At 45.8% G+C, this 72,089-nt stretch overlaps 1 protein-coding gene across 1 annotated transcript; it reads left to right on the top strand.

The window, feature by feature from the left end:
• The first annotated feature begins 972 nt into the window (after positions 1-972).
• Positions 973-45,517, top strand: LOC126534605 (uncharacterized). Its single transcript, XM_050181878.3, has 6 exons — positions 973-1,421; positions 23,161-23,311; positions 26,288-26,433; positions 28,614-28,743; positions 31,410-31,510; positions 41,320-45,517. The coding sequence occupies exons 1-6, from the start codon at positions 1,391-1,393 to the stop codon at positions 41,466-41,468; spliced, it is 708 nt and encodes a 235-aa protein (XP_050037835.1). The 5' UTR covers positions 973-1,390; the 3' UTR covers positions 41,469-45,517.
• The last annotated feature ends 26,572 nt before the right edge of the window (positions 45,518-72,089 follow it).

The following is a 72,089-nucleotide window of genomic DNA, read 5'->3' on the forward strand; positions in this document are numbered from 1 at the left end:
CCTCCTCCCTATAATCTTATCATTAAACTGTATGTTACCACCAGCCACACCTAACACCGCGAAATAATAGAACTTAATTTCAGGGGTGCCAATCTGGGCACGTCCAATTCCGCCTTATTGTGGAATGCGCCAGCTTGTCATTTGTGATTGGCTCGATAAGGCGGCTGCACCATCTGCTATTGGCTCGAAACGCCGACATGACGGAATTTGGCAGCGTCGACAATGGAAACACGAGAGGTGCTTTCGGGCCTACTGCTGATCCAGGGTGGTTGCTCCAGCCTGCTCACCGAGATTACTGCAATTTCGCGAGGCGTTCTGACAAAAAGACAAACCTCCCCGCGTTTCCGTCTCCCCGACTCCCTTACCCTTGGCTACCCGCCTCTGACACGGGACGAGAAGCTGCGGTGCCGAAGTGCGCAGACGTAGGCTGCGAGAAGGCAAAACGAAACGGCAGTGGCATTTATTTATCTTTTGTCCGTTTGCACGTTGACCTCGTCGCCCGGCCATCGACGCCGCGCATACGTGTTCTTACGCGCGCCGAGCTGTTCTCGCGACGCCGGCGCGCATGTTGGTTCGCCTCGCCTCGTCGGCGACCTGCCCGTCTGGCCCAGCCTGCCCACGACGCCGAGCCGAGATCTCGCAGGCGACCACCCGCCGCAGACGCTGTTCCACTTTCACCGACCCGTCCGGTGGCTTGCAGAAGCCTGCTCATTTCCTCGCACGAGGAAGCGACGCCGGCTTTGAAAGAAACCGCTAGCCGAGTCTGCAGCGGCTCCGCTCGCTTCTGCTGCTTCTGATGTTGCACCCCCTGCCCAGCTTGCTCCCTCGGAGCGTCTTCTAGCGAATAGTAAAACAAAAAGAAGAGGAACTAATCAAAAATAAAGTGCTAGGAAAGGCACAGTGAGATTGCTCGCTCAAAGGCATAGAGCGACCGAAGCCTTTGGGCGTGGAAAGAAGCGCGAGCGTGCTGTTCATTTTTTTTTTGTTCTTGTCCGACAAGGGAGGTGCGACAGGTGGGGTTGGTGGCCCCGATTGTCTAGTTCTTTTTCTGCTTCTTGTATAGACAGCCTGTGCAAAGCTGCCCACGCCTACTCGAGAGAATCACCTTCCTCCCTCTTTCCCCCTAATCTTCCTCCTCGAGCTACCGCTTCTCCGATTTGTGCCGTTATGTTCCTTGTAGGTTATAAAAAGCCGCGCTGGTCGTCTCGCTATCCTTTTTTTCGGGAACCCGGTGGTCTTCTTTGGAGAGTGCTCTCGATCGCCAAGCAGCAGAGGTGTTCGGTGCTGGATATTGGCTGAGTATCGTCGCCGTGCAAGTCTCGCGCTTCGCTTCACCGCCGTTTAGCGACTTTGAATTGGAGGAGGAGCGACCGGGACTTCAGTAACGAAGATGCTCGCCGTTACGTCTCTTCTAATCGTTGGTGAGCGACTGCGCGATGACCGAGTTATGCCTATAGTTAAGGGGAAGTATAAGCCGTTTACGTATTCGTGCCAAACGGTAGTACGGGACTGCGATCAGTGGTCGCTGTTAAGCCTAACCTGAAGCGCATAGGCTGGCCGTTTACTATAGAAGCTGCGAAGAATTTAGGCGTATGCTTTTCAGAACTATTTTCCTCGTGCGCGTAAGGGTAGCGGATAAAAGAAAGAAAAGGGTAAGTGTGGTTGCCCTGAACAAGCGTGTAGAAGAGAGAATCTCAGAAATGTTAGGCTTAAGGAGATGGAATGAGTAATCGTGGTCGCTCTTATTTTTACTTCGGCATGTCAATGCTAGGTTCGTTGAGTGTACTTCTGGTAGCTGCGAGTTACCAGTAGCAGGTCAGGTTCATTCTGCCACACAAAAGCTTCAGTGTAGCTCGCCCTGATATGCACTTCACGCAATACCTGCTCGGTGTAGAATCTTATGCGCACGTGCCATACTCCTGAAGGTGACTATGGGCCAAGCGGTAAGGAACTCCATCAGAGAAGTTATAGGCCTAGCGTCGCCCTGCAAGCACGTGCTGCTACAATGTAAGCAGCAGCTAGTAATATAAGTTCCCGTATAGTTCTTAAATCGAAGCTTTCTCTTCCTCCTACTTTGCGGGTGCTGTTTTGCCGAGTAGTCGACAGTGTTTACCACTGAGTATGGGCCCGAATGGGAATCTTGGGCCACTCGGCAGGAGTAACCTCATTAGCTTTACATTTGTGTAAATGTACGTGCCATTCGCAATAATTCTTACAAACATCTCTGTCGCTAGCGTTAGTTTGCATAACATTAGCAGAAACAAAAAAGAAGGATTTGCTTAAGGGGAAGTCCCGCTTAACGTTGGGACAGCCGTTATATTATTTTTTGTTTTGGCAATTGCGTAACGATTGATTGTGCATGCTCAATATTTTCAACCGGCGCGTACAACGAGTGACACCTTAGTATGCATAGCATGCACTAATTTGCTATAGCGTAGATAGTCAAAGATGTAATTGGGCCATTAGTTGCTTTTGAAGACTGAATTATTGCATAAAAACGAATGTAACATGTACCAACCGGTCCGAGATAGCCCCTTTTTTGGCTGAATTATATTGGCTAAATCAAGTATAAGAGGGACGTTAGAGTGAGTACGGCAGAACACATAGAGCAGTGGAACGGTATACGCATTTCGTAAATTGGTGTGGCAGAAAAACCTATGATGGTAGTGCTTTTAAGGCCTCAGATTTGCCTATCGTTAGCACTTACACTTCTACCTAGTTCTCTAGCCTCCCGTTCATAGTTAAGAGCTGTAGGATTCTTCACTGAATGAAGTGGTTGGTAAGTTAGAGTTGACTATTCTGCAAGTTGTCGCGGCTCTCATTGCTGTACTCTCTACAGAAGAATTTGGCGCTGAAACCCTAATTGAATTTCACGTATGTGTTGTATGCAGTTGCATGCACATCTATGTGTTAGTGTCGGCGATCACATGACGTGGGCTCAAACTACACTAAGCATTCTGCGAGCATCTGCCGTGTTGGGCACGTGGGCACTTCACCATTGCATGGCGCTTTATTCATGGCTTTACTTGATCAAGAACACTAGACCAAGATTGACTGGACAGAGACGTTTAAGGAGACGCACAGGAGTTCGCCACAGTGGTCTAGAGCCACAGAAAAGATAGCGAGTTTCAAGACTTGACGGACTTCCTCTTGACTGCTCGTTTCAGCTTAGGAACACTGACCTAGTTTTAGAGAACTGCATTAGGATAGGTTTGTTGCCTATAGATGGGCAAACGCTTGTAGTACAACATTGGTCGGGACAGATAGTGACTGCCTGACCGGAACAGCCGGCTTCGGGCGAACGCAAGAAGAGCCACAATTTTTGCCACTCCTGCACTAGACGGTACAGAGCTCAACCTTGATGTAGGTTTCCTCGTTTGGTTGAATGATTCAATTTATGTGGTTTACGTAATGTCCCAAAGCAACAATAAGATACAGAAGACGACTATGCACGTGATAAATTTTTGACCATCCGACTTTCTTTAACGTGTCCCAAATCGAAGTGGAGTGAGTTCTTGTACTTCGACTGCATCGAAATGGGGCCCCCATGGAAGGGAATCTAGCCTGGAACCTCGTGCTCAAACCTCATAGATACTGAGGCATCGTAGTGGGTACCCTGTAGTGTAAACAATAATTTCTGCGGTTGTATGAGCTGCAACCACGATATGATTATGACGCATGCTGTAGTGTGGGACTGGAAATTATTCTTTTTTTTGTACCGTGCAGTTCAACCTTAGTGCGCGACAGTTTTCGCATGTCGGTGCCTTCGAAATGCGAGCATGATCGCCAAATCTGGCTTCAAACCAACTCAGGGGTGCTGCGGCGGGCCCCCTGAGAGTAAGGGGGGCGAGGGAGAGGGGTGTGGGGATGCTCTCACTGCGTAGTTATGTATTTTGCTTTCCAAACAATGAAATAGTTTGCTATGTTGCTCCTAATCCCTGCGCGTTTGCCGAGATGTCCACTTACGAAAAGGAAAAAAGCTCAGCTTAATTGCAAGACCGAGTTCAAATTGAACAATAAAAAGGAAAATTAAGTTCGTTCGGTCAAGTGAAACATCCCTTCAAGCGTCAGTTTTGAATAATTCGGTGCGGAAATGTTTATTACTAACGGCAAAAACCCCAAGGTCACTTCGCTCGCTGCTGCTGCCGCACTTGATCACGCCAGCGTTTCGACAGCGAGCGTCCGCGCTCATCGAGTGTGATGTGTTCATGTTTGCTCTGCGTGCTGACACTATGCTTGTTAATTTAGTTAGCAAGCGAATGTTTACAAGTTCATACGGCCGATAAAAGTACTACCCTTACTTCGTATTGCTGTCTGTTAAACAATTTGCTATCTCAATCGGTTCTTCGCCTTTCGGGCGAAACTGCGACATTTTTGGTTTGTTCCTAGCTGACAAACGGGGGGAACTGCTTAAATTGGGTGAGCTCCAAAAACACTTGTTTGAATTCGCGTACTCATATTTGGAGAGTGTCGGTAAAGACTTGGACCTTACCTGAAAGAAGTTGCAAGTGGTCTTACCTGACGCCAAGGGGTGAATCCTGCAAAAAGAACTGAATAGTTTGGAAATTAGATTATGGGGACTTACGCACCAAAATCACGATTTGATTGTGAGGCACGCCATAGTGGCGGACTCCGAAAATTTAGACCACCTGGAGTTCTTTAACGTGCGCCTAAATCTGAGTACACGGGTGTTTTCGCATTTCGCCCCCAACGAAATTTGGCCGCCGTGATCAAACTGAAAAGTGAAGATTCGCGTATCACTGCTTCGCGGCTCTCTATTTGTCACGTAAGCAAGAAGGTATCAGGTCATGTTCGACTCCCAGGTGACAGTATAGATAAATTACGCCAAGTGAATCGGCGTACGCATCGCGCGCGCTTTTTTTATGCTTACTGAGAAGCTTGTCTATAGTTTGAAGGTAACAATCGAGTCATTTTGTGAACTGACGACTGCGTCAATTTCATCTCCGCACTCAACAACATCTAGCAGTAATTTGATTTCTCAGTGAACCAGGGTCACACATGATAAGGTCGTGCTCAGTAAGTTGCACTTTGTAATTTTTATCAAAAAAAAAAGAAAAAAATTGTGCAACTAGTGATAATATTGAACGAGTGGACGGATGGCCAATTCGTGAAACTCCTCATGCTTTTTGGAAGCACGAAAGATGCGAAGTATCGCTTTTTTTCTATTTTATTTCCACTGTGTCGGCATGCGTGCGCTTCTTCAGAAGAAATACGTGAATGTTAAGAGGGGGTATCTTATTTTCGGGGACAAAAAGTGCAGTCTACAATAATTTCTATACAGTCCATTCATTGTTGCGGTCACTCATAATATTGCAATATGAGTTTATTGACAGCATGTGCGATGTTATTTATTCTCAGTCCAAAATAAACTTCCCTGTTTACAAATGCAGCTCATCGTTAAATTGCTTGCCAGGAAGCTAAGGCGCCTTGACTAGCACATAGAAAGGGCTAGAAAGTTGCCGATATGAATATACGTAACTCAGAAACAGTGGCCCGCCTATCTGTGTAAAAATGGTCTCGTGACTTTCTATTAAAACATTACCGTTCGCAGGCACCACTAGGTTGCGAACTTCGTCCCTGCAGGTTGAAAACCTGAAACGATAGGGTACCCACAAGACTCGCAGTGAGAACAGGGGATGGTTGCATATTACACAGTGTAATCTCTGCCTTGACTAATGAAATGTTAGTCACAAATAAAAAAAATAGTAACCTAGTTCCTTCTTAAAAGTTCCGACATATCATTTTCGACTTTCCTTTTTCTTATCCCATTAAGTGAAAGTCATGGTCCTCGAAACCCTAGAGCATATACACTGGCAAGTCTCCCAGCGCCGTAACGTATTTGCCAAAAATAGCTTTTCTATAATGCAGCAGTTTTGATTTCGTTATCCAGAAGGTGCATCAGCAGTGACGTCATGACGCAAATGGTGGTCACGTGGGCGCAATACATTACCGCGTTCACTTCGACTCACTCTGTGGTCTGATATGCTGATACAAGGGACGGTGCTACAAGCAGTGAGCCGGAACGAGCGCAAGAAATGTTGCAATGTCCTGCTCCGACTTGATCACCCTCTGATCACCCCACGTAAACCGAAGGTGGTTCGCACAAAAACTATCATAGTACATTATTTAGGTCAGTGTGATGATCGACCGGGTATTTTCTGAGGTGTCGAGGTGCATGAATCTTCACCTAATGCAAGAAATGACAAGTCAGAAATAACATGTCACTACTCCTTTCAAAAATAAGCTAACAAGACGCTCCGGAAAAGACTACCAATTAACATTCAAGAAAATTGAATCGCGGCAATTATGGGCCTCGTATTTTCATCAATGCTTAGAGATGGCGCAAAACTGACAAATACGCGACGAACATGCACCAGTGAGTGCGTGCCCTCGTCAAATTTACGGTGACTTAGCTGCAAGTTTGAACCAACCTGCCCGATTAGATTGTTTGACTTTCATGTCATGATCTACTCCAGAGAAAATGAGCACAGCATTTAAGACTGACCACGGCCCCGCCCAGGCACTCCCAGGTTGTCCTCGATGGGTGTCAGTGGGCGCGTGGACTCTTCCTTCGTGGGCGACCGGCGAACAGGAAGTAGTTTGCGGAAGGAAATTGCGGCGTGCCTACCTCCACCAATTACGAGTAGTCAGGCGGTTCGCTACGTTTTCCTACGCTCCCTTATCGCTGTCTCCGTCGCCTGCCTGCTCGTTATTTCCTGATCATTTGGCCCGAACACACATGCCCGAATCGAAAAGTGTGGCCGCATGAGAGTATATCCTGAGTTGGACGTATATGGGGTAGTGCTCTCTGCTTCGCTTAACTGGTCGGCTGTCTTTTTGTTTCTGTGTAGCTGGGTGCTAGCCGTAAGTGCCTCGTGGCATTGATTGATTATACATTAAATGCATTGAAGGAGATGTCTTATCCTCTTTGAGACGCTGGCTGGTATTCTGCTCCGAAGCGTGATTTAAAAATTAAGGAAAATAATGATAATGTTGCCCTTATAATGCAAGGCATTGACGCTGGCGCAGTATTACAAGCACACATCTCACGCTCATTTGCACATTGCATATTTACACTTGCACTTGATGCGGACATCAAAACAACTTGGGCAGCGAACCCATAACAGCTGTCGCTGTCACGAAAAGAAACGCTATAAGTGAAGAATAAAGCCTTGGAGAGATGTCAGAGAGGCTGAAATAATAGTTGGAGTTCAAGCAAAAAATTCCACAAACTCTCATTTTCACAAAACGAGTCAAGATACAAGTTAAGGTCAGTCACTGTAAAAAAAGATACAGAGAAAGGAAACCTATAGGCAGTTCAATATGGTCATTCACCATCGGCTATGTGTAATTGCTACACGTGTAACAAACATAGACACGCACGCTTAAATAAGCGTTATAAATCTCTGATAATTTTCCTAGGTTCCTGTTTCTTAAATAACTTTTACCAGTGCATGCACTACCTCTATTTATGATGTTGCTGTTGTCCACCCACCTGAGAGTTGCTCGAATCACAGATCCTTGGCAGAGGATAGTCCATTGTTGCGCTTTGGCTATTACGCTCTAGCAGGTGCATCGTATTGTGCGAAGTCTGATTAATGCGGCCAAGTTCCTGCAGAGGCCTGAAGCATACTACAGCCGCTGCTGATGTACTGGTATCTTCCTTTTGCAACTACGAAGGAGATGAAAGGAAATGTGAAAAGAAAAACAACACGCGATGAAGAGAAATGACACGAGAGGGACGTTGTCGCTCGCGCTTTCTTATTTTTTGTTTTTTGGCCTTGACATGATTGATTAACTTGCGCTTATTTCGAGCACAGTGAATGGAATGCTCGGCGAATTTGTAGCGGGAAAATGTCGGTAGTTTTAGTTCGGAATATCCACTGTTCGAATGCAGGACCAAATTGAATTAGGCCTGTCCGCTAATATATAAGGATTCCTTGGAAGAGTGAGGAGAAAGTCATCCATTAGTAATTCGATTTACAGCACGATGAGCTGAAAGAGATACCACAAATAAAATATAACTGCTACAAAGCTACGTTCGCCAACTCAACCGCTGCATTAACCTTACCCGAAGTAAACAGCACGTAAGAATGAGATTATGTTTGGAAATTGGATAGAAGGATGAAAATCTGACCACTACTACGAAAAGCAGCAGTTCTTATCCGCTGAGTTGGTAGCTAAGGAAATAGACTAGTGAGTGAAAGATAGAACAGGCAAAACAGAACGTAAGAATATCGGACCTTCTTTGGCAGTATTCAGTGTCTAATTGAATTTGGTGCTACTTGAACTGAACCCCTTCATTCATATGAAATAATTTGAACCAAATGAATTCATTTCCCTTCGGCGACATTACCAAAGGCAATAGTATTTCTCTATATGATGGTTCAGCAACGACTCGCAAAACCTGTGGTCTTAAGTACATTAATAAGATAAACAAACAGCTATTGACATTACTCGCTAGGTAGTACGCTTTTATGTGGACGCAGATAATCACTCGAAAACTTGGGCTTATAGAACGAAGACCTAGACTGTCAAATAAATAGACGTGGCCGTCCTTTAGCGAAATTGGCATCTGAGTGAGGTCAGAGGAGTTAACTTATTGTCTAGATACTGCGACAATAGTTTGTAACTGCACATCTGACTGCTATCGCGAAAATGAACATGAGGTATGGCAAGTGTTTTTGGTAGAGTGATTGTGCTGCATTTGTCATTACAAATACATTTTATTTCTATATTCAAAGTGTATGAACTATCGTGTCTCTTCTAGGAATAGAGAGCATTGAGCTTTCATTGCTGTTTACTAATATCATAAAAAGGCTAATAAAGAAATGCTCTGCACATACTATCAGTGCGAGTAAACCATCACTTAAGTGCGAGTAAAAAAAAGAAAAAAATATGCTAAAGGAAGTAAGGAATAGTGAAGGTCTCCTGTTTTTACATAGAGAATAACATAAACAAATTTATATAACCTAGGAAGTAACGGCGCGGTTACAGAAGGTCCAATCAAAGAGAAAGCTAAAATATGGGCTCCGATGCACACTGTGAAGGTGTTTGGCCAGCCACAGTATCATCTGATCCGATAATGTGACGTTGCCTTGAACTGGGTCTTGCAGAGCCTGAGCAAGGCGCCGTTCTGCATATTGACGTTGCTCTTCCTCTCGTCGCTCATCGTGCTCACGCTGTTGTTCGGGTGTCCTAACCATGCGTGATCTTTCTATAGCGCAATCAGAACACAAATAAAATCAGCTACTTGGCGGGTTTATCTTATATATATATGAAACTGTATTTATGTCACTCCGTGCTTCGTATGCTGCAGTTTCCGCTGTCCGGCAGCTGCAGATTATGCAACCGTAATGTTTACAAGGAAACGCTTGCGGCGACTAATATGCACAAATGCGAGCTTTCTGGTTCTTTTTTTTCTTTCCCCCGCACGGCCGGCACCGCCGCTGCCGCGGATGCGCGAAGGCGAGCACCATCTATTGGTGCTGCAAGCAACCCAGCGGCGCACGCGGCACGTGCCTGCCGCTGTGATTGGTTGAGTTTTTGCCCATGGACATGATAAATGCATTTGGGAGCGGGGGAGGCAGAGGTATTACAGCGTCGCTGTAAAATAGTTAACATGGTGGTGGCGTATCCTGATATACGTATAAAGAAGCCCAAGCCCCTCGGGACGTGGGGACATACTTGAAAACGGAATTTAAAGTACCTCTATTTATTCATTGAACTATCCATGTACATACACGTTTGCGCATGTTTGGGTGCGTCCCTGTTCTACATTAAGTGGCTTCGTGAAATCTTGTACGGAAATTTGTAACTGTTCGTGCTCCTTGACTATATTTCGTGTTTCTTTCTTTTGGGATTTTTGTAATTTTGTTTTATTCGTCACGGACGAGGAACAGTCGGTGCCAACGAAAAGCGCCAACCTCTTTTATACTGTCATGTTAAAAACGCAGATATTCAAGTTGGTTTTTATTACATATGTGGTATATGGTGACGAATGTGAAAAGAAAAGGAGATTCTTTGCTTATGTAACTCGGATATGTAATTAAGGCCGTATCTGCATGTAAGTTGACAAAGTAACCGCCTCCCTACGTTTGCTGTGGTGAAAGCCGATGTGATCGCTAAAGAAAGGGACGAAGATGCAGCTTTATGAAGTCGATGGGAATGTGGCTGGTGCATTATGAAATATCACAGGGCTGTTTCTCATCGTGTGTGACTGCGCGATGGCCTAGATCAAATGATAGTCCATCTTCTCGAAAACTGACGGCAAGAAAATGTCTAAAACGACTTCCGTACTGTTCCGCATGCACGTGTTAAGTGGAACCTTTACCTCGAGAGCTCCTATCTAAATACATGGGAACTGAGAACGCATTTTCCCGGCAACTACTGTTTCAAATTTGATGAGGTTTGTTGCATTTAAAAGGAAAAGCTGAAATATAGTGATTGACGCAAGCGAAATTGTTATTTAGGCCATTAAGCTTTTTGGTAAGATTGTTAAAAATCGTAAAAATAAACTATCAAGTTTACAACTATGTAACTGAACAATGAAATAGGCTATCGCAATTCCGTAAACTACACCTAATATTGTATTTAAAGTGTACAAAATTATTGTTATACACATGCCTCTGAATTGTAACAATAATTTGTCAATTAGAATTTTGCAATACAGTAATATACGTGTTAACGATTTCACGTAAACTGCATATTGATATATAAAGCTTGTCCGTTTTAGATTATCTAACAGAAGCAGTTCTAAAACGGCGAACTGAAACTGTGGTGCAGAGTGCAATTACACTTTGGCGTAATTACACTCTGGAGTAATTACATGGTGCAATCAGAAATTTGCAAGTGAGAAATTTCCGAGCACAATCAACCCATCTATATGCTTTTCACAGATTATGAAAATACATCAGATACCAGCAGTCACGGAGAAACTGTGTAATCAAGAACTGTAGGAGGCATACGTGTATCTTGGAAAATGCATAGAGATTCCACAGCTACTTTGTTTCACCACAAAAAAAGTAGAAGATTACCTATCAAGAATGGGGTCAGCCAAGGAGGCACAATATCTCCAGTGTGATTCACTGCACGTTAGGAGGATTGTTCAAGCTATTGGACTCTGAAGACTTGGGAGTGAGGATCAACGGCGAATATCTCAACAACCTTAGATTTGCAGATGACATTGTCTGGTTCAGCAACACTGAGGATGTTGCAACAAATGATTGAGGATCTTAACCGAGAAAATGCGCAAAACACAAAGTTATTGTTCAATAGTCAGGTAAAGGAACAAGAATCCATAATCGCTTGTCAACCTCTTGAGTCTGTGCAGGAGTACGTTTATCTAGGTTAATTACTCACAGGGGACCCTGACCATGAGGAGGAACTTTACAGAATAATAAAGATGGGTTTGAGTGTATACAGCAGGAAATACCAAATCTTGGCTGGGAGCTTACCAGTGTCGTTAAAGAGAAAAGTCTACGATTATCGCATTCTACCGATGTTACCATATGGGGCAAAATCTTGGAGGTTAACAAAGCTCGACAATAAGTTGAAAACCGCGCAAACATCGATGGAACTAAGATGTTGCGCGTAACCTTAAGAAGCGGGCAGAGAGCGGTGTTGATCAGAGAGCAAACGGGGATAGGCGATATTCCAGCTGCCATTAAGGGAAAAAAATGAAGCTGGGTTGTCATGTAATGCGTAGGGCAGATAACTGGTGGTTACAGGATCAGTGGAAATGGAAGAGAAGCACAGTCGAGGGCGGAAGTTAGGTTGGGGGAATGAAATCGGGAAATTTGAAGGCGCAAGTTGGAATCAGCTAGCGCAAGACAGGTGTAATTGGAGACCGCTGGGAGAAGCCTTCCTCTTCCAGTTGACATAAATATAGTCTGATGAAGATGATGGTGAGAATATTAAGGATTATGATAATGATGAAACTTCGTGCTTTTATTTTTCTTGAAACATACCACTTTCAGAAACTTATTAAGAAACATTTGCACAGAATTCCAGACCTTAAATGAAAATTACATATAATAATGTCACTAGAATCTAACTTTCTCTTTCAAGTGCAACAGATTTTAATGAAATTGTCCCATGGATAGTCTCAGAAAAGAAGTTCTGCGTTTTGCATGTATTTGAATACGCGGCGTTGGAGCTGACCTCTAACTGAAGCTTCCTTTTAATGTCCGGAATGAATGTTTCACGTAATCGATTCCATGCTCACTTTTAAATAGGATTGAATGTGACGTGTAATGTAATGTACGAGGGGTCTCCGGAAGATATAAGTATACAAAACCGAGAACAGGCGGCACAATGCAGTATACGCAGAGTATAATACGCAGAGTACACGCAGCATAAATTTGAAGAAGTATATGAAGTTCCGATTTGGTTCGAGCTGTATGGGTGCACAGATCAAAGTGGAACCCCGATAATATAATTCGCGCATACAGACATAGAAGGTGAAAGCGGGCTGCCGTGTACGAAACGAACATGTGCGGATGGTACACATATGATATAAGCGCAAACAGGAACAAATGGAAAAAGCGGTTTCTACTATGCGTATATAATTCGGCTCCTTACCCAGGGCAGAAGATAAAACTTCAGCGATTACTCGGAAAAAAAAATCAAGCAATGCTTGAAAGTCGAGGAAAACTATGTTAAGCATAGGTGCTTTGTCATACAGCACACTATGGTTCATCAAGGTTATAGCGTATAAATGCACGCAACTTCTATCATGCGATGTTCGCCAACCAACTCAGCAACAAATACAAGTACAGAAAAGAAGAGAATGGATCATGTAAAATGTAAACAATGACATCATATTTCATGGTGCACCCGACAAGCGTTAATTAAGTCACGTGCAAGAAATAAGAGAAATAAGAAAATAAAAAAAGCAGGTGAGCAAACCTAAACTCAGTACCCAAAGCGACACGTGATTCCATAATTTTGCGAGTAACAAAGATGAAGAGTGGCAGCCTAGGTGTGCTTGTTTAATAATCGAAACTGATTGTCCTCATTGACAGATTCTGCTGCATTTCGTTTGGATGCGTTTTGCCGGCAGGGAAGCGGTCAATAGACGCCGCACATCTTGGGGCGTTTTAGTGGTCGGCACAAAGATGGCGCCACAACTGCGTTGCGGCTCAGTTTATGCAGGCAGGCCGCGTCAATTTCTTATATTTTTGGAAAATGCAACCTACGGTCTTTAAGAGGAAGACTTAGCTGAGGAGCTCCTATCTACATACATGGGAACGGAGGAAACGGTATTGTCTGCGAACATTGCACGTATCTTGAATAAATTGTTGCATTTAAATGAAGTGAAAATTTAGGAACAACAGGAAGTGATTCCCTATCGGTGCCATCAATTCTTTAGAAATAACTTTTAAAATTGCTACGCTTATAAAAACTTCGGTATCAAGCTTACAAATCTGTAACTCAGCAATAAAAAACAATACACGGCTTCCGTGAGCTGCACCTAATCGTACATCGAACGCGGAAAAAAATTGTTGCAATATACATCTCTGTGAAATGCGCAACAAATTGGCGGGTAAAACCTTTTTCAAAGCTTTCGTAAACATTGCGACAGTTGCACTTAAGCTGTCAAGCAAACATCAAGTTTGTCCTCCTCACGTGCTCTGACATATGCAGTTTACAGTACTGCCTAGTCTATTTTTGGCACAGAGTAGGGAATCTGAAAATCTCGGACTTCTATTTCTTTAACTTACAGGTGTTCGGGAAGTTTTGTAAGAACCCAGGGTCATGAATCAAAATTTTCTTTGCCACAGCTGCTAGAATTTAACTTCCTATCCCAAATGCAACCAAGTTAATTCAAGTCGGTCTCGCGGCTGTCTAATCAGACATCATTCCTGCGTTTCACATGCATTTGCGTACAGAAGTAGGAGCTCTTCTCGAGCTAAAGCTCCCTCTTAAAGCCGCCCACTGGTGCCCCATCCTGGGTCATCAGAGCTGTAGCGGGTTGCCGAGACGGACACGCGTAAGAAGCAACTTCCAAAGAGGAGAATCTGTAGTTCGCCAGCTGCTACGGATGTTGCGAGCCCGTCTGGTTTCCTTATTTCGAGCAGCTGAACGAGTGTTTATCTTTCGAATGCACCCGATTTCCGCGTTCGTACTTGAAAGAGGAAAGAAAAGGAAGCTTGTCGGTAGGCCAAGTGCTTTCTTGCTACAGCGGAGGTAATGCAAGGGTTTCCTGCATTGGCTTTTCCTTGTATCAAGTGACCGGTGCAGATGATGTTGCACGAGCTAACCTTTTTTGTTGCGCTCACAGTCCTTGGAAAAGTGGCTATAGCCTAAGCAACTTTGCAAGATAACAATTCGTGTAAACGCGGTATGCTGAAAAAGAAACGTGATTACATGGGTAGTCTGTAATTACATTGGCTGCTTTGCGCGTATGAACAATTCGCCACGTTAATATGGTATTGACTTTAAATGATAATTATTTACTTTATTGAATATATCGGTAGTGGGCAAGGTCGTCATTTTTTTCTACGCTATATGCTGAAAAAAAGGATAAATATATAGGTGATTATTGAGTAAGTTTCAATCGATCAGCATGAGAGAGAAAAAGAGAAGGGAGGGAGAAGAGGCAGGGAGGTTAACCAGACTGAGTCCAGTTTTCTGCCGTTCACTGTGGTAGGGTAATGGGGGAATGAAAGAGAGAGAGAGAGAGGACATGAGTCTATATCCCCCTTTCACGTGCATTATGCTAGGTGCAGCATGTATACAGTCGGGCACTCAAGTATGTTGCAGTGGCCGCATTTCGATGGGGGCAAAATGCGAAAACACCCGTGTGCTTAAATTTAGGTGCACGTTAAAGAACCCCAGGCTGTCGAAATTTCTGGAGTCCTCCACTACGGCGTGCCTCATAATCAGAAAGTGGTTTTGGCACGTAAAACCCCATAATTAAAGAAAAAGTATGTTGCCTTCACGTACTGAAGAAGCGCTCGAATGGTTTTCTGGGCTAAAGAACTCTGAGGCCAGCTTCCCAAGATCATTGCTTCTGTATACGGCCTATTGTCCAGTCTATTCAAGGCACACTGCAGAGTTTCACGTTGGTTATCGAAGCCACAGACGATGACTGCTGGTCTCCTGACACTTGCACTTAGCACACATCGGTACGATAACACACATTCAATACGATAGTTGCAGGAGTAAGTGAGTGCTACTCCTACCTACAGCCGACACAGCAGTGTTGCGTCACATCGGGAAAGGTTTGCTGGTAATTTCAGTTTCAGTGATGGGTCGAGGCTGCATAATCGATGATTAGAGTTCTGTGATGTATGCCAGTAACTCAACGTGATGGTACGAGCGAGATTGCGAACCTCTCGTGCAGTCTCTACTCTCGATAAAGGTATAAGGAGTGTCGGTGCTCCACTCTGGGCATGTCGAGCGGCGTCATCGGCGAGGTGATTACCAACAATGCCAGAATGTCCCAGTAGCCACTTAAACATGATATCGTGTCTTCGTTCAGAAGTGCAATGACAAATTTCGTTGATTTGGGACAGCAGCTGTTCCTAATTACCGTGTCGTAAACCTCGCAAGCTTTGGAGGGCTGCTTTCGAATCACAATGTATTGCCCATTTGCTAGGCGTTTTTTTCCCAATGTGTTCCACAGCAGTGCGAAGAGCGGCCAGTTCGGAATCTGTAGATGTCGTGACGTGCGAAGACTTGATGGCGACCGACTGGTATGGAACAACAATGGCGCCCGTCGAACTTTCCGAGACCGAATCGTTCGTGTAAACATGGATTCGGTTAGCGTGCGAACACTGCAAAAGTTCCATTGTGATCTGCTTGAGAGTCGCGTTGGTCAGGCTAGCCTTCTTCGCAATTCCTTGAAAAGAGAGGCACAAAGAAGGCTTCTTCAAGCACCACAGAGGGGATGGCGTTCTTGTTGATGGCGAGCATCTCAATGTCAACGACTGCTAGTTGCAACTGATCTAGAAAACGTGGCTTTGGGTCTTTTCTCAAGCAAGCAAGGGAGATGGTGGTCAGGGACTCGGGATATATGGCGAACATGCGCCCGGAAGGCGTCGACAGCTGTATAAGTCGTTATTGGTTGGTCCCTCGGGGCTGAAATTGTTGCTACAGTTGAAGCACTTCGAGGTAGCCCCAGACATGTTTGAAGGGATTGGCCTTGAATGCTCGGTAGAATACAGATGTCAATTTTGTTAGCATTGGACAGCACTGATGTGCTATATCGCAAGTATCCTAGGAAGAGCGTCCTCTATAGGTGAATCATAGATGCCACGGATGGGCCCCATTTTTTCCCTCCAAGAAACTTTAGTATATAGGAGATAGAGGTAAGCCTCTTCTTCAAGTATGAGATGTGGGGGCTCCATGAAACGCCTCTGTCGAGAACAACGGCCAGGAATTGGTGGGATTTTGGGTATGAAATTGTTTGGCGGTCAGCAGAAATTGGGTACCAGGTCATGGTCTTGCAGGTAAAGGCGACTAAGGCGCCCTTCTCGGTCGAAATGCTCAGGCCTTGAGCACGCAGGTGCTAGGATGCCAGGGTCACTGCTTTTTGGAGCCGTGCACGCACCCGGGGACGTGTAACTGTCGAGTCCCATATGTATATGTCGTCAGCATATATGGAAATGTTGAGTGTATGTGGTAGAACATTGGCCAGTCTAAAGATTGCAAGGTTGAACCAAGTGGGGCTAAGAACCCCGCCCTGCGGAACGCCACGGCAAGTGTAATTCAGTGGTTCGGCCATCCACACTTTGCACAAAGAAGGATCTTTGGAATACGTTGCTCCGAATCGACATTCGTCCATCAATTTTATTATTTTCTAGGGCATTAAGGATGGCTTCATGCGTTACGTTATCATAGGTGTTTTTCGCATCGTGGAAAAGTGGAACCGATATACGTTTAAGGTGTTTTTCTAGTTGCGTAGGCGTGACGAGGTCGATGAGTTTGTTAAACAGGTATAGGTAAACAGGTTGGCTGGGCTGAAAGCCACGACTGCAGCTTGACTGAGCCCAGAGAGCCATTATGAGACGAATAAGTAATTACGTAGCTATTTCTTCTCTATGATCATTTGAGACACTAATAAATCACCCGACAACTTGTTTCAATACTCAGCATACCGATAGTCGTCAACGAAATCTCGCTACAATTGCTTCATTAATGCCGCGTTCCTCGCCCACGGTCCTTGCGACTTGCCACTGAGCATGACTAAGCTTACCTAAGCATCCGCCTCAGTTGGACGTACTAAATCCCACGCGGCATGTCGATAGCAACATGCAGGTGATACGGGCGGTAGGCATCTCATTGCTTGTCACAAATGTATAACGATGAATATAAAGACAACAAACAATAAGAAAGCCGAGATAGACAGCAGGGAAGATAACCACGGTTATTATGTTGAAATGTACAATTAATAGAAAAAAATAAGGCAATGAAAGAACAGACAACTAACCGTCGGTTGGAGCCGAGTCCCCCATATATGTATACGCCTGACGTTCGCGGCGCCTCACAAAATGCGATTTGTTTGTATGCGCTGTGCTGCCGCAACTGTATGGCAGGGACCTTTGTCAGACACGCCGTGTTTGTAGACTCTGCCTGTACGTTCAACCTAAAAATTTGCGGGGAAATAAAATTAATTTCTTTTCAATTCAATTATCAATTGAGTCATGGAGGCTGCTGTCCTGTCATTCGCTATCTTGGACATACTCGAATACGTACTAACCTATGCCGCGTGATCGTTTTGCTGTCTCTGTTTTGTCGTTCGCGTTCTCCGGCGCCATTTGCAAGCAAGGCTCTTGGCACGTTAGCCATCGTCACACACGGATTGGCCGGCACACGTGGAACACTCCTTCCAACCACATGCCTCACGTAGCGCTTGACCTTAGGAGCAAGCAACCGGCCAATAAAGCCTTGCATGCTGCCTCGAGGCATCAAATCTGTCAGAGCCAGGACCTTCGAATTTACAACTTATTAACCGCGTATTCTAGAATGTTACTTCACTCCGCACTCCACTGGACTAAAAAAATTAGATGACAGCTCCCCTCCTCGACACTAGGGGTCACTTACATACATTGCCACTCCGCGTCAGTTCTTGAGAGGCGTAGGGTATTCTTCACTTGAAGGCGGGCGTTGTGCTACCCTCGGTGAAGGGGAGGAAGAAGGTCGAGTCGAGGATTCTTTGAGAATACAGAAGAGGGGGGGGGGAACATGCAATACGGGAAAGAAGGAACACGCAAGCAACCTAAACACCTACGCGTACGTTTAGTACGTAGGAGAGGTAAACGGTAACCCATCCGTTTCAGAAGGAATTTCAAGGGAACGGAGACACAGTCGAGGGTGGCAGGGAAATAGGTCATCATCATCATCATCATCATCATCATCATCATCATCATCATCATCAGCCTGGTTACGCCTACTGCAGGGCAAAGGCCTCTCCCGTACTTCTCCAACTACCCCGGTCTTGTACTAATTGTGGCCATGTTGGCCCTGCAAACTTCTTAATCTCATCAGCCCACCTAACTTTCTGCCATCCTCTACTACGCTTCCCTTCCCTTGGAATCCAGTTCGTAACCCTTAATGACCATCGGTTATCTTCCCTCCTCATTACATGTCCTGCCCGTGCCCCATTTCTTTTTCTTGATTTCAACTAAGATGTCATTAACTCGCGTTTGTTCCCTCACCCAATCTGCTCTTTTCTTATCCCTTAACGTTACACCTATCATTCTTTCCACAGCCCGTTGCGTCGTCCTCAATTTAAGTAGAACCTTTTTCGTAAGCCTCCAGGTTTCTGCCTCGTACGTGAGTACTGGTAAGACACAGCTATTATACACTTTCCTCTTGAAGGATAATGGCAACCTGCTGTTCATGATCTGAGAATGCCTGCCAAAAGCACCCCAGCCCATTCTTATTCTTCTGATTATTTCAGTCTCATGATCCGGATCCGCGGTATACCTGTCCTAGCGCCTTGTCCTTCGTACATGTTGTTCTTCTAGTCCTCGTCTTCGTAGCGCTCTTTTCATCAAGTATGCAAAACCAACTCGCCCACATCAAGCTTCTGCACCTGTCCTAAGTAGATGCATTCGCTTACCACTTCTAGTGCCTCGCTACCTATCGTAAACTGCTGTTCCCTTCCGAGACTGTTAAACATTGCTTTAGTTTTCTGCAGATTAATTTTTAGACCCACCCTTCTGCTTTGCCTTTCCAAGTCAGTGAGCATGCATTGCAGTTGGTCCCCTGAGTTACTAACCAAGGCAACATCATCAGCGAATCGCAAGTTACTAAGGTATTCTCCATTAACTTTTATCCCCGATTCTTCCCAATCCAGGTTTGTGAATACCTCCTGTAAACACGCTGTGAATAGCATCGGAGAGATCGTATCTCGCTGCCTAACGCCTTTCTTTATTGGGATTTTGTTGCTTTCTTTATGGAGGACTACGGTGGCTGTGGAGCCGCTATAGATATCTTTCAGTATTTCCACATACGGCTCGTCTACACCCTGATTCCGCAATGCCTCCATGACTGCTGAGGTTTCGACTGAATCAAACGCTTTCTCGTAATCAATGAAAGCTATATATAAAGGTTGGTTATATTCCGCACATTTCTCTACCACCTGATTGATAGTGTGAATATGGTCTACTGTTGAGTAGCCTTTACGAAATCCTGCCTGGTCCTTTGGTTGACAGAAGTCTAAGGTGTTCCTGATTCTATTTGCGATTACCTTAGTAAATACTTTGTAAGCAACGGACAGTAAGCTGATCGGTCTATAATTTTTCAAGTCTTTGGCGTCCCCTTTCTTATGGATTAGGGTTATGTTAGCATTCTTCCAAGATTCCGGTACGCTCGAAGTCATGAGGCATTGCGTATACAGGGTGGCCAGTTTTTCCAGGACAATCTGCCCACCATCCTTCAACAACTTTGCTGTTGCCTGATCCTCCCCAGTTGCCTTCCCCCTTTGCATAGCTCCTTTGCATAGCAATTGGCGTGTTTTTCAGGCATCGCACGGTGTCAGCCGGCACGTGGCAGGGTAATGGGAGCTAGATGGGAGAGGCCGGCCTTCGTCTTGTAGTGGGTATTATAAATAGGTTGATGATGTGGGTGGTGATGACGACGCAGGAACAACAGCTTCTGGTTTAATGCTACTTCCTCTTCTGGATGGGAGTATACCACAGAGGCGTTGCAGAGATGTTCGCCCCCTGTAGGAACGAAGCGTGCCGCTTGTTGCGTCTGGCAACTGCGCTGTAGACTGGCCGCGCGCCTAATTCCGCGTCGTATAAAAGTCGGGACGATACCGATGGCCAAGAGAATTGGAAGCTTAATATATTGATACTTAAGAGTGAGATCGATTGCCGCATTCGCTTTTCGCACTCACCCGACCTTGCGGAGTGACATTGAGGTGTTGCACACGGGGTCGCCCAAAATTACGCCACCGCAGCGCCGATTAGGAAACGGAAACGCACGCGCAGCCGAAGCTAGGATTGCCAGAAAGGCAACGCCTGTAGCTGACACCAGCGCATTTTCGAGCACCACCTGCACACGGAAAGGCTACGTGACTTATTACCGGTCGTCATTATCTTCCCGCAATTGCCTTTGAAGGGTGCACGCTTCAGCTCGCAGTCGGTCATTTTCGCGTGAGCAACGATCAGAGCTTCGCTTGTTTGCGAGGCGCCTGCCTCGTCTTTTACGAAGGAATGAATGCACGCGTGCAATGACCGCGCAGGGAGGTAGAAAAAAGCCTAGGTGATTACACACAAACAATTAAGAAAGGAAGAAAAGAAAAAGAAAGAAACAAAGAAAGAAAGAATGCTTGAAACAACGGTATGAAACCAAAGAGAAATAAATAGATGCGATCGAGCACCAGGCACGTGCTAACAGGACTAGCCTCGGGCATTTAGGATAGACGGATTTCTTGGCACATCCTCACCTACCACCTAGCCCGAGAAGAAGCGGCGGCACCAGACGTAAACGACTGCTTGTGCGGGCCATGCATGTGCTGTGCGACACCAGCGCTATGGCGTCGCTTTCTTTCTGTCCAGCGCGCATTTAGTGCAAAAGAAAATTACAGCGTGTTACGCGACGACATAATTGTGCCATTTACGATGTGCGCTGCCCTTGACTGCGCGGCCTCACTCTTGGCAGCGCCACGCGGCGCGGCTGACCTTTGTGGCGCTTTCTCTCAGCTTCCGATCCCGAAACTCGCCGGGACTGTTTTGGAGGCAACGACAAGAGAAAAAAAAAAACTGCCTGGCATTGGCACCACGCTCATAACGTAACACGAGCCACGAGTGCCAGGGAAACGCGGAAGCCATCAGCGAAAGCTCCCTGCACAATGTCGAGTCGCGTTTTCCGTAAATCGTGACCATTCGAGGAATTATTTCTTTCATATACGTGGTATCTTGAGCGCAGCCTAAACGTCGACTCCTTTCCGCGTGCGTGACGAGCCATACAAGAACACGAAAACTGTGCTTACTTCGAGACTTGCTGACCCCTCAACTTGCGCCGACCAATGAGTACCTGCAGCCCCCCCCCCCCCCCCCTCCCCCCCGCCCAAAGAAGAAAGCGGTAATAAAACAGCGTATGCCTTATAGCCTTCGTATCCAAAAGGCCACGTGACCGTAAGGGTGAAACCACGATTTTTTATGAGACCACTTTTGGTTGACACAGGACCTATGTATATAGAAATTTTAGAGAAGATGATTCTTTTCGAAAAAAATATAGCGCCTCTGTGATTATGCAGGCTTCAGCAGAAACAGTAGCAGTAACCACAGAAGCTTGTGCGTGACTGCTGCCACAACTGAAACCAATTAAATTAAACTATGAGGCTTTACGTGCCAAAACCACTTTCTGATTATGAGGCACGCCATAGTGGAGGACTCCGGAAATTTGTACCACCTTGGGTTCTTTAACGTGTACCTGAATGTAAGTACACGGGTGTTTTCCCATTTTGAACTCAAACAAGATCACTGACTTCACTACCCGGCAAGGACTCATTCGTTAATGTTATTCGACAAGGAAGATAGAACAACGAGACAATGCTGTGTCGTTGCACTATATGTTCATTTGATGCACAAATGTGTGTGTAAAGTTTAGAGCGTAGAGCTTCCCACAAAGATAACTAGAGAGAACCCTGGCGCTGCTTTCAGCAGCCATGAAAAGGATGCGTTCGTCTAATGTCAGTGCTTGCGACTACAAGCGTTCTTATGGCGTTTTTTATCACGCTTTATCTTTATAAAATTTCCAGGCATTCGTAGTTATTTAATTACACCAAAGCAATCAGTCTCTGAATACGTGCGTAATCACACGTGAATTGGTTCATAATATACAACGCAATACTTTGTCGAAAATAATCAATCTGCAAACTGACAAAGCCGGTCGATGCCACAAGCAGCAAGTCTAGGCATGCCCATATAACTGGCTATCATTGAAATGCTGGCCGAACCACCATGCCTGAAGCTCCCATAGACCAGTAGTTTCGGAGTGTTCTCTAGTAAAATTTGTAGCAAATACGGTGTCAGCAAGGAAGGTTCTAAATGTGAAAGGAACTTCGCATGCGAAAAGCGCACTCTACGTATAGAGTTTATAGCCAAAACTACTACAGGGAATTTTGACGCTGCAATAGTCTGACTACCATGCGAATTACGGGCAGTGCCTAAAGTTGTCTGATTTTGAGCACTGCCAATATCACTGGGAACGGTGGCATTTATAAAGCAATGCGCGTTGTTTAAAACGATCAGTTTGCAAAGCCGCAAGACCGTTTGAAGCCAGAAATGTGAAGTCTAGGTATGTATTAATCACACCAGTAACCACCATTCCCAGGCTGGCTGGACCACCACGCTTGAAGCTGCCGTAGATGCTAGCTAGTGTCGATTGCGTAACTATCCCCCCAATCTTTTTCTCTTACTATATTTCGCCCTCTACCCCACCCGTACAGCGCTGTGGAGGTGCCCTCGCACGAGGGGCCGTAACGGCGCCTTACTTTTCCAATTTTCCATTAAAATCACACACACGTAACTGCGGTATTTTTTTGTTTTCAGGAAACACTGACATTTAGGAAACGCCGTAGAGGGTACCATGTTTTTCTCCTCAGATAGATCATGTGATGAATTTAAGCCACTTCGAAGCTGACGACCTTTTTTTTTGTGTTGCTTGTTTCGCCAGGGCTGACCAGCTGTGCCTTGGCAGGCCCAACCACAAAGACACCAGCCGGCTGCACCAACGAGAGCTTCGAGAAGTGCGGCACCGACCTGATCCTCTTCGCAGGAGGGCCGGTCATTCCCACCAACAAAGATCAGCTGGTCACGTCCTGCCCGTAAGCACGCCAAAGACACGCCGTCGCAGCCGCCCGTGACGGATCGCTCGAATCTTCGGCAACAGAGATTGTGGAACGTATTGTAATAAAGGTAGTGACGGTGAAGTCGGAGAAACCCCAAAACGGAAAGAGTGAATGATAGCATCAGACTTCTGATAAGGCGTACGTGTGCTCGGAAAGCAAAGCAGCCTTTTAGGGACGATAGCAACGAGCACGGTCGGACAGCTGAATTAAACTACTCGCGGATTCTCAATTCCGTCCGCTGTTCATGAGTCACGGCAAATTCCAGGGCAGCCGGCGGTGCTCGTGTACAGTAATGCGTTGTTAGAATACTGTGTTATTCCCGTACCGAGTAATAAGACATGAATACGTTGCGAACGAACTGGCCACATCACTGACGAAGGTTCAGATCATTGAGGTAAAGCGAGTGCGTCTTGCGCGTGGGCGACGGCATTTCTAAAAAAAAAAAAAAAAAAAGAAATGGGGGGGCGGGCGGGAAAATCACGGGTGGCAGAACAGTGCTGAAGCCACAAGATGAGGAACACAAATCAAATTCATGGAGTTTACGTGCCAGTACCACGATACGATTATAAGGCACGCAGTATAGTGCTGGGCTCCGGATTTAATTTTACTACCTGGGTTTCTCTATCGTGCACCGAATGCACGGGACCCGGGCGTATCTGCATTTAGCCCCCCTTCGAAAAAAATCGTAAGCGCCTTCACGCTTAGCTGCGCAACACCATAGCCGCTACGCCATCTAGGGGGGTGGAAGGGGGGCGGCTATATGGTACAAAATATAACATAGACAAAAGATGGGGAGCGTCGAAGGTACTAGGGGAGCTAGTGCGTGTTCCCCACCTCCTGCTACGAACGCCTGCCGCTGTCGTCAATTGTCACAAACGAAGGCCTGTCTAGCCGGTAACGGTACGAAGAAAGTTTACTGTGCCATTATTTCGCACACGATCGACTCTCATAATTCGCTGTCGGTGAACAGCTAGCTAATTTTACAGCTTCAATGTCGCGATGTAGGAAAGCTCTGCCAATTCTTTATTCTTTTTTAGAAAAAAAGGCGGCATATGCACGCAGAGCTGTTTATTTGGTTTTGAGCTCAAAGTCATTAAGACCAAGAGAGAGGGATGAAGAGGAAAGGCAGGGAGGTTAACCAGATATCAGTCTCCGGTTTGCTACCCTACAGTGGGGATGGGAGAGAGGGGTTAGAAAGATGACAGAGAGGAAGACGCTAAAAGAAACACACACACACATGGAGAAACGCACACACACAAAAGGCGTTCCAGTTAAAGACGTTCACGAAGGCCGGTAGATCGCAGGTTTACATACACAGAAGGGGGACGGAAACCGACTGTAATTGTTAGGCGTAGAGCGTCGTGACCCCTGTTGCCGCGCTACTCTGGAGGGGAAAAAACACTGGATTTCTTTCGCGGATGCACGGTTGTGGAAAAAAAAATCTAGCGAGAATAGGACTCCGTTGAAGCAAAAGACACGATAAGCGCATGCATATACAAGCGTTTCTTTACGCTACACCTTATAAACGTTCCGTAAAAATAACTCAGCATCGCGCGTTGATGTTTATTCAGCCACGCTCAGACGCAATTTCGTTGTCGATTTGCAAGTTTGGTTTCATGTCAGTATATTTCGTTCAGTGTTTTTGATAGTGCTTCTTCTATTCGCGATAACAGTTGGCAGAATGTCACTCCGAAACCAACGTGTTTTTGTCGCGAGATACCGCGGGACGTGGGGAGATGAGTTATGCACCAGCATGAATCCACCAGCGTTACGGTTGCTAAGTGCTAGTAAATTTGATAAGTATGCTAGAAAATAATGTAATTACAGCATGACACACGTGGTCAAGCACAGGACATGACAACATCAGCAATCTCCGACATATTCTAGATGAATTTCCCCGTACGCTGAAGCACAACGAAGCTTCTGATTTGTGAGACAGCCCTCGACAAAGCCTCGGGCATATTTTGCCTGCGCCCTCGCTTTCACAAAACGCGCAGGCCTGATGTAAATCTACCTGCTAGTTTAGCGCTGCAGCTTTCTCACAAAAGCTCTTCGCTCTCTGAGCGATGCCAAATTTGGGGGTCAGTTTCTGGTATTATCGATGACAGAGTGTGACAAGCAATCTGTTGGCATGGCGGTAGACATGACAGGGGGAGTCGCGATGGTGTATGAACGTCGGCTGGTTGGTTGAAAATTTTATAGCGCAGATGTGTTTCGGCTGGTTCAAGGTGGTGGACTCTGGAAGCGCTGTTATTATGACATTGGCAGCATAGAGAACCGCATACGCGGTCCTTGCGGCGGAGACTTTTTGTCACTCACGGCGAAAGTGTGCTACTTAAGACCTCTTCCGATACTCCGTGATGCGTGCCAATCGGGGAACGCTCGGAAACGGGATTCAAGGAAAAAAAGCCCTGCGGGGCCTTGTCCGCACCTTTGCGTGCCCGTTCTCGTTCGAGCTGCTCGCAGTTCGGAGACTTTTTCAGGAAAGTGCCCGCGCTGCTCGTTGCAGGAACCTTTCACTCGCTTCTTTCCGCACGAGGCCTTTGCTTTAATTCTGGAACGCAGAGGCGGAAGTTAATTTTTGATTCCGCATAAGACCCAACATTCGCAGCGAGAGCGAGAACAGTTCACCGCCGTACGCGGACTGTCGAGAGAAATCTCGGTTACCATCAAGAGCAAACGCTCGTATTTCCTTGCTTCTGCATCCGACTACCTATCGATAGTGGTCTGCTGTTGATAGCGCACTTCTTCGACCTCGGAAGCAGCAGCAGAAGCAGCAGCAGCTTCGGAAGTCGAATCTTTCGGAGTCCCTTAGGCGTTTACAGATACAATCTCCCGCACTATACACGGACCAGCTGATAAAGCTTGTGCCATCAACGCCCACTTGGGACTGTGCCAAGACGGAGTTTGAACCCCCAGCCAATACGCGTTCGCTTCTCCGTTTTTGTGCAGGAAGGAGAAAGCGTCGGAGAAGTGTGCCCGGGCGTATTCGACCAAGTGCCTCGCTCGGTTCCCTCGGGGCATGGTCATGCTTCTGCTCGACGGTATCCGCAACGAGGTCAACGCCAAGTGCAACACCACCAGCCCGAGCGGGAAGGGTGGGTCACCGCTGTGCACTGCCACCAGGGGTGCTGTGGGCACCTCGGTAGACGACAGCCTGCATGTGGATATATATACAGAACATTACGCTTTACGAATGATCCATAACGAACTGGTCATTATTTTTCTCAGAAAGTTTTCTTTCTCTAACACTGTGTGTCCTGGTGCCTTTCTGCCAGGAACACTGTACATATATGACGTATGTGGCCGGAAAGCATTTGGCACACATCATTAGAGAGAGGAGAGCGAGAGTGAGAGAGAGAGAGAAAGAGAGAGGTGGGGAAGCTCAATGATACGAGAGGGAGAGGCCGTCCGTCGAATGACGAAAAGTATTCTTGTCCGATTCAATTGCGCGCAGTAGGGCGCGATATACGTCAGAGTGCAGCGTTAGCGCTGCGTCGTTGTAAGATTATGTAAGGGGCACGAGAAAGTGCATACATGAAATAAGAAAGACACGTAACGGCGGGATTGAGTTTGGGTCCAGTTGATATTGAGAGTGCCACATAAATGACGTCATGATTAACATCTTGCGTCCCCCTTTTCTACGGTGAGCGAGAGCAGCCTGATTGTCCCATTTACTTTAAAAAAATCACAAACACCCAGATCGCCGTAGCTTCAAATATACACGGAAGGTGATATGTTTAGCCATTATGTTAGAATACACTGCAGCATTACTAGATATGACACCTTGAGACTGAGTGGAAACATAGCAACGAAAATTTAAGGTATGCAGCCAAGACAACCGCATCCGCTACCCGTGGCGTTATAGATTTTGACATTATCTTGCAGAGGCCAGTTAAATATTCGCCAACAGGCTATGGTTGCATCGTATTTTAATAGAAGCAAACATTAAACCTGGCAACATTTCCCGACTGCTTATGCATAAAAAGGACCTAAATATGCCCAGTGCCCAGAAATCTCTGATGCCAAGGAACTGATTCAATGCTTTTATTTAGTGTCAGTTTACGATTAAGAGGAAACTTTAACTAGAGTTCCCTTTCGCATGCTTTGTTGAAGTGCTTTTGGAAAGGATACTTTGACGATAATTGTCGGTCGAAATGCATAAAATTTGTTGCATTAAAAAAAGGTCAAATTTTATTGACTGATGGAAGCGAAAATTTATTTGTCTTTAGAGCATGTAAAAAATAAAAAAATATAGCATTCTCAATTTGGCAATAGCGGGAACACCCTCCCCCCTACCTCCCATCAAGTGAAAGTAAGCAGAATTAATGACGTAATAAAATTGTGTACGCTAATTCTCTAGAGCAGCCAACCCGAAAAAATCTGGGCCAGTATTGAAACAACGTTGTGCACTGAAATTGTTCGTAAAGGAAAATTTCACCCGATGTCTATGTAGGACATCATCATTCGCGAAGCCAGCTGGCAAACGTCAACGAGCACTTACGATGGAAAAGCTATGTGAATTTGGTGCAGCCTGGTATATTGCAGTCGATTCTGAATGACCGACGTTTCATGAATAGACAACTTTCGACGCCCAAAGTAATGTTCAGGAATGTTACATTTGCTACAATTTATTCATGTTATTTAGTTGTCCTTAAGCAGCCTATTAGGTGCAGTTGATAGAATCTTGAGTTCATCGTCTTTAACGTCTTCGTTTATCCCGGCACATACGGTGAAAAAGAGACATATTGTCACCTGAAAACTCAGAGACATTTGTAACGTGCAGTGTGATCACGGGCGTACACAGTTAACCTGGAGGGCACCTAAATTTTTATTGTAGAAAATCGGGGTGCACGCCAAACTTCGAGAATACGGCTTTCTTGTTCATGGCAACCGAGTAACTACAGAAAGAAGCGATCGGTATGTACCGGCGTATTTCAAAGCAAAACCTCCGATAGGTGTACAAGAGCGTCATCTGTTTCTTCGTTAGTGAACGAATTGAAATTTCTACAAGCTTTTGTCTCTCAAGTCCTTTGACATCAGCGTCGTGATCCCATGCTATGCACAGCTTCATGAGATATATATTTCCGCATTTTCAGAACTTCGCCTACTAAATCACACGGAAAAAGCGTTGATCAGAGATGCTTCACTATTGATGCACGAAGGAACATTACCTATTTTTCAATATTCTTTTTTTTGTCGTGTCCTTGCCATGTCGTGTCTTTTTGATTCATGAGAACGCAACGTCACAGTGAGCGATGTCTAATGCCTCTCGCAGAATACCTGAAGCATGCGGCGTGCCTTAATACCAACGGCGCCCGCCTGCACCAGTGCATGAGAGACCTTACTCTGGTGCTGGATCAGAGCGTCGACGCACCACAGAAGAGCCGCCTGGCACTATCCTGCTGGTAACCTCTCTCCTTCTGTCTTGAAAACGATGCGTCAAAAACGGCTTTCACCCCTGTGAAATCCTTAGTTTCAAGATTATTTCGAAATGTCGTCGGGGCCCTCGAGTCTGTACACAGTAGGTCTACGACTATTATTTCAGACAGCTGTGCAAACGATGTAGCCGGCATCGACGTATGAGTCTCTATGAGAGCCTAAAACGGGTATCGCTCGCGAGCTGAAAAAAAAAAGGAAAATAGTTTTTTAGACTAATGTGCCTTTAGGGGTTAAGCTTGAGGTCTTGAAGCCTATGTATGTATGTTGCACCTCATTTCTGGGTTGTTCCTGGCACGCACTATGTAATCGCCCGCCACTGACAGTCTGTGTGGTTTGTTTTTGATATTTGGGGTATAGGGCGTCCTCTGGTTGCATTTTCCCACAGAACCTCGTAATTTAATGAACAGTAAGGTTAGCTTAACTACATAGAACACGGGTCTGTGAGGAGGCTAAACATTCCTTGCTAGCCCGTCTACGGTATGAACAAGTTTCCGAACCTCAGAAGTTGAACTTAAATTAAATCAAAGAAATTGATTTGCGGGGTCTTACGGGACAAAAAGAAGAGATCTCATTATGAAATATGCCAGCGCACTTCGAAACAAGAACGCAGCAGAGAATGAACAACCGCGAGCGTTGTACTGCAACTGTCGATTTATTGCTGGGTTATCATCATCATCATCATCATCATCATCATCATCTGATGATGATTATGATGATGATGACCCAGCAATAAATCGACAGCATACACACGCACGCGTTTCACCGCATGCGTGGAACACTTCCGAGAAGAGAACGACACAGATTTCTTTTGACCACTCATAAGAAACTCAGAAACTTCATGCTTTACAAGCCTTCATAGTGCACAAAATATAATGAAAAAGAAAAGCAGAAATAAAGCGAAATGAAACACACCATCTCACTATGCCGCGTTCGGATACGTAAAAACACATTTTTTCTTTGCCGGATAAGGCAACCGAGATGTAACTGATGCACTTTTTCCTACGCTTTGAAATCTCAGCTCCTCGAATAATTTCCCTGCTGAAACTGGAAAATACGACAGTGGTGTGCCGTGTGAGAAACAAACTGACACGGGACAATATAAATGCAGCTGAGATTTAAACGCGGAAGGGAGAGTGCAACAGTTTTCCCTGGGTGGCGTCATTTGACGAATAAAACGTTTTTATGTATCTGAACGGGGCAATACCAGATGGTGTGTTTCACTCATTTTTCTTTCGTTTTTCTTTCTATTTTGTGCACTATGAAGGCTTGCGGAGTATGAAGTTCCGTGAAGCATGATGACTGTTAGCTCCCATTGTGGTAAAAAAATTTTAAACAATCTTTGTCGTTCTCTTCTCTGAAGTGCTCCACGGATGCGCGGAAACGCGTGTTTATTTATGCTTATCCATCATTAAACCGATAGCGCTCGTGGTTCTTCATTCTGTGTTACGTCCTTGTTTGCCAATGCACTGCCATATTCCATATACTGACTAATCGACTAGCCCACCAGTGCGTCTTAAATAAGATCTCATCATGTGGCACGTATGCCGCTGTGGGGGTACTCCTGATTTATTTTCACCAGAGTTCTTTAACATGCGCTTAAATCTAAGTACACGTACGTTTCTGCGTTTCGATTTTATCGAAATGAGGCCGCCGCAGCACGCATCGAACCCGCGACCTTGATCTCAGCAGGGCAACGCCATAGCCACGGAGCTATATATATATATATATATATATATATATATATATATACTTGCCTCGTGAATCGTACAAACGAGTGTGCAAAGAATGGACAAAACATTGGCCCTCATGTACCTGTCTCATACATTTTGTTTACGAGATGCGACTTCTATTAGTGCGTTGGCGAGTATAATATTCTTTTGTATATCAAAGACATAGTGCATGACAACGAGGGAAAATGCGGATCTCTCGGTGTGAAAACTATACCTTTAATTATTGCACTTAGTGGCTGTTAAATTATAGTAACTTGTTCCTACAGTAGCCGTAATCTGTCAGAAGCTGCCGTTATGCAGTCAGCGTCCTTGCAATATATACGGGATTAGACACATACACAGTAAAAAAAATAATCCCATTTAAGGGTGATGCTCCGTCCCATAGGCTAACATACATATTTTTATGGGGTAGAATTGTATGTTTGATGGGGACAAAAAAAAGTTTTTTGTTTGGCCACTCCTTGTGGCAAGTGAGCATGGAGATACGAAAACAGCGCCGGAAACTGCGCCACAGCAGACAGACGGTAATACAACATCATGAAAGAAACTTTCATACCTTTCACTGTCAAAATCTCGTGTCAGGTATTTCGGCGCATGCCGTACGTCAGATTAGTGCTCAGTTTGTAACTGTGGGTTCTCTCATCGTATGTGTAGCTGGAGCTCACTGTTGTCTACGGTAATGTATACTTCTTTTTTTACATCCTTAAGCGTACGAGTGTTTAGCCATGGGACAAACTATTGTCCCGAAAAGTGCAAATAATATTTAACGAGTATACAATATCACGACGCGCCGTTGGAGTTGAGCCTGACAGCGATGACATTCTTTGCGCCAGAAATTTCGTGCTTGACATTGTGTTCGTAATACCCGAAACGCTTCTGTTATTTTTTCCTTATCCTTGCAGCTCATTCAACACGTACAGGACCTGCATGACGGACTCTGTGAAAGGAGTGTGCGAGAGTTCAACCTCGGCGTACGTGGACAAGCTAATCACCGGATACGCTGGTGAGTTCAAGCGCTTCTCGAATTCACGCTCCGCTTTCCTCGTTTTGTCAGGGCTGCAAAAAAAAAAAAGAACTGTCAGCACGATAACAGCCTTGGCGTATCAGTTTTGCGTTTTGAGACATTGAACAGAGATCTTCGTGAAACGCTATATGCGGATGATGTGGGTTTGACTCCCACCGGCGGCAAGTTTTTTTCGTTCACTCTTAATTGCCTTTGCCTTACAAGCTGTGAATTTCAATTAAAACAACAAATAATTCTGTAATGCTTTCATTGGCATCAGCTTCTGTTGACTCCTTGTGGTTGAGACTAACAAAGATTGGGCCTTTCGGTCCTCCCCTTCTCGTTGAGTGATACGTACGCGTAATGCGTGATGCGTTAGACACTCTGTGGACGCGTTGCACATCTGAGTCTGACCACAGCAGACCTGCCGAGAGATTGACGGTTTAAGCCTACCTTCACGGCGTGCCGTGCTGGAGCGCGTGACCAAATTATTGAATACGTGCAGGCTTTCGGAGCTTCCCGCATGGTCGCTCCAATGGGGTAGATAAAAATCCAAGCACTTTCTTGGCCCACTGCCGTATGTTTAAGCCTAGCAACGTCAAAATGAACCGCTGATCTCAGTAAGAACAGCGCAACATCGCAAATAATTTTCCCTCAACGTGAAATGGGACTAAGCGACGACTTATTTCACCATTTCTTCAGTGTTGTCACGTAACAGAGCAAGTAGCAAGGACGAACTCTAATCCAAGAGGGCGCTGTCATGTTACACAGTCGCGGTAACCTGCCCGGTAGTGAGTTTTGTAGCATGTGCTTCGGACTTGAGCCGCCTGCTCGCATCCATTGCCAGAAATCCTGACAATGCTTTACTTGAAACCAATATTACTAGCCTTGTATGAACACAGATAGATTGTATCAGATTTTTCATTTGTTTTTGAGTGCTTAACGACTCCTGTCTGTCCTGGAAGCCCTGATATTACGTAAGTAAGTAAGTAAGTAAGTAAGTAAGTAAGTAAGTAAGTAAGTAAGTAAGTAAGTAAGTAAGTAAGTAAGTAAGTAAGTAAGTAAGTAAGTAAGTGAATGAATGAATGAATGAATGAACGAATAAATACGTGCGGCCGTGGGCTTAACAACGTATTATGTATCACCTACTAGTACTACCAAGCGCCAGGAAGGCACAGTGTATTGCGCGCCTGTGCAGGCAGATTTCGTCTGCTTTGAGGCCCACTCTTCAAAGACACGAGCGCGCAGTAGGTTTGCTTCCGCGTTCTTCGTTAAACGCCTGCCAGCTTTCAGCACCAAGCTCTTCCAAAACTCTGTCGAGACGCGATTGGTGCGGTTATTTCCGATTCGAGGCACAAACGGTGGGCCCAATCTTCGATCGACATCTCGCAAGGATTCAAGCGCACACGCTTACCGTGTTTGGGCAGTATACTTTCTGTCGACGACCTTCCCATGGTCGCACGTGAGCGAAGAGTGTTGGCCTTGACGGGATGTAGCCCGCCTGCCGAAGGCGCGCGAACCGCTTCAGGCTGCGCGATCTCTTTGAGCTGGGGAGGACGATCGTGGACTACGTGTGGGCGCGCACGTGGTCAGACCGGAAGCGGCTGTCGTGGTGTAGATAACTGCTTGCCAGCCGGAGGCCATGGCTGGATTGCAACGAAGCGGAAGTACTTCTGAGCACGTCGCGCGTGTTCCCCACCTTCGCGTAAGGCTCCCTGGCCGCGAATATTTGTCTGGTACTTTTTCTTCGACGAGTCCGATTTTGTGGCGAACTATAGTGAGTCACCCCCGGGCTGCATTTTTTAGTGGCTTGGTGGTTTCTAGACTGATGGTGTCGCCGACCTACGCGCGCTCGCAACGTTTTTTGTTCTGTAGTTCACGTCGGCATCGGGACGTTAGGAACGTAACATGAGCTTTTAATCCACTTTCACGATGAGAGAGAGAGAGAGAGAGAGGACCTCCTCACCACGCGACACACAAAATGACCCCGTTGCCGTGTCTCTGACAGACAGATTTCGTACTCCACTCCCTACTCCGTGTCGAAGGCTCCACCTGACTGCCCTTGAGGCTTTCTCACTGCCGGGAGCGTCAGGAAGAGGCGTCGTGTCTCGTAGGGAGTGTCCGTGGGACACGTGCCAATGCCACGCACTGCAGTATCTATGCAAACGTCGGGCGTGCGCGGCCACCACCGCGGAGTGGTTAAACGGTGTCCGCTCGCCGTCGACCCACATAGGCGTCAAACGGTTCTGCCGGGTTACGAGCGGTTCGAGAACGCCCCCCCCCCCCCCCCCCCCCCCGCGACTGTTGCGCAGATGGCAATGGCCGCCCGGTTACATTAGCTGCCTTGACCCAGTCACAGCGTGCTCGGTCGTTGGCCTTGCGCGTGCCGCGAAACAAGCGCGCACGGTGCGCTAACCGGGATCGGCGTAGATCTCAACGCTCTTGGCTCCGTGGTCTTGTTCTGCGCGAGAAAACGCGCGATAACAAACCTGGTTCTGCAGAGTGTAAGATTTCTTTTTATTTTTTTTATTTTTACGTGCGTTGTTTTGTTTTACTTTATCGTGCAGCCATGCTCTAAAAAGCAATGCGCTCGGCACGTGTCGGTCGGCTTATTTGGCTCGCTCGTGGCTCGCGAGCTGTAGACGAAAAGTTGCTTTGCATAGGAACTTGGCATGCGTGGCCGCGACCGTGGGGATAATCTCGCCGCGACGCGAAAAGCAGAGTCTCACGGACGAAATTATGCCTTCCGGGCGTGGAGATAGCACCGAAAGAAACGGACTGATTTGCCTGATGCTACGTGCGGCAGAAGCGTTGTTCGTATGAGTTAATAGAGTTATTTAAGCACCGAACGGTAATGCGCCCTGTCGGTAACTAACCTTAGAAAATTGTGTTTGAGTGATAGAGCTGCAGAGAAAAGCGACCATGTCGATTATGTCTTCGTATGAATAATAAACGAAAGAAGTTTATGTCAGAATTAATTTACAGTGTTTTAGGTGTAGCGCCATTACCAGACAGACGCAAGATAACGTATCTATTTATTTTGTACGTACTGCGGTCTGGAAGACCGCGCAGGGAAGGTAGAATAGATAAGAGAACAGTGCACGAAGCATGTGAACTCTAAAAAACGAGCTTGAAAGTACGAGTGCAATTATCACGGAACAGGCAGAGAGAGACGCAAATGAGAGAAAGGCAGGGAAGTTAACCAGAGTTAAAGCCTCCGGTTTGTTACCCTGCACTAGGGGAAGGGAAAGGGGAAGTAAAGATGGAAAGAAGAGAGAACTTATCGAACGAAGCGATTGACCTAAGCAATTCCAATCAGCCATGGTGCGTGAGAAACAGGGTATTTCAATGTGTTATTTCGGGGCACGATAGGGGGTTAACACATTTTCATAATGGTGACGAATGGGTCTCGTCAACAGCGCATGTTATTTCACCCAACATTTTCAAGTGCGCACATAATTGATGTGCCCGCGCCGGCTGGAACAGGCACGCCGACGGCGTGTATTGCGTTTCGTGTGTACACGGCTACCTGGCCACCGGGTCCAAAGAACAATCGGTCCTCGAGAGAAAGACATATTCCTGAACAAATACCTATATTACTAAGCCTTGTTGGTACGCTTTGAGTGATGCTTTAGGAAGAAGCACGCTCGAAAGAGTTCTGATTTCCAGAAACGTGGTCTCATTGTCCGGGGATGTGAAGCCCGATTTCACGATTGATTGTAAAAGCTGGTTCGTGATGACATGGGCACTGCTATTGTGTCTTAATTTACTTCAAAAAATGTAAGAAATATGGTTTCAATCCTCGGGCACTTCATAGCCGAAATATACAGGAAAATAGTCCGAATATCTTGTGTAAATTTCTTTTAATATCCAGCTCACGATATTGAGCGTTACACAGATCGTTACCTAAAGGCCTCACTACACGTACGCTTGGCGGAGCGTGCAAGCTAGCGCCGGAGCGCTTACGCATGCTCAGATGGTGCGTGAAAGGTTACACGCGTCCAAGCGTGGCACAGTTAAGCACGGATATCTGTTCCAGACAGCTATCGGCACATGGCTGCCTCGCGTTTCCACGTGCCTGGCTACGCAACTACGGTGGGGCACAATTAATGGGCAGATGCGTGCCATGCGAGAATTCCTTTTTCTGTACGTTTTGCCGCTGATCTAACGAGTTTCAAAATAAAGAAAAATGTATATCAAACTCCCTGCATTTCAAAGCACTCTCAATAAAAAAGTACGAAACCATGTCTGTCAAAGGGGCTGGAGTAAGCGAAGCGGGCGCGTGCTGGCGTGCATCTCTTGTAGATGCAAATCGCCATTCCTCACGAGGCGCGCAGGCACGCGTTTTCGGTGCACCTGCGCGCGCAAGCTCGATCCGGGCTCAACATATACTCAAGCACTCCACTAAATCCGGGCTCAACGCTCAAGCTCGGTCCAAGCACTCAAGCTCGGTCCGGGCTCAACATATACTCAAGCACTCCACTCGTTCCGGGCTCAACACTCAAGCTCGGGCCAAGCACTCAAGCTCGGGCCGGGTTCAACATATACTTAAGCACTCCACTCGTTCCGGGCTCAACATTCAAGCTCGGTCCAAGCACTCAAGCTCGGTCTGGGCTCAACATATACTTAAGCACTCCACTCGTTCCGGGCTCAGCATTCAAGCTCGGTCCAAGCACTCAAGCTCGGTCTGGGCTCAACATATACTCAAGCACTCAACTTGTTCCGGGCTCAACACTCATGCTTGATCCAAGCACTCAAGCTCGATCCGGGTTCATCATATACTCAAGCACTCCACTCGTTCCGGGCTCAACACTCAATCTCGGTCCAAGCACTCAAGCTCGTTCCGGGCTCAACATATACTCACGCACTCCACTCGTTCCGGGCTCAACACTCAAGCTCGGGCCAAGCACTCAAGCTCGGTCTGGGCTCAACATACACTCAAGCACTGAACTCGTTCCGGGCTCAACACTCAAGCTCGGGACAAGCGCTCAAGCTCATTCCGGGCTCAACATATACTCAAGCACTACATTCGTTCCGGGCTCAACACTGAAGTTCGGTCCAAGCACTCAAGCTCGGTCCGGCCTCAACATATACTCAAGCACTGAACTAGTTCCAGGCTCAACACTCAGTCTCGGTCCAAGCACTCAAGCTCGGTCCGGGCTCAACATATACTCAAGCACTCCACTCGTTCCGGGCTCAACACTCAAGCTCGGGCCAAGCACTCAAGCTCGGTCTGGGCTCAACATATACTCAAGCAGTCAACTCGTTCCGGGCTCCACACTCAAGCTCGGTCCGGGCTCAACATACACTCAAGCACTGAACTCGTTCCAGGCTCAACACTCAAGCTCGGTCCAAGCACTCAGGCTCGGTCCGGGCTCAACATATACTCAAGCACTCCACTCGTACCGGGCTCAACACTCAAGCTCGGTCCAAGCGCTCAAGCTCATTCCGGGCTCAACATATACTCAAGCACTACATTCGTTCCGGGCTCAACACTGAAGTTCGGTCCAAGCACTCAAGCTCGGTCCGGCCTCAACATATACTCAAGCACTGAACTAGTTCCAGGCTCAACACTCAAGCTCGGTCCAAGCACTCAGGCTAGCGCCGGGCTCAACATATACTCAAGCACTCAACTCGTTCCGGGCTCAACACTGAAGCTCGGTCCAAGAACTCAAGCTCGCGCCGGGCTCAACATATACTCAAGCACTTAACTCATTCCGGGCTCAACACTCAACCTCGGTCCAAGCACTCAAGCTTGGTGGGGGCTCAACATATACTCAAGCACTCAACAGAAAGGTTTCTCGCGAAGTAAAGCGATGGCTGGTACTTGGATATATTCTGCCGTATGTCATACAAGTTCGTTTTATTTGATATACTATCGGCCCTTCGCAATTCGACACCTGCCGCTGTATCTCCTTGGCTTTGGTACTTCGCTGTTGTGTATCAAGTCGTGGGTTTCGCCCTGGCCACGGTGGTCGCATGGGATTGTGGGTGGAGTGCAATAAGCCTCTTGTGCTGTGCGCTGAAGGCGCCTTAAAAGCCCCCGTTGGCCGAAAATTGGTCCAGATAGCTCCGCTCGTCCCCCATATAGCCCACTGTGCAGTTGTAAGACATTAAACCCTGCTACAATGTTTTTGCAGTTTAAGTGAATCGCACGCCAGCGAGCCACCATCGCGACATAGCGCCTTGGTGTGACTGTCGGTAAAGAAATGAAAAAAAAATATATGTAAAGTGAAATGCATCTCTACAAAATACGACTGATTATCATCGGCCATAAAGACAGCAATAATGATGGTTTTGCGGACTGATGTCTTTGTGGACATCTTCACAATGTAGAATGAAGATGATTAGGGAGACCGAGGATGCGAGGAAATACATTCGCAAATATTTTCGCGTAGAGCAGAGACGTACCGTCACGTTCTAGAGCGCAGATCTTAAGCGCCCGTTCCTGCAGCGAGCGTCGGCGTCCCTCGTAACCTAGCGAAAAAGCACAACAAAGGAAGAAAGAGCGAATGAAGAGCGCGGATGAAAGACGGCGACAGCGAAGAGAGCGCGAGGATGAAAGCGGAGGAGGATGGTATGGCGAAAGCGCGAGAAGAAGAGCGTAGTGCCACGCAGTTTGTGCTCTGTGACGACGATGGCTACAAGATGGCGCCAGAGTAGCGCGCGTCGTCTGTTCACCAATGATGCCACCGATACCATATGAGGCAATAAAGCGCTGCATCAGCGGAGGTCTGTCTGCGGTGGCCGCGCGTCACCCACGCGCTGCCTCTCGCGATCTCCCGATTAGCAAGGCAGTTGCACCACACTTCGTTCCGTTTGCAACGTGCCGCACGAGACAGATTGTCCGCGCAAGCGAATATATGGCGAAATAAAAGCGCGTATAGAGCTGAGCTTAAATTTCGCATTAGGGAGTATCGTAATCGTCAGTGAATTTTTAAATATTTGTTTTTGGACCGAATGATAACACTTTTGACTGTAATAAATGTTATTATGGATCCAATCTGAAAACAACCACAAATAATAATTGCTACGCAAGAAGCTTTCACGGCAACTATACTGCATCTTGACCAAGGTGTCCATAAGAACACCAAAACGCGGTTTTATTTATGCTTTAGTGATGTATAAGCTTTCTAGTTGCGATTGAATCTAAAGCTCGATAAAAGTGCGAAAATGTGAAGGCCTGTGGCGCGTTTGTTTTTAAAGACGCGAATGCCCTGTGGTATTATTATTTGTTACTATATTTTTAGTTGACATCTGCACATGTGAAACCTTACGTTCCCGCCAGAAAGTACCCGAAAACGCTTATCTAGTATCCCTCTCTGCTCAGCCGCATCTCCAGGCGAGGCCAGTTGTGAGAAAGGACTTTCTAGCAAATAGTTAATGGGTGGTGCTATGATAATTGGACTTGCATTCACCGTTTTCTGTCAGCTCAATTTACAATATTTTTCAGCCAATGTGCACGCGAAGGAAAAATTGAGGATCTCTTGGGCATAACTTGTATTCAGAAGCTACTTTAAATTTTCTTAGAGGGATTTCGTTTGTGCTATTGGCGTCTCTGTACCGTTTATTTAGATCTGATGACCTCCAGGCTGTAATTATTTTGTCGTGTAGCAGCAAGAACATTTGTTGTCATAATTAAATGGGTGCTTTCGAGGATATCCTTGAGCCGTTTCTCTCAACAGTTTGAAGGTGCTTCCCGAACCACAAATGAGCAGAACGATTGTTTTTCATGAATTACGAAGCTGTGACGTTGCCCTGCCACGGCATTCCGGACACCTACGCGTGACACTTTCGCATAAGGTAGCGTCTAAGACGTGTTCAAGGATGTTTTGCTGTTTCGCCACAACCGAATGCATTACCATTTCAAGCGGAGGGATAAAAAGGAAAAGTTTACAGAGAACGCTCGAACCTTCTTTTTCTGCTAGGTCGTACCTGTCTGTATGCTGGGTACCAAAATGACATAGCCGGTGCCTGGCTCCGACGACCGTTATCTTTGAGGAGAGTCACTGGTTCTTCTTGCTTTTACTTTCACACGGTCCGCGTTCCAGTGAAAACATATATATCGCCACAGTTACCATTTCGCACGCGTAGTGGAAATTTTAATTCTGATCTGAAGGCAAAATTATAATTACTTGCGTGCGCGGGCTACTATCGGTTATCACTCATTGACCTCAACAGCACACGCCAGACGAACGACTAAGCTCGGGCACTTATCAGACATCACGCAGCCAATCTTTTATACATTTGAACTGAATCAGGAGAGAGAAAAACACTGAATAAGTAGGCTGCTTTCTGAGAAAAATTTGTTCTTTCGATTGTGCTAAGTCGAGGCACAAGGGACATGAGGGGTGCGGGGGTGATCCACTACCATTACGTCATTCGTGACGTACGCGTGTACGTGCACCTTTCGCTTTTGTACAATCGCGGTCGTCAGGGTCACTTTCTGAGTCAGAGGGCGGTGTTTTCTTCTTCGTCTCTTTGTTTGATGCATGGCGCATACTTAGCATTCGCGTTCTGCTCTAACAAGCGTCGGTTATCTTTGAAATCGGAGATCGAAGGAAAGCCCCTCTTTCGCGTGGTGCGATGTGAGGCCCGGGGCAGTGAACTTCATCGCAGATGTCCGATCTAGAGCGAATACTTCGGACTCTCAAGGGTAGTAGGACTTGCGTGCGTCCCTATCCAATTCTCGTGGTAGGACACTGGTGCAGACAGATAGAGAAAGAGAGAGAGAGAGAGAGAGAGAAAGAAAACAAGCGGGGAGGTGTGCCTCACCGACTCGCGGGAAACGAGTAATCGCCGTAGTGGGAGAATCATCCGAGCACCGCACATATTAAATTGATAGCTCTTTTGATGAAACTGTCGAGTGGTCCACAAAATAAAAGAGCTAAGGATTGTGGAACGCACTTCAAAAATAAAGCCAGTGTAAAATCGACACCTTCCTCTCGGTTTATATAGACCTACGAGATGTCATTGCCTTTTGTCGACTAGTTTAGGAATAACGTAGCAAGATCTGAGCAATGTTTGCATAAGAAAAAAAAATAATACGACCACAATATAAATTTGCTCATGACCGCAAAACAGTGGATTCAGTGCTGATTTCAGCGAGCTATAGGTTGAGCCCAATTTAATTGACTGAAAGCAATGAAAGAACGAGGAACTCAGTTTATAAAAGCCTCGACCTAAAATCTCGCGTGATCCTCTTGTAGGATATACAGGCTTTAGTGTAACTTTTAATTGCGTAGCGCCGTGCCTCCAATTGGCGGTCAATAATGTCAAACCTCAAGAAAGCGGTATCAGTTGAGTTGTGAATAGCGCCGGCGACGCAAAAAAAAAATCTATTTTCTTTTCGCAAGAACACCGAAAACATGAAAACACCCTCCACTTAGAACTCATGGGGTGAGCGCATCACTCGACATTCATGCCCCAAAATGTGAAATATTGTACCTGTGAAATAATAATAATAATAAAAGATATGTTGCAGTTAAATTGCGATTTTTGGTTGTGAAAGTCATCACCTGCAAGGATACTTGTTAATCGTCGCACTTTCAGAGGCATTTCTTATTGTCTCGTTTGATTTGCAGTGCGAGATCCCCATATCACTAAGCACTGCATTACTTAACAGAGGATATCTTTATTGTGCAACTTGTAGGCTAATACTGGAAATAATTAATTAATTAACGCCTTTTGTGCTCAAACTGCTAAGCCAACAAATTTTCCCTTGGCTTTTGATGTTAAACACGTTTCATTCGCGCAATTGAAACCATTCTTGTGTCAACCTTTCTTATTTTTTGCCAATCTGGACGCAGGCGACTTGCTTGACACGGTGTGCGCCAACTACAAGACTGGATCGGATGCCTGCAAGACTCTGCCGTCCTTGCCGAAATCAACCAAGACAGGAAGGTCTTCGTCACTGCTGTCCCCACTGGCGCGAATTGTCACCAGCTTGAACGGATGAACCGGTCATTATGGCGTGTCGAGGCGCGACGTTCTGAACTGATATGCTTCTGTAGCCAGAGGTGACGCCATGACAGATCACAATTCGTTAAAGTATGGTATAGAGCTTACGAAAATGTTGATAGTATTGTTCTTCTTTTATATTTGGGTGTGTGTGTGCATAAAGTGAGAGAAAGAAACATGTCAGGCACGTGACTCAAAGCGCGGTTACTGAAGACAACTAAGACTGCAAGAAGGAAGACAGCGTTCCATCAACATAATACTTTTCTTATTTTTTCGGCCGCACCATTAGTTGGAAACAATGTGAAACTTTGTTGCCGAAGTCAATCATATATGCAAAGTCTGCTATCATATATGCAAGGCCTATATACAAACACGACAGCAGTAAAAGAAGTATGAGCTTTTGCACTACCTTTGCTGCAGCAAGATGGCGATAGGCGGGCGAGTTCAAACAAGTTCGCTCAAAGTGAATGTATGCTACACTTTGAAGGTTTTTGTCTAAATATGCTGCGTTCGTATGACGCTGACTGTTATGAAATAAAGACGAAAACAATAGCTATTTCTTTGCAACAACAACAACAACAACAAAAATACCATAGAAATAGCTCGGGAAAATTTGTCAAAATTTGTCAATCAACTTCGTGACATGTGGGAGAAACATCTTGTGGCAGACTGTAGATGAACAGGTGAAAATGTTCATGGCTTGCCAAACCGAATTATGGGAAAGACAGCAAACAAAAGTGAATTTTGGGAATATACTCTGAAAAATTCTGATTAACCACAACAAATTATAATTTCACAGGTGAGTTTACTAAGCTTTGCTATCGTATCGCCTATTCCATGAGTTCATACACATTTGTTTCGAAAATCTCGCACATGGAGGACTTCCAGCTATTCAGTTGAATTACTTAGAGAGCTTGACATTATTTGCACCACAGGACACCGTGCGGTATAAAATGCCAACAAGGTATAAGATCTGGCTTCGAAGGCAAAGGCTTCCACCACAATTCTGGAATTCACTCCGGTCACCATTCAGGACCTTTTTACTTTGCGTGTGCACTGAAATGAACTAGTTTCGGAATATCCATGCCAACTACATGCGTCGATTGAAGTGGCGTTCCCGGTGTTCAATTATTACCAAACTTTTTGTGCGCTTTGTCGGACAAAAGCACTGGTAACGCCAGCTTATATCGTGGAAGATTTTGAGGGAAGGTGTAGGACAGGTGCTAGAGCAATTCATTCCAATTGGCAAGTCTTGAAAACTGTCGCTCTTCAATTCTAATATGGCAAGTGTGCTGTAAGACAAATTTATAGTAAAGTTGATTAGTGATAGTTCGTCGATGAAATAACTTCACTTTCGAGATTTTTCGCGCAAGTAATTTCTTACTTTGACGCGGAGAGTGTGAGGAAATCTCGCCTGGCTAGGGAAATTACCGGAAAAATGAAGAAAGCGGGCGCAGACTAAGGTGGGGAAATTGTTAAAGATTGGGCGTTTCAGAATCAAGGCTCTCGTGATTGGTCGCAAAGAACGGGGGCCGTGTGTTGGCCGAAACATCAAGTTTTCAGTAATTTCTTCATCTTAGTCTGCGCCGGTTTCCTCTTCTACAATTTCCTAATTTTGGAGTAGGGTAACTTAATCGGCGGAATTAAGCCAGCTGCGAAAAGTACTTTCCGAAATAGACTATACAGTCTATGAACACAAATCGTGTACGTAAATTTGACTGCACATGGTACCACGACCACTAAATTGGCCGCAGGCAAACGAGCTAAAGGGGATAGATAAGGAGAGAGCTTTAGGATATATGGGAGCCTATAGCTACATGTACTCAAAGAAACACAACGCAAACCCCTCATGGGGTATGCGGTTGCGTCTGACCAATGCGGGAAACTTGAGAGCTGTCGTGCCCAAGGAACGCCCACTGCGTCAGCATGTTTAAAAGCTGCGAAACGGAAAAAGGGCGAAGACGAAAAGGCGTACACCCCTAAAACGACGTAGTTCTCGTCTTGTCCTCTTGCAGGGTAGCAAACCGGACGTTCGTCTGGTTAACTTGCCTTGCATTTCCTTGTGTGTACCTCTCTTTCGTCTGATCCTTCGTCTGTTCGCGCTGTTAAACGTTTCTTTGGCCTGATTCGATTGATTTATTCGTTAACACGTCCCTTTTAGTATATAAAACAGATTACAAATGGAGAAATGAGCATAAAGCTAAATAAATTCGGTAAGGGTTGCATCACTTTATTTCAGCCCATTTATTATTTTTTTGTGTTCGTAAGCTCTGAAGCGGGTTAAAGTAACGCGAATTGCACAGTTCAACGATTTGAGTGCCACGTCTAATAACATTACAGGTGGCAAACAGATGACTGAAAGCCTTGTTTTCGAAACTTCTATCATACCAGTAAGCACCCTGTATTTCCTGGTGCAGATCCAAACTGTTTAGCATACAGTGAGGGAGGCAAATTACTTCGGCTGGAATATTAAAGGTGGAAGAAAGGGGAGAACCGCATACACGCAAAAGTAACACGACTGAAGAAGAGAAACACACAAATTTTACAGAACGAAAGCTTTACGTTTGGAGGAAAATATCACCCCGGCTTGAGGATGAAACCCGCAACTATGGCGCCTTTCTGGGACGGTCGCTGTGCCGTTGGCGCTAACAGGAAGCTAGCAGACAGTAGAATGGGAGGGAAACAATCGACAAACTGAAGAACGGTAACTCGAATAAACAAGCAACTTATTTCTACAGAACCTGGGCGGAGGGGGGGTGGGGAGAGGTTTAGTTTGTACCTTCATCTCACCTTCGGGCAGGTGGCGATTTGCCCTGTCATGAAACTTCCACCGCCTTGCGGGTTTTAGCAGAACTTATTTGCTTACTCAATGTTCCCATATTTCAGTTTATCGATTATTTCGCTGTCACCATACTATCTGTCAACCTCGTTAGTGCGATTGGCAGGCAGACCTTTCCGGTGACGTGGCGGTACACAAGCTGATCGCGGAACGAGGACAAATTTTTCTTTGACATCTTAGATTCATTAGCTTCAAACTTGTAGGCCTATTTTGCAGCTTCTTAGATCTTTAGGGCGAATGCCAATTTCTCTCATTTACGTGCCCTAAGTATTTAGGCCCCATATCCTGAAGCTCTCTTACTTTCAGAACTTAAGGATAGAGTTGCGATACCAAATCTATTTGCGCACTTGGTATAACATAAATTAGCTTCAGAACATTGCTGCGCGCAGCATTCTTGTTTTCAATTTATCGTATATATATTCGGCCACAGTGAGATCACCGCTGTTTACACACATCAGTCATGCCTTGTTTGCATTTTGTTTACAAAGAGGCTTACTTAGCCAAAACTTGACTCATTTGTCGTTTAAAAAGAGCACTGGGGCCAAATTTAGCAACAATTTTTTTCCATCTACTTTTTTCCTTCACAATCCTCCATCCGACCCAGTGGCCGAGACCGATGACAATGGAGGCGTGGCTGCATGAAAACCTACGACAAAGGGCAAAAAGGAAAGGAAAATGAAATTAATCTGCTAAGAATATTACCCCCTGGTGCTATTTTTACGCATTTTAATAGAGTAATCATGTGACCTCCCGGCCTGAAGTTTTCATTTGCTGCGTTTTGCTTCATCGCAGCTGTACTGCGTAGCAAGTGCAGCATATCTGCGTTACCGGGAAACCGCTCAACTGTAAAGCACTTTTGTGGACAGTGTAGCAGAAGTAACCAATATTTGCTGTTATATTGCCCAGGTTGTCACATGTCAATGCTATTTTTCCAATACCAAATTGCTCTAGGAAACTTCTTCCCATTGTCCGTGGCAGCGTCAGTTTTCTTACGAATAAGTGCATTATCCATCATCATCACGGAAGCACCGAATATCAGCAGTAATACGCATAACGCGCTTGGCGTGCTCACGATACACGAAGGTCGGAAGCGTCAGCATACAGTGCGGTTTCGATTGATGACTGCGAGCTTCAATTTCAATACTCTGGGATATATTACACTTACGTATATGTATTATTTGGAAATAAAGGTGCCTGTGCGGAACCCACTTTCCTGCTCATTTCTGTTGTCACCTCAGCCATATAATCACGCAGAGGCCCCCTGCCTCCTGCATTTAGCTCAACTGTCGAACCTCGGTGTCTCACCGCTATGCTCCTTGGCCAAGTTGGTATTGCCGTCCGTGCCTTCGTCAATGTGTTTCCTTCCTGCACGTGTAATTTGAGCGGAACTATGGATTTGTCGCCGCTGTAGTTTTGACGTGGAAGCTATCATACGTACGCTTGTTCAGGTCACCACTTGTTTTACAGCGAAGCTTCATATGGCTAGCCGATTCATCCGTCAGTCTGTCGTCTGTACGCGCAAAACCCCTCCGTCGCAACCCTACGCGCATGCGCGAAAAGTGAGAGAAAGAGAGAGAGAGAGAGCGAGAGAGAGAGCGAGAGAGAGGCGCGCGATTGGCTGCCCCAATAGTGACGACGTTGCTCTCCGTGGAAGCGTAGCGCGCGCGCAGCCGTTTCTCTCCGGCTCCGAAGTGGGTAGGCCACGCGTCATGCGTAGTGCTGAGGAGCAGCCAGCTTTCGATCAGCAACGTCACGAGCAGAACCGGGAGCGAGCTTGTCTACGCCGTGCCGATGCTGCAGCCCGGGCACATGAACAGGCTCCCTGCACACCTTGGAACCACTGAGGGTGCCGCTCTCAACCCCAACGAGGAGGCGCACTCGGCTGCACGAGGTTTTACTGACCGTGCGCCGGGTAACGCATCCTCTCTTGGGCGACCTGAGCCTCTCTGCTCGTACAACGAGATTTGCAAGCATAATTATCTATCAAGAAGACAGGGTGCAGGGCCCAGGCAATCACTCTCCGACTTCTGCAAACAAGCACTTACCATAGCCCCGCAGCGTACTGCCGGACCCGGACTGCCGCCTATGTGGTGGTTATGCGGACTTCAAGCATGTCCTGTGGGGCTGCGCTTCTGCCGGTCCCCCTTTCACCCAAGAGGAAATGATGAAGCTTATTAAGGCCCAGGACCAGACCTCCCAAATCCTGGCCGCCCAGAGGGCCCGCGAGAGGGCCGTCAGGTTTCACCTGATGGTCCCCGAGTGGGCCTAGCCAGGTGACGTTGAGTTTACTCGCGTCTATTGTGGACCGAATAAAGTTGTTTCACTTACTCACTCACTCGCTGCGAGCAGGCGAGTTGGAACTCGCCCAGAAAAAAAGTTTGGTGAATTTGCGTGGTCGTTTTGGCCCTCGAAAAACATAGGTGATATAATAACGTCTTCCAAAATCGACACTTCTGACCCGACCGGTTGCAGCCACTGCATTAAACCACGTTGCAAAGTCTGCCCTCATATAACACCTACAGTAACTGCCACCAACGCAGTCAACCAATTGAAGTTCACAATTAAAAGCAGTTTCAACTGTGATTCATGTAACGTAGTGTGCTTGCTTAAGTGCGGTACTTGCCCCATGCAGTACATAGGCCAGGCTGAAACACCTTTCAGGATCCGTTTTAACAATCACAGATTGTATGCCAAATCCCAACCAAACTTACCACTCTCGAAAGATGTAAACGCGCCGAGCCACTCATTTACCAACCCAAAGTAACGATACTCGAATCTGGATTCCGCAGCAGCCATGACCGCGAACCTCGCGAATCTTCCTTTATTCATAAATTTAACAGTGTCTCGTCTGCAACAAATGAAAACAAAAAAAGTAACCTATCTAACTATAGATTGAGCGCAGTTATACACTCACCATAAAGTTTAATACATATAGGATGTCATGGCATATTTTTTTTTATTTATAACCTTTTTTCACTTGTGGCCTTTTGACGCATGTGGCTTGAAGTTGCACGCTTAACACCTCCATTTTTAAATAATTCTAGGTTGCACTTAGAGATGCCATGTGCTGACATCCCACCTTTGTATGTGTATATGTACGCCATTTCGTTTTCACTACGCAGAATCACTGTATTCGCTGGCACTTACCTGAGGGTCATGTTTGTATATATTTTATCCAGAACACATCTGCATTTAATTTTCTTCTGTATTCCGATATGCGTGTCATTGATAATGACTTATGACGCGCGGTGCAAGTTCTAGTCGGCGCAGATAGTGCGTCGTCTGCTCTTGATACGGTGCTTTTAAAGCTGTGTATGAATTGCTCACGCGTTACTGTACTCTGACGAAGGCTGGTCCACCAGTCGAAGACCTCAAGAAAACACGTCTTACTTCCAAAAGGTGCGTCCTCTCCTTCCTGCATATATATATATATATATATATATAGAGAGAGAGAGAGAGAGAGAGAGAGAAAGAGAGAGAGATAGGGTTCAATATATTGTCGTTGCCCCCCCCCCCCCCGTTCGAGAAATACTTGGTACACAACTGTGCAATTTTGCTCATGTGGCTCATTACAGGCAATGCATAGTGGCACCTGTGCGATGTAATTACTGGACCTACTTGGCATGTTGAAGCTTTGGAGGATGCCAGAATTCTTTTTTCGCGTACGCGTTAGTCGGACCCTCGTAGAGGCAGAACACCGTTCAAGGAGTTAACGCAACGCTGAACCTTGCTAACGCCGTCAGGGCGTCGTCCTTCGTGCAAAAGTGCCAATTTTTTTTTAGTGGCCACATGTTAACCTAATGCCGAGATAAACGAGATGAAATGAAAAGGACACACGAAAGCGAATCGACCGTGACAGGGCGTCAGGATGCATTTGGCAGCGTGCCATCGTCAACATTTGAGGTTTTGTGCGGGGAGCCAAGAGTGGTTACCGTCGCTTTCAGGTACTACCGAGCAATGAGAATGAAAAAAAAAACCACAGCCTAGTGCTGTCCGTTGTATCGTGCTTGATCAAAGATGAGAGGCTGTAAACGCAGTGACAGCGATGAATGTAGTGATTTATCGCTGCAAAAGGACGAACTACCGTTGCGGCTTTTGACTGAGGGCGCCTGTGTCATTATGTTAAGCCCCTGTCATAACGATCATGCTGCCCCACCAACTAGTACCCTGCGACCCCCTCCACTGTCTTTCTTTTGGAAGCAGAAACAAAAATAGCAGAAACCATCGAATGTGCTTGCTAATGTAAGCGAAAGTACGCGATCTCTACAAATGAACATGGGCTCACAAACGGACTCAGAAATACTTCCGAAGCACACACTGCCGACGTCGTTTCATGATGGCGGCACCAACTATCGTGAACTGGCTCTGGTAGACCGGCATAACGATATTGGCGGTGGCACAGCGATGACGCTGCAAAGACGATGGAACGATGGTGATTGAGATGACGGCGTCTCCATTGCGACGGAAGCAACCTGACGACAACGGAATCACGGATGCATTACGACGACGACACGACAACTGCTGAGCGCACCTGCGCTTTCATCTCCGCTCGCTTATTCCACCCGGTGGCCAGAAACTCCTCAAACCATTGGCTCTATAACTGTGCAGATCCCATGCCCTACGGGTGTTGGTCACGAGCTGGTAAGACGACGTGGCGCATTTAGACAAACAATCCGCGCTGCCAACGTGCTCCGCAACCGTCAGCCCGGTCGGTGGAGAATCGCTACACAGCGCAACCACCGACAACTTCATCCAAACCTTCAGACGTCGCAACCTTCTCGTGCGACAGCACTAGAAGCCGTTCAGCGGCGAACGCGCGCGCTGATACTGGGATGTGCGAAAGCGCATGCCTTCTCGTGGGCGGCTAAAGTGCGCCTGCCGGCCACCACCTGCATGGACGAAAGAGTGAAGAAAGCTATTCGCTTCAAAAGCTTTTGGTCTGATGAAGTAAAAGGGACAACACTAAAATACTTTCCATCACGCCACGTCCAACACGCAAGCGTACAGTATTGATCAATACTCTTAAGACACCTCTGAATTTTTCATGTGCGGTGATGAAGGGTTGGAATGTTGGCTTCTGCGGGAGTTTGAGCCAGTCCGATAAAAGGTTGCAAGCGGGCAGAAGGAGGTACGTCATGCAGCAGTTTCTGCGAGTCGGCAAATGAAAAGGTTGCCCTCTGCACGGCTGTAAACCACCTAGAGGGAAGACCTTTCTGAATCCACAAGATCTTGGGAGCATGGTCTCGCATTTCAGACCTGCAGAAAGTCACAAAAGAATTTCTGCGATATTTAAAGGTAGCCAGCCTGAGATACTCCTCCATTTGTGACACATCGTTGAGAATTTTAATAACGCCGACGACTGACGTGGGCTTCCACTTTTGACTTTGCTTCCTTATCATAATAGTTTCCGCTCCCTTCCCTTTCCCACAGTGGAGGGTATCCAAAGAGGTTCTGTCCTGGTTAGCTGCCTGGCTTTAATTTATCTATTTTAATCGCATATGCACTTACTTGGATAAACTTTCGCGAGTTCGAAGAGTTGCAACGTATACTATATAGTCGCAACAACTGAAATGTTACACTAGATAATGATACTGTTGCGAGCTTGGTTCGGCAGGGGCAAAGAATGCACGTGTCGACAGCTTGAGAACAGATAATCGACTGGCTTTATTCAAAAGGAAATGCAGGTTTGCCGAGTGGCTGTGGTGGTGCCCCCAGTCGGGCAGCCACCTCGGTTCCAAGAAAAAGCAGGGGGCAATGACCTCCACGGGAAGACAAGGCGAGGTAAACTGGATTTCCGGAACGACAGGTTATTGCGGCGCAAAAGACAGGAGAGAAAGAAATACAGAAGAGAAGGAAAGACGGCGCTACAACTACAGTGGGACCTCGTTGAGTTCAGTTGAGTGGTTGTAGGCTACTGGTGGGATTAGCCTTGCAGTTGCTGCCGGCAATTGCTTCACCGTAGCGACACTTAGAATAAATAAATCACATAAATCAGACACAGACCTCACAATTACAAATAGCCACTCCTAAGGTCACCATGTAGAGGCCAAATCCGTACCTTGCAGGTAATTTAAATGAAGGCGAGAGACCTCCTTCCTGCACAACTGGTTCCCGCGTGGGAAAACAATGTCCTGAAGCGAACTGTGAGCAACTCCTATCTTCTTGAGGGACCCGAATAACACACTCCCTACCACATTATACAGAGTACAGCACATAAGGTACTGTTCTATGTCACCGCACTTACCACACGTTGAACATAATGGAGACAACGCCAGGCCAGTCTTATACATCTACGCAGGGGTAGGAGCAGAGCCCGTTCGAATGCGTAGCAGTAAAGTGGCTTGGTTTCTTTTGAGGCCCTTGGTTACACATGGCTTGTGAGGTGAGCTCAACATAGAACTGAAGTGACACAACACCGCTTCTCTGAAGAGTTTCTTGTCCTCTTGAGTCCCTTTTCTCAATGGATTCCCAGACAGCGCTCTATGGACGAGGCTGTCCGCCATCTCGTGCCTATGATACCTATGTGCGAGGACACCCATTGGAAACGTATGGAGAAGGCTTTAATATGGAGATTGTGCACCGAACGTAGGGAGCTAAGACATAAGGTATCAGTAGGGAACCGGAGCTCTAACCTTTAAAGGGCAGATTTTCAATGTGTGAGAATGACAACAGGTTGAGGCGTACAAAACGGTAGCTTCTTTAGAGCTGCCTCAATGGCAACGCTTTCGGCCGTTGTGGAGGACACGACTGCAGTGAAGCGAACAGACCAATCATACTTCAAAGAGGGAATGTGAAAAGCAGCTGCACTAGATCCTCTGACCTTGTCCACAGAGCCATCAGTAAAAATTTGAAGATGACGTGCATATTCAGTTTCAAGATGTTCCAGTACGATGGGCCCTCCTCGTCCATGGTCGGCAAGTTTTCTTCATTTGCGTCTCTTTCTTTCTCTTCGGTCTGTCACTTAGAATGCTTCTTTTCCGTTATTCTGCGCTACAGTATCATGTCATTTAGCAAACACCAACACGCCCAAGAAAAAGTTATTGGATTTCCTGGGGAAGCGCGAGGCACGGCGAAGTGATGGACGATCGATACAATATCACTGAATACCATGCTGTCGTACATTACCAGGTATGCGGGCTTTATTAATGTGCCATCTATTGATGCAGGTACTATATCCTGACTTATTGTGCAATACGAAAACACAAGCACGCGCTGACTCGCACTGTACCTTGTGTTTAATCTTAACATGCCGGTGATTTCGAGCGCCAAAAGCAACGCACTTGCTGGACTCACGTGAGGAACGAGAGAGAGAAAGCAAAGTGAGGAAAGCCAGGGAGGTCAACCATACGAGCTTCCGGATTGGTACCTTACACTGGAGGTAAGGAAAAAAAAGAGAATAGAAAGAAGAGGTATATAACGAGTGAAGGAGTACTTTGCACCCACAGCAGGACGCACAGCAGTACTACAATGGGTCATTGAGGCCAGTGTTCCTCAAGAAAAAAGAAAGACAGTAACCCACGAATAGCTTTGTGTGCCACCGACGGTTGCGTTCAGGGTCCAAGAATTTTGCTTCAGAAAATGTTCTGTTGGAATGACCGATGCACATTGGTGCATCGGCCATTCCTAGACGGAAAGAATGCGGGTTCGTCAGTGCCACACCAAAGCATAGGCGTTAAAGCAGTCGAAAAAAAAAAAGGCTGCGCACGTTGTCCACCTCGTATAAAACTAATACTCGTCAACGAAGTGGCACAGCAGGTTCTGTCATCGTTTCGTGCTCCTCTTCCACTGTTTTCTGTCAGCTAGCAAAGCTGATCGCCCCTAAAAAGATTAAATTAAATTGTGGGGTTTCACGTGCCAAAACCACTTGCTGATTATGAGGCACACCGTAGAGGGGGACTACGGAAATTTGGATCACCTGGGGCTCTTTACCGTGCACCTAAATCCAAGTACACGGGTGCTTTCGCGTTTCACTCCCATCGAAATGTGGGCGCCGTTACCGGGATTTGATCCCACGACTTCCTCGTGCTTAGCAGCCCCACACCATGGCCACTAAGCAACCACGGCGGGTGCTGATCGCTCCTCAATGGATGTCATGCGTGCGGAGGAAATATAAATGATTCTGCGATATTGTTCTCTACACTTAAAGTATATGATCGTTTTCCAACAAGGCAATGGGGCCGCAAGCTTTCTTATGAAAATCTGATTACTTTATTTAGCTTAGCTATAAATGGTTGCGAACATAGCGAATTATGGGTGGAGGCCTTGAGGAGGAGTTTTGTAAATAGCTAGTTTCGTAAGCACTTGTTTGGCTACCGTCCTTCGTACATTTTGCCAACCGGGGGAAGACGCGTGAAGAAACTACGGGAAGCAGCTAATGTACATTCTATGACACCTGCAGAAAAACAACATGAAAAAAAAAAGACAGCCGACTATGCTTAGCTTCTGCCCAGTCGACAATATCGGATTTTTGTCGACAAAGCAAATTTATCCAATGCAAAAGTGCAGCCAGACACCTAAAACGCGTTCAACAAATTTATGGTTTTATAAAATTAGTGACAAGTTCAGGTAATTAAAGTCGCCATGCTGTGTCTGCACATTTATTTATTTATATCTCAAATTTCCTTAGTGCGGGTTTTTGCATGAAGGGTGGGTATTGCATTTGCGCCAGGTCTTGGATGAATGACTTGAAGTGGCTAGGACTGGAGTGGTGCGCTGCATTAGTAGGCAGATGATTCCAGTCGTTCGCTGTTCGAATGAAAAATGAGTTGAGATGAGCAGTAGTGCGCGCAGGTGGTGGATATACAGCTTTAGAATGACTTTTGCGGAACGAAAGGTGATGAGCAGGTATGATAATCGAGCGAGCAAAAGATGAGAGATAAAACTTATGGTAGAGGGACAGGCGCGCTATTTATCTCAAGACTGGGAAGATTAACTCTATGTTTTAGTTCAGTAAGGCTAGAATAGTAAGAATAATCTGAGAAAAATAAATCGAATAGCGCGGTTTTGGATGGATTCAACAGTTCTTTTGTAGGATAATCTGATGCGGGTACCAAACTGCTAATGCGTATTCCAGCTTGGGACGAACAAATGTTTGGAACGTTAGCAGTTTTACGTTAGAAGGGGTGAACTTAAGGTTATGCCAGACGTAGCCAAGGACGCGGTTAGCTTCGTGTCGCTGTTTGCAGTGCCTAATGAAAACTACACTATCATCGTATTAAATTATTCTAGTAGAAGGGTTACAATGTTGTTCATTTATCAGTAGCACGCGCTTCGCTCAGCTCGCCGTGCTGAATCCTGTCATGTTGCGCAGAACCGGTCAGCGGGAATTCCAGTGCGCCTGCGCACAATGCTCAAGCCTGCAGCGGAACATAAGCAATGCTACCCTCGCTCAGCGACCGAGCCGATTGAGCGGGGCTTGACGAAGCTGCGTCTATGTGGCTGTGTCGTTTTTGCAGCCAAATGTACCGCGCGTCTCCGGAAGCATCCAACTGTCCACGCGCTGGATGGGCATGCACCGCTGATTCCACGACAGCAGGACGACGGCCGCGCTTATCACGAGAATGTGCCTCGTCGAGTGTCCGCATAGTTGATGTCGAAGCAAAACGGCGAAATCAACGCAGGTTTTTTTTTTTTTTTTTTTTGTAATTACCGAACGCGCGAAGAAGAGACCCCAACGGGCTATAACTGCCCATTGCTGTGAGTCAGACACGCGCATATATTCAGATGGAAAAATGAGCCAGTTGGCAGGCGTTCACGTCGAGGCTTGCGCAACGTTCTTCACCAGACTAATGGATTGGAATGTGCCGCGAAGACGAACAGAATGCCAAGCAGCTTGTAAATATTTAAATTGAATTCTCGGATCCTACGTATCAAAACCACGATTTTGATCATTAGGGCCGCCGTAGTGGGGGATAGACTTCGGAGTAATCCTGACCACCAGGGAATCCTTGACATGCCCCGAATGTACGGGGCATGGGTGCACATGCCACAGGGGTTGTGCGTCGCTCATCATAGTAGCAATGATAACATATAACGCATATCATCACCAATTACACACCTATCATAAGATAAATTGCTATTCGCATTAACGTTGCCTATCGTGTACAAAGAACGGACGCGCCGCCAATTTTTTTGTGCAACATTAAGGTTCACTTTTGCTCAGAGCCCTGAGATAATTGAAAACCATGCAATTTGCCTTGATTCACTTTGCATAAGAGGGAATTGGGGCAAACCACGAGGCTGAAAATGGCATCTAAACAAAATTGTTTATCGTCCTACAAATTGGAGCAAGATATCTGAGTTGCTAAACGCGAGCAAGTAGAAAACCATTCGAAAGGTCTTCAGCGTGATTGAAAGCTAATGAAAAATTCCTTCAAAAAATGAATTTTCTGTCACCACCTTCCCATTCGTATTTTATTTGGTGTTATCATGATCGCGTATTTCGATAATAAGAATAACATAAACGCCTGGTCTAATTGTCACCGCGGTTTCTAAATTAGCGATGCTGACAGAGTTGTAGGATAAGCATCTGATATGTACGCGTCTACAAGAAATGAAGATTGCAAAGAAAAGAAGCAGCAGAAGTAGCAGAAGTTTATGTATGTAAAATACTGCATTAATTACAACCATATGCCTAAGTTGGTTAGATAGGTTACTATATTAGGGACCATACGCTTTAGATAGATCGTCTCGGCATGCACCGTTACACAAAGCTATGTTGTAAGTATCTGTCTGCTGTTTCTATTAACATAGCCAGCTTGTAAAAGGTAACGTGTACTAGCATTCCAATGAGGTGCCTTGCCTTAGCCTAACAGCAAAAAAAGTTATGAGAGAAAAAAGAAGATCAACAAAGAAGTAGGACGCATGAAACGAAAGTTGTGGTTTAATGATCGCGGCTGCACAGAAACCGAGACAGGATGTACCCCCATCTATTAGAGCTGGGATTTTAATTGTGAGTCTGTCATAAAATAACGTCAAGGGCATTTATCGCAATAATTCCTCGAGATAGCTGCGGTGCGACCCGCGAAGGACAAAATCATCTTAATAGACGAGCACGCCTCTGGCGAGAGCACGTAATTGAGGAAAAAAACAAAGCGTCGTACACGAGTCGAGGTGGAGAGTTAATGACACGCAGTAAGCTAGCGCACGAGACAGTTCGTCTCACGCGAAACGCGCCGCACGGATCAACACATAGAAATTCTGCCACGTGCACGAGTAATATGTAAACGAAGAGAGCCACTGCGAGGCGTTGTCCGCGATCTTCATACTAATCGAAACTTGCGTGACTCGGCCTTCATCAAGTGTTGACGAAGCTCTCAGGGGTGCTTAACCAAGGAGAATCGCTCGACCTTCAGCGATAAGTTGGTGAAGCACGACATAATACCAGTTTTGTCCCGAGCTGGAAGCATAGCGTGAAGAAATGGGTGCGCGGAGTCGCTCATCTACTCTACGCTCTCCTTGCATTTTCACCGGCAGCCTTTGAGCACATTGCTTTTTTTCCCCGCTGTTTTGGCGGGTCTGTCTGAGATGGCTTCTCGGCATGCGGCTATGAATGCTGCCACAAAGCATTTGCTTCGTTTCTATATCGACGTGGAATCTCAACATGCAGATGCCACATTTGAACGTGTTCTGCACCATCCCCTTGCCAAAGCAGATGTTTCTTCGGTGTGACCACAGTGTGGTTTTCTTTTTCGTCTTACTTCGACAGCAGTTAAGTGCTGCCAGTTGGGTTCGCCTTGCCCATCCGGTCTGTCCGTCGGCTCGCTGCGTTACGATAACGACGACTGTTGTCGTTCGAGGACGCGTAACGATTTTTGTCGCCGGTAGACCACGTAGACATCTTCAATTTCACGGTCGCCGAAGGGCGAAGAAAAAATAAAGATTATCTACAAGCGTTACCTGCCCCACGTGCCCCTGGGATTCTAGCTTATGTTATTGGAGCCGTCTGCATTTCGACCGCCATAACCACCGCGCTACTGCGAAACAGCATTGGGCCATTACTGCTAGGACTTGCGCTTCACACACAGACTCTGAGAGCGGTGACGCCAGTGCACGTATTTCGGAGGCCAAACAATTAATGATGTAATGGGGCGAGGATTACATCATGTGCGTCGCATAGAAATTGTTCTCGACAGCGTCGCCTACGGTTTCGGCCCGAGGAGCTACCCGCGTGGGATCTCCAACGGCTTAAAACTCCTCAGGACCTCAATAAAGTTTTTGACTGACTGACTGACTAACAAGATGGTAATGCTTATGCATGCAATTTTTTCCTCGTCACGCTCGTGAAAACAACGTTCGTGGCGCAGAAGAGGCCTACACCATAACGATGATGATAAGCCTCAAAAATGGCATACCTCCCTCAATAGAAAAGAATAAGGTGGTTGGTGGAAAGCAAGGTCGAAAGTATTTGCAATGTCAGTGCCAACAACGACGTAGGGACAATAACGCCGGGTAGTTTACACAGTAACTCACATGATTCACAGTCGTCAAGTGACCAGCACGACAAATGCTTACAAGGAAAGGAAATCGTTCAAATTTCGTATGGCACGGCGTAATTTAGCTCCTGACTTAAGTTGCAGGGGATGTTCCGACCTCAGAGCTGACTAATCCACACGCTGCACCTTCAAAACTACTCTTGGAGACTGAAACGCAAGAAGCCTTAAACACAGCCACTGCCTAATAGCCAGCGGCTTAAACACAGTTAGGCAAACAATTTAAAAAAAGACTTAAAGGAAACTTCATATATTAAAGTCATCTTAAATGCTACGGGGCCGAAACACCGGCCTAGTAGGTGCTTTGGTGTTGTCCTACTCAGTGGTGGAAACAGAATGTGTGAGTGTTTTACACAAGTTCCAGAAACTCATTATACAGACCCCAACGTAACATTATCGTAATATCACTCAAAAGAAACGAAAACGAACATGAAGTCTAGTCTCAAGGATGTCTGAATAAAATATAGTCAAAATGAAAATTGTGAACTTCCATGTACAAAAAAAAAAAAAATTGGCAAAAGCCCCGGGCCCGACAGCTGCGAACAAAAGGTTCCACGAAGCTATAATTTCTCCCGCCGTGGTTGCTTATTTGGCTTGACGCCACGCTGCTAGGCACGAGGTCGTGGGATCGAATCCAGGACGTGGTGGCCGCATTTACATCGGTGCGTACTGCAAAAACGCATGCGCATTGGGCGCACGTTCAAGATACCCAGGTGGTCAAAATTAATCCACTATGGCGTGCCTCATAATCATATCGTCGTTTTGGCTCGTAAAACTCCTAAGGTTAATTATTTTAAAGATATGATTTAAACTGAATAAATCTAGCCTATTTAGGCATAGGGAGTCGGGTAGTGCAAAGTATGTTCATGTACGTATTTGTAATTCCTCTACGCGCAATGCTATAAAATAGAGAGGAAGTTGCGTGCACCACAAAGAAGACAAAATCAAAACTTATTTACCTATTCCTGACTTTTGTCGCTGTAATATTAAACCTTATAGTTATTGTTATATATATTAAATATTGTTTCAATCTCCTAAAATTATTAGTTGAAATTAATACATTCTTATACGACCACACCCCTCCCCACAACCAATCGGCCTATAACCGATGATTTCATCTCCAGCGGGAGTGAGCACAATTATTTGAGGAAGAAGCAGGGAAACAAAAATAAGATGGCGGTCTTCACAGTGGGAGAATGCTGCTGTCTCAACAAATGAGTTGAGAGCTAAAGGAATCACGGATGTCTACAGGTTTCTTCTTTTTTTTGTGCGTGACCATGCTCGAAAATTCGTGGGGCAGCGCCGACATATGCGATACGGATAAAGGTAATTAATGGGCTCGATTTTTGTTAGTTACCGTCATGTGAGGGAAACAGACAATGACGCCAGAGAAAGCAGCGAGGAAATTAACCAATAAGCTTACTTGAAGTCTACAACAATAAGAAAAATCGACATGAAAGCGTATACGAAAAGGCGCCTGGCTGCAGGCAGAAGCCAAAGCCACAGCCACAGCTTGCGCAATACGCTTGTGGTGCTTCACCAACGAAGCTACCGCGAGCGAAAGCGAGCGCAACTATCAACCATGGCGGTGGATTCTAGTGAGTGATAGACAACCGGGCCAAAATACACATAATCTGTCCTTTTCTTCTGTGACACGATCATGGAGCTTTTCTCTTTTTCTCAGCCAAAGCCATCCACGGTGACTAATACCCGACTCAAAAACGCGCCTCTGGACCTCATGAAGATGACGAAACGAGTGGAAGGGTCGGAAAGAAGGAATATACATGTTCCGGAACTTAATTAAAGAAAACTGACAGGAGGGATCCCATTTCGAGCTGAGATTGGGGTTTCGCAATGCTGAGTTGCTGCATCATTTGGCGCACTGCAGCCACCTAGGCAAGTCCGAGTACGTTTGGTTACGAAATAAGACGCACCGCTTGCGCTGCAACAAAGCGGTTACATCGTAGGTGGCCCTTACGACTGCTGGCCGTCACGGAAACGTCTCTCACTGCTGCAGATCAAGAGGAACATCCGGCTAGTATGAGAACGTGATAGCCAAGACAAAGCTAGACACTTAAACGAAGCACTGTGCCTACGAAGCAGATACCTGAAGAAGGAGCGCTGCGATAATTACCATGGGCGAGGCACGGAAGTTGTCGAGGAATCGCAGTGGCGAGTTCCAAGTCTATAGCGACACGACGCTACATTAGAGTGCAATCTTTTACCAAGAAGCAAAAAATGAAAAATGTCATAAAAAACGAGGGAGCCATACAATTGCCGATGTGAGCGAACACTGTTCTAGAGCTGACGTATAGCTATAGCGTGCTGCTTTATCAATATAATGTTTCGTTTTCATTTCAAAAGACCTGCTGCTAATTTCAGAACGAATGCGAATAGAAGTGTCCCAACTGTATGACGACGTAATTTCTTTTTTTTTTCTGGCGATGGCAATTACACACAACCAAAGCGAGTTATCGCCATCGTCTTAACAGTCGATGTCGCCGTCGTGATCCGCATACATTTAGGTACATCTGTGCTATTTGCTTATTCATATCGCATATTCGGGTTATATTGCTGCGCTATTTTATGACTAAAGCTGCTCATACCAGGCCTCACATTCTTGATTAAATTATTCCCCAGAATTTGATAATGGCCGCTCACAAACAAATTTCATGAAACATATAGCATTCACAGCGCGTGCCTTTTATCTTCAATCATAAATAATCTCAGACCGTTATTAAAAAATACAAGACAAAATCAGTGCTCGAATATGAAAGTCATGCAAATTTACTGGCCCGGCTCTTTACGGGCAGCGCAGTGGGCGTCATCCGTGCGACCTTATTGCAGGCTCTACATGGCGGTGTTAAAACTTTGAGGGTGCCAGAAATTTTGGCGAACCCGCGTATATATAGAACACCGTCAGAGAAGTTCAGGCGCAATGCTAAAACCTTGCTATCGCAGTCAGTGCTCCGATCTTCGGGCGAAACTGCCAGTTTTTTTGTTCTATTAACGAGAAACAGCAGGCTTGTACCAGTAAAGCTTTTGATTACAGCCTCGTGACCGTATTTAGTTTTGCGCTGTGCTGGCGGTCCATGGAACGTGGCCTCGAGTAACTTGAGCTTTCTGGCGTCATATCGGCGTTATTTTTTTGCACGCTTGTGGACTCGCTCATCGGCGGAAATGTCAGTGGTATCCAATGTGAAGTGTGTAGGTGGGGTGGGGGTGGAGTTGAGAGGCCCGCAGGAACACGCAGGAAGGAACCCGCAGAATTGACCCCACTCTCTCCAAGCAGTTCCATTGCACCTAAAGTACTGCAGACCACTTCGGCTTCCTAGAGTCTGTCGATCCAGTCAACTAAACGTACCCCCTGATGCCTAGATCTATGTTGCTGAAACGCGGCATTTAAGCACTTTTGGTTGTCGGGCGACACAGGTTATCGGCTGAAGTACCTTTTCATGAATTTTTCGTTGTCAAGCGATAAAGTTCCCATTGACTGATTGATCCACATGTCCGGAAATGCCTTCACATCAATGTACTTTTCTCGTTTTACTCATAAAAAAGAAATTCTTCCGATCGAAATTATGCGAGTATTACTTTGGCACGACATTGGGACTAACCTTATGCAAATATAAAGAAGCAAGCGTACACTGAAGACACTTCATACATAAGTGTCCACTTCGGGAGGCAGTGCTGTTAGTTTGCAAACTAAAAGCAGCTTCAAAAATGCCAGAAAGCATAGATAACGCACGGTTTGTACCAAACCTGTTATCACGGCACTGGTTTTCGACTTCTCAGTTTCGTGGTCCACGCATTTCTATTCAGCAGCTGTCAGTTTGCGTGTGCCCGTGTTGCGATGCTCAGTACCTTTCTATATCACAAGTTCTTTTGCAAAACCAAGCGTGAAAAGGCAAACAGGGGTTAGACTTACAGCCGGAAGTTGCGGAAGGCTTAAACGGCCTCAGTGTAGGTATAGGAAACACAGATATCGTGCTATAGATGTAAACAATATTTCGGTATATCAGTTTAATTTCAACTCTGAAACATGAAGTTAATTCGAAGAAGCATTAAGTGCCAATCACAATAAGGGGATGCGCAAGTAAAAGCTACAAATGGATGACAATAAATACAATAACAACTCAGCACACAGACAAGAGTAAATGCATTGCAATTACAGTAGAACACGTGACAAGTAGATATGCCGATATATGTCTAATCTGTCCGTCTCTGAATCAACTGAATACGACAGGTCATGACAATAAAGATATATAAAGTAGAGAATTTGAAGTATACCGATATTAAGTAACGTTTACCATTAATAAGACACTGCGTGCCGACCCTAATTTAGCGGACACTAAGTTTATTTGATCTGCCAGTTTAGGCTGCTGTCAAAAATGACGCAAGAACATTTGAAATTTGATATTTTTTCTAGCAGGCAGTCGTTCTACAGCTACTCGAACATATTTATTGCAGACAGCTCGGCATCGACATTTAAAAAAAGCATATTTAGTTTTCTTTACATTAGCTGCAAGTTCGTTTCCTTAAAGCCGGGCATAAATGATTTTTGTTTGCCCTGAATAAAATTTACGTTCTCTTCATCAGCAACTAAATATAGCTACATTGTAGTGTATCTATTGCCTTCTAAACCCTTAGAGTGCAAGTTGCGGGGTGGTCATCCTTAAGTCTTGCGGAATTAAAAAAAATGGCCAGTGGCCTACAGCATAACGTTGGTCCTTGAGCTCGATTATTCCAAGAGGTGAACAAGACATTGATACACCAATTAGCAAAAATTCAATTATTAATTTCTAATTAGTTTATGGCACACATTAGAATTTACGAATTGTAGCCGGTGAGACTATAAGACGCATATTCTTGAAATAAATGTCCACGATCACGCTAGTTTCGAGATAAGATTGCCTAAAGTGTGGCACGAACTACATGGGTGTTCCGTGCAGGAAATGGCGTTTGGTAGAAAAGGGGCATTCTTACGGCAAGTTTGATGACGCATATCTCCAAAGTGGTGTCATGCTGGAAATTCTTTCTAATTATGTACGCTTTGAAAACTAACCGTCTAAAATTCATAAATTGCAGTATATGCCGTAAATCAATTAGTTAACAATTAATTAGTGAACTTATGCTAATTATTACAATATTTCTTTAGAATTTTTCATGCTAGTAGTGTCCGCCTCTCTGAATAATCCAGCTCAAGGACTAGAATTATGTTATTTGCAACAGCCGATTTTTAATATTTTCGTAAATATAAAAAATCGTCACCCTATGTAATTTATAATCGTGCGGAAGGCCTACAAGCTTCAAAATCCTCAAGAACAAGAGCTATTCGCTGAGTGCTCAACTAAGACACCCCATTGCAGACATGCAACGAAATTGAGAAAGGACCTGCCGAGCAAAATATAAAGGGCAAAGAGGAATCACAAGCAGTGTCGTAATTGTTATTCACTGCAGGTTTTCGCACAGTTGCATGCAGTGAAGGTCGGATTCCTTTGTGGTGGTGCACCCACTAAGCTCTCGACAAGGACACTGCCGGCGGCAATTTATTCGAGGCCGTCAAGAAGCGGCGACTCGAAGCAAGTCGCCTATGAAGGAGTTAGCTGTGAAGGAATTCATCCCAAAATTACGCTCGGCTCTTTATCCTGTCATAATTTCTTGCCGTTTCTCAACAGTCAAGCGCTGGCTGCCGCTGTCAGACATAGAGTAAAGAAAGCCGAAAATCGTGCTGCGGTGTAAGACACGTAGTCAGCACATACATACATATGTATGTATGTATGTATGTATGTATGTATGTATGTATGTATGTATGTATGTATGTATGTGTGTATGTATGTATGTATGCATGTATGTATGTAAGTATGTATGTATGTGTGTATGTGTGTATGTGTGTATGTGTGTATGTATGTATGTATGTATGTATGTATGTATGTATGTATGTATGTATGTATGTATGTCACCATGTTAGCGGTGTTAGCTCCCCGGTAACGGTCACATGTCGCCACGACAGCTATAAAGTAAACTACATATCTGACATATTGAAGAATAGAAGGCACCTCGTCCGGTTTCAAATCTGGGACATTTGCGCTAGGGCGGTCCCACGAATTTTGCAACAGCAACAGTTCTGGACAACCCTGGTTTTCGCATCACGACTCTCAATAGTCAATTGTCTGTATGTATGTATGTATGTATGTACGTACGTATGTACGTATGTATGTATGTATGTATGTATGTATGTATGTATGTATGTATGTATGTATGTATGTATGTATGTTATTAGAGTCGTCGGACGATCCCACCGCTGTCAACCAGATGCAGGAGTCGTCGGACGATCTCGCCGCTGCCACCATTTGAAGGAGTTGACGGTCGTAGAGAGGAACTCGGTGAACAGGATTTATTTACATTATTTACATCTTAGACAAGACATACATCGACGGTCTAGCGTGGCTCCCAAATGGGGCCCGCAAGACGAACATACAGCAAACAGCTTACGAGCACACAGCTCACGAGTACATTTCGAGCATGATAACGAGCACTCAGCTCACTACAACGAGCACACTCTAGCAGCCGGCAATCGCTGCTTATAAGCACTTGGTCCCCCCCCCCCCTTGATGTCCAAGGATCAAGAAAATGCCCGTTTTATTGCAATGCTGTGCTGAGAAGAAGAGGAAGTTTGGTTCTTTTTTGATGTTTTGTCAACCAGAATTGTCTAAGACGTCGGACGACTCGCCAAGATACCTTCCCTACCGGAGGCTGAGGGGGGAGGAGCGGGTGCCCTTCCCCTCTCACTTCGTCGATAGGAGCCTGCAGAAGAGCTCGATCGGGTAGCAGCAATCGCTCTGTCAAGACAACACCAGTACTGTCACCGAGCCAGAGGCAACCAACTGAGCCTGAGAGAAACCGTGAATATAACTGATATGAGGCTGCAGAAACAGACGCCGAGTCTACGCTTATTGATGATTATGATATAACGGACATCAGTCATCTGGACGATGAAGGCTTCAGGCTTGTGCGCTGCCGCAAAGAGAGGACCGTCGGAATCCCAGTAATAATTACATCTGACACAGAAGGATGTCACCTGAAAAAAAAGTCAGTCCCATTGCTCTGTCTATGGACATTGATGAAATTCTTGGCGCATCGCCAGTTAGGAGCCGATTTACTGCTCAAGGGGCGCTGCTTTTGGATGTCAAGACGGAAGAACATGTGAAATTTCTTCTCCGTTACAATTCAGTATCAGGGATTGGGTTATCAGCCCGAGCGTCCAACTATATATAATCCGAAAAACGCTTCTATTATTAGAGGAGTGCCAAAGTGGCACACGGATGAGAAACTGTTGGACTACCTAAAACCACGAAGGCTTTATCATGCAAGGAAGGGCACACGACGCGTCCAAATGTCTGAGTCCCAATGGGAGTCCATGAGAACCCACACCGTGGTTCTCACGTTCGCTGCACACATGGACTGTACAGAGAAGATTAACTTGGGCTTCACGAGACATGAGACAATTGACTACGTTGAGGCACCACCTCGATGCTTCAAGTGTCAGCGCTATGGACATGTGGCCTAGCACTGCCACGGTGAGCAGCGATGCGGAGGACCACATGATCTAAAGACATGCACGCGCAGCGATAACTTTCTTTGTCCAAATTATAGTGGTGCCCACCCAGCTAGTTATAGCAAGCGTGCTACTCGGGCAGTGGCAATAAAGCAAAGAAAAAAAACCTTTATCTTGGGACCAAAGGTAAAGAATGAGAAGAATAAGACAAAGAAAAAGACGGAAAGTCGCAGAGGGTCAGACGGCGTCACAGGAAGCTCAACGAGAGATATTGAATTCCCAAGCCTGAAGCCTACATCATGAACGCGGGACACAGTGGTAACCTCGCACAGCGGACCAGCTAAAGCAGTCAAATCATTGAACAGAGGCTCTGTGTGCGGGAAGACCGCTGAGCAACCGGAACAGCGAAGTTATGTGTCTGCAATTTAGTGACCCCGTTCGCGTTGCGGTGAAACAACACCACCACATGAGGACTGTCAACAGGTGCTACGTGCTCTCTTGAAGGCCCTGTTAGAACACATAGAGAAGATGCCGGCGAGCTTCATGAAGAACATGCCAGAAGCAGACCTGAGTCGGCGATTCTAATCTCTGCCTCCTATTCAAACACCTAGTAACATGGACGCGGTAAGGGCACAATGTTCATCGTCTCGTCCAAAGATGCCGCTTCTTTTCACATTTAGGGCCGATTTTTGGCTGTGGAGGTTCTTAAGTCGCGGGCACCCACTGTGATGCCATTTATTTTACTGGTGCTTGGTTTCAGGACCATAGATTCGGAGCCGGTTTTCATCCTCAGCCACAAAAGTAGCCAAAAAGTCCAGTACAGCTTCAAAATGGACCAGAATGCCTTTGGATCCTCCCACTCATTCCTTCTCATCACTGTTTAGACATTTCGGCACTCCGCTGAAAGGTGGCACATAGTGGAGATATCTAGCCCAACATGCGACCACAAGATGCCCAGTATGTGGGATATCTTTTTTTATTTATAATCTCCGGTACTCAATAATCAGCGCATGGACAGCGTAGTGGGTTGCCGCGTCAGTTGACGTTGGAGGACGCCCACTGAGGGGCTCATCGTCAACGATGAATGCCCGACCTTGAAACGAGGTAGGCAGGTTTCGACAATGATGTAGAAAAAAACACTCCTTTCCAGTTTTTGAGACATATCTGTATGAATGTCCTTTCCAGATTTTTCCTGGAAAAACAAGAACTTCATGACGGCCCGTAACTCCAATGACGTGAAACTTGATTGTGCCTCTGCCATTCCAGCTTCTCACGGAGAAAAAAAAGAGGTTTAGGAACCGCAAACATCTGGTATTATAAAATTTAGATACTAAAATGGTAGGCTGTCAAATGCTGATAAGCATCTGACAGCCAAACTGATAAACCAAATAAGCGATTTATATACGCATTAACACTGACAGAAAGTTGTCATTGGATCAACGCTGACAGAAAGTGCCATTCGATGTAAGAACACGTTGGTATAATTGGGATACATTGCCAAGTCAGGTGAGTCGGGTATTGTTGGGGTTGGAGGACGGACTTCGGGATGAAAAACCAAGCTTGGGAGGGTTTTATTTTACATTATATACAGAGAGGTGAGAGTCAAGTAACAGTCGTACAGTCATTACGGGCCGGCAGCAACTCGGACGCTGCTGCCCGCGGCAAGAAGTTCGAGAGAGGTCAGTCAGGGAATCCTCAGGTCTCTCTGGAATGCTTCTTTTAAACCCTTCGAGGACTGGAAGTCGCGTCATGTTCGGCCAATGGGAGAGTCCGCTCCGATGACGCCACCTTCGGCCAATGGTAGGTACCCGTGCGGTGATGTCACACCCGGCGGCTCCCCGCGGTCTTGCCTTGCTGTGGTGCAATGCTCTCTTCAAAGGCGGAGAAGGGGGACGATTGGGCTCCATTGTCCGAGGGCTCACTTGCTCCCGGTGGTACGGCCCCGCTGTGGTGGCAAATGCCTTCTCTAAAGGCGAAGAAGGGGGACGCTTGGGTCTTCCCGGTACATCAGAGCCGTCCGGTTGTAACGGCGCATTACCGCCGTCAGGCCGTCCCGGCACAATACCGCCGTCTTGGTTTGGCACCCACTTTACTTCAGCAGTGCCGGGCTATCCCTTCGCTTTTCTGGAAAACTCAAGCATTGAATAGCTACCGGCGGCGTACGAACTTGTTGGCACGTGAACTTGTTGGCTCGAGCGATCCTCTGGAATGTGCTGCGATTCGATGTGGTCCGGGGGAACTCGAAGTAGGCGCAGGAAACAGCTCCATATCTAACAGTATTCGTACAATATCATTTACATAACCTAAAAACAATAGTCGGCCCAGTTTTGAGCCCTGAGGTACACTCTGTTTCATAGGCAAAATGCGATTGTGTAAGCCTTGAAAAATGCAACAGGCGCTCTTACGAGATCGTATATGGGCTCTAAAGCAGTCACGCATGGCTTAATGATTCTTTCTGGGCCCTTTCTTTGATGACCTGTGAAATCACTTTGTTGCGTGACTCGTCGCGTACATGTGGTGTACATGTGGTGCCTGGGCCACACAGTCTAGGCACGCCATGTTACCTGCCAGAGATGGCCATTGGAGACAGTAAGGGAGACATGTGAACCGACAAATAATTGTTTCCTTGTAAAGATTAGCAATGCATGTGACTGCATGAAACTTGGCGTATGGAAGCAAGCCACTACACCCGCTTTCTTTTTGCATGTAAGTTTTCTGGAAACCCCTAATGAAGTTACTCGCTGCTGCATTTATTATCAGCAGCTGTAGACAGAAAGAAGCAATGGTACCTCTGCTTTTATTGAAGCTAATGATCTTCCACACGCACAAAAATCAGGCCATGAAAGCACAATGGTGATAGCATTAGTGCGGTTGTGTTTGTGATAGGGCGGTAGTCTCCGGAGGCCCGAGAGCATTTTATGTCGCAAATTATTGGGAAACCATAAGCTTACGTTTACGGTTGGCGTACAATCTATAGAAAAAAACATAAATGTTTTTGTCATGCTTCGACAATTAACAGCACTGCAACGCAATGTCTGAATTGCTCAGCATTGGATCTCAAGGCAGTGTTTTCGACGGTGTACAGATGCACTTCACCAAACTATGTATTTCTGAGTGCTTACCTATGTGTGAGAGAGTGAAATTGACAGATAAGAGGAGCTGCTGCTGACTGCACCGTAACTGTCTTGCGTGCGGCACACCCCAGAACATCGGTAAGCAATGTAGAAAAGGATGAGAAGGAACAATTTGCTACTGTTTGTGTCAGATCAACGTGGGCGCCATATTAGTTCTGTGTGATCGCCTAAAGATCAAGATACTGAAAAACCACATGAAATATGTGGATCTTACTTGACAATCGAAAGAGGAGGGGTGTACGTCAGCACAGCTCTGGTTGAGCTCTTCAGATCCGAGATTTATGTCATAACAATTCCCACCATGTGCCGAATGTTTACTTCTTTTTTGTCGGACCTTTGTTTCTCGTTTGCACTAGCCTATCAATATACTGGCACTATGTTTTTAAGGAACAAACGACTTTATCACAGCTGTAGAGATAACTTGAACCAGAGAAAAAATTGCTGAAAGTAATTTGAGAGTTTGTACAGTTCGAAAAGCTAAGAAAAGACGGCACGGCAGCATTTACAGGCATTTGTTAGCCTCAACTTCTGGAGATATGAAAATAAGCGCAAAATTGCTATAATTGAGAATAAGAATAAGAATTTTATTGGCTCAGAATTATAGATTTTCAACATGCGATACACAGACGGAAGTCAATAATCATTGACGTTTGAGACCTCCTGAAAGAAATATACAAGCGTAATGTAAATGAAATGGCCGAAACAGAAATAATACACTGCTAAAGAGTCCCAAATACTAAAGAAGCAAATAAAATAACACAAATACAGAAAACAATTATTACTACGGGCAGAAAATGTGATGTATTAGAAGAAAATTTGCAAATCGCATCTTAAGAAAGCAAGATCTTTAGGTGTAAAGCCGCACAGGTAAACACATGTGTTGCATAAAGGATAAACAAAACTAGAAAGACGAGGAAGCATTAAAAAAACGTGCAACACACTTACACTGTCTGGCGTTGGGCTTTTAAGCACGAGGTCGCAGGATCGAATCCCGGCCACGGCGGCTGCATTTCGATGGGAGCGATATGCGAAAACACCCGTGTACATTGATTTAGGTGCACATTAAGAAACTCCAGGTGGTCCAAGTTTCCGGAGTCCCCCACTATGGCGTGCCTCATAATGAGATCGTGGCTTTGGCACGTGAAACAGCATATCTTTTTTTAAAACTCACACTGTCAACTGTTAAGCGGAAATATAAGGTAGTAATTAAGAAAGTTCTTAAGTTCTTTTCAAGCTCTGTAATGACTGAGAATATTAAAAAAAAACACGGTCTGGCATTACATAATGAAATAGCTGGAAATGAAGCATTAGTTTACCGTAATCGGTTCTAAAAAAGACGGGAAATTCACAATATGCACTGAGATTATCCAGTATGTTGTCATAAACGGACAAGAAAGTGTAAAAACCAGGGGCCGAATTTACAAAGCTTTTCGTTCGTAACTGCTGTTGTTAATTGGCTGATTGCTTTCGCTAACATGTCCTACATCACTATTGGTTGGCACGAACGTTTTTGGCGTAAGAACACTTTGTGAAAACGGGCGCAGAAGTACGTTACACAACCTGCTAAAGCTTAAAAGAAGTGAAATTTCACTTACCCATATCAATTAAAATATGTAGCTCCAAAATGCTCCGAACAATGATGTGCAGTGTTGTTGTGAGCGTGTTGACGTGATGTTGCTGCCATCCCGTTTCAGCGCAGCTATTTTTTATCATGAACCTGTCAGCGTATCTGTTTGCGATGAAGGATTAGGAGTTGCATTTTGAAAGTATACATTTGGTTACTTACAAGGCCACTCTTTCGAACCAGGTTCAGATAATATTGCGCAATATATTCGAAATACAACGACGAACGACTCCGGAGGTCCACCGGATCTCAACGTGCACCAACACTTGACGCCCGGAGGCTACTGTACTTACTTCGCATGTGGCCCAAGCCCAGGCACCTCCGGAGGCCGAAGTCCTTAGTCACGTGATCTCGTAACGCTCCTCGCTGGTTCTCCAGGGCTGCAGCCAGTAATTTGCGAAGTAAGCTGGAAGAGCGACTTTGGACTGCTGACTTGTCGACCAGAGCACGTGAAATGCAGAATATAGGGCCCTATAACGTAAAACTATTCCAATATGTTTCTATTCCAATCTCGTGACGTCAAATTTGCGTAACCACCAACGCAAGAACCGGGCGGTCACCCTCAGGGTTGTCTGAACAGACCAATGAAACGTTCTCCTCGTTCATAGGAGGTAACTTTTGTTTGCTTGAAAAACGAATAACATTGCCTACACTGAGCGGCTTGTCGTATCTAATTGGCTGACAAGAAGCGAGAAGAACGCTCAAGTGGAGAGGGATTCGATGGGGCCGAGCCACGGCACTGAAAGTCGATAACCGGATGAAGAGGGTGGTGCCGGCGTCTGCGATTGGTCGGCTTTCCCTTACTTAGCTTGCGGTGGCTGGTTGAAAATCGCGGCGGCATGCAACGGAAGCTCAAGAATGACGCTAGAACGGACCCTCAGCAAAGAAGAGTTGGCAGAATGAGGGGCAAACGTGCCGAAAGTGCTCGAAAACGTTGTACGGCCACGCAAGAAGTTTTATTCTACGCAAATACACCCATGCTCTCCGGCAGGTGCGAGTAGCCAGCGTCTGAGCGATCGGCGGCAGCAATCTTCTATTCCTTTCGGAACGGGGCAGCCTGCAGCTATTCCGAAGAAAATTCAGTTTTGTTCGGCATATTAATGCATCTTTATCGCGTACACGTCACTTTGACGCGGCGAGTTTTTGCTGTTTTGTGACGTGGCGTGACAGGCACGTGAAGTGGGTGCAGCCCGAAAACTTTTTACCAATAGCCGAGGGCTAATGTCGAAAAGGGGTCGAATCAGAAATAACTGTTTTTCTTTTTTCTGTCAAATCATGCATAATCAGTGTGTACACATCATATCAGATGGGGAGGTATCGCGGTTTTCGTGACGTCGCGTGACAGACAGGTGAAGTGGGGGTGGTCGAAAAAAATTTTTGACCAGTCGTGGAGGGCTGATAGCAGAATTGGAATAGAAAAGTTTGGAATAGTTTTACGTTATAGCGCCCATAGTCTAGTGTAGGCACGTGCATTACACGCGAATACCATGCGATATCCGAACAGGGAACCAATGATAACGACTCTCCGGGACATGCATGCACGATCAGAGCACAGTTCCACAGGCATTTCCGGAACAGTTTATGCGTTGTAATACAGCTAATCTTTAACAGCGCAGACAGAGGACCCAAGGAATCACAGAAAACTGTCCTCTCTCGTGTAGTACTTTTTCTCTGTCCTGTGTCGCACTGTTCAAAAATATGCTGTTTTACTAGATACACCAGCCAGTCCAAATGAACATGTGTTCATCGTATGCGACATTCTTATTTTTTTTCAACGATAGCAGACCCTTCAATTTCAATATAAGCTAGGACATCAAACAAAAACTTATCAATATGCTTTTCATCGAGCCCATCACGTACATACGACACGTAAAGGGGGAAAAAAAAGAAAGAATACCAATGAACGGGAGACGATGGTGGAAGAAAAGGTCAACATAGCTACTTTTCCGGAACATCAGTGAAGGTTCGAAAAGTAGAGCGAGAAATTTTCGGTAAGAAGAAATGTTAGGTAATTGTTACCAAATCTTGTCAGCAAAGGACAAAGCTTGGGTTTGCTCTTTTACCTAGTTCTACTGTGGGCAGAGGTCTAGATCAATGATTGGTCAAAGAGTAGCCCGTGGTGGCACAGATCCCAGCGTGGAACCGCTTTGCCATCCACTCAGAGCACACGCTCTACGTGTCAGGGAAGTTTTTTCCGAGTTCAACTGGCACGTTATGCCCAACACGGGGTGCTGATATTTTCTAGAGAGCGGCATAAACTTGTCATGTGAACTCTTTGTAGGTGTATAATTGGAGCCAGCTTGGCTGTTGAAATGGTTTTCTCTTTGTGTTTACTGGTAGGCAAAAATGTTGTCCAAATAAGTATAGATACCTGCAAGGAAGACTGGTCCGATCAAAATACTCTCCAAAAGGATAGAAAGTTGGGCGAGTTGGTACGGTAACATGATCTTGGATTGTAGCGCGAAGTGAACACGGGCAGAGAAAGGAGCAGACAGGACGAGCGCTAACTCTCAACTAAATTTGTATTAGAACGAAGAACATATATATATATATATATATATATATATATATATATATATATATATATATTATATAAAGGTCATTGCGACAATCGCAGCATAAGAACGTGACAAGGTTTAACTGTTTAAATGTTTAACTGATGTTTTTTACCTTGTCACGGATGCGCGTGTTCACTTCGCGCTACAATCCAAGATCATGTCACAATACTCTGCCCTTCATGAAATACACTAAACGAGAAATTCAGCATGGGAACCGGAAGCTCCGCATGTGCCGATAGTCAGTAAACACCACGCATTTACTCGGCGGAGGAAAGTAAGCCGCTATAATTAGAAACCAATGAAGTCTGCCCGAATACATTTGCATAAGTGCGTGAACAGGTCTTCCAAATTCGAGCTTTAGGTTGCTTCACAATAAGTCAAACGTCTTTTTAACGGAGTGCTTGAGGCCTCCAAA

This window comes from Dermacentor andersoni, chromosome 7 (genome assembly GCF_023375885.2).
Source record: "Dermacentor andersoni chromosome 7, qqDerAnde1_hic_scaffold, whole genome shotgun sequence".
In the NCBI taxonomy this organism is placed as follows: Eukaryota; Metazoa; Arthropoda; class Arachnida; order Ixodida; family Ixodidae; genus Dermacentor; species Dermacentor andersoni.

Bases quoted from the DNA above. Each gene is read 5' to 3' on its own strand.
- LOC126534605 (XM_050181878.3), top strand. From the start codon at position 1,391: ATGCTCGCCGTTACGTCTCTTCTAATCGTTG. The intron at 1,422-23,160 runs GTGAGCGACTGC...TTGTTTCGCCAG, and splicing joins TACGTCTCTTCTAATCGTTG to GGCTGACCAGCTGTGCCTTG. The intron at 31,511-41,319 runs GTGAGTTCAAGC...ATCTGGACGCAG, and splicing joins GCTAATCACCGGATACGCTG to GCGACTTGCTTGACACGGTG.